We start from the raw sequence: 70,122 nt of genomic DNA, 5'->3' as shown, positions 1-70,122 counted from the left end.
CCCCAATTCAAGCGAAGAAGGAGCGATTAAGGAGTAAGATAGGTTCTTGCCAATAGCTAATGTGGGGCGAATTATGAAGCAAATTCTCCCTCAAAATGCCAAGATTTCAAAAGAAGCAAAAGAAACAATGCAAATGTGTATCTGAGTGCATTAGCTTTGTTACCAGAGAGGCATCGGATAAGTGTCACAAGGAGAAGCGCAAGACATTGAATGGAGATGATATTTGTTGGGCTATGGGAAGTTTAGGATTTGATGATTATGTTGAGCCTTTGAAGAGGTATTTGCATAGGTTTAGAGAATTAGAGGGAGAAAAAGCTAATCAAAATAAGGCTGCTGCAGGCAACAACATAGAAGAAAAGGAGAGAGATGAACCACAAAGGAATTCCATAGTTTTTCTCCCTGGAAGATTTTTTGGTCCTTAAGATATGTCAAAAATACACAATAATCTTTTAGCTTGGTACTTAATTGATACGTATGCTCGATTTTCAAATTCTTTTTACTATTGTTTTAATTTTAAGAAAATAATAGTAGTGGTTTTCTTACAAGTAAAGTATTTGGAAATTAATCTCTGTATTGGTGATCATTGTATCTTCTAAACAATTTCTTAGGTTGGTGCAATATGATCTTGAACAATTAACCTTCTTATTCAGTATGCTGGTTTCACATTTGGCTAGATTGTCAAGGTTTTTAATTCAGGGCTATGTGCCTATGTCCTGCACAAAATGAAATAATGAGGATGAAGCTGATAACTTACTTCAAGTCTTGGAGGTAAGCACAACTCTCTCAATTCCCTTGCCATTTCTTCTTCATTAAAACTTGATGAATTCACGCAGCTACATGGTTTTAGTGGATACTTTTCATTGGATTTTGTCTCGGGGTTAATTAATTACACTAAAGGTCACTCAATAGTAAACTCATCAAATTTATTTTCTAACCCTTAAATCACTCAACTTTCACTTGATTTCCTAAACTATCATTTTTGCCAAAACCCGGTGAAGCTAAATAGTTTTTACCCAGATCCGAAACTCGATCTTTTGTTGAAGAAATAATCTATCATACTAAAAGTGACAAATGTTTTAGACATAGACAATACAAAGTAAAATAACAACATACACAGTATTTAAGATAGACAATAGTCATAATACAAAGTAAAATATGTTGGTTCTCCAACGGTAAAATAATACACACACAAAAAACAAAACAAAAAAATTATATATATATACTAATTCTCTCTCTACATTGTTACGCTCTTTCAAATTATACTAAAATTTAAACACACACACAAAAAAAATAAGATTAAAAAAACAAGAAATTTTGTAGTCCAAGACCTTTGGACGGATGGAGATTGAGGGTAGCACATATGCTGGCGTTATCTCCTTAATTCAACTAAATTTGAACTAATACAACTGATTAACTTCTTAATTTCAAATTCAGAGCATGCTAAAGTTCATATATCATTCCAACTTTCAACATACGTTTGTGAGGTATGTCAAAAACTTTGCTACTTTGCCTCAAATTCCTCTTCAAGAAATTGAAAGCACAATCAATCACAAATCTCTTTGCAATATTAGACCCATTGCTTGCAATCACATCTTGTTCCCCAACAAAATGAACAACCCCAAGACTATAAGCTCTATCCACCACTTCTATATCTCTCTCCATAGCATCCTCTTGTATGTCACAATCATTTTCCAATTCCATATTGCTCTGTTCTGATGATACTCTGTTACTCTTTGCTGCATTAATCGAAAAGATACAATCATCTCGTATAAAAGTTTTCAGTCTTTCCACCAATAATCTCTCGAAGGGCTCTTCCTCGTTGCGCACATCATTGTATCCGTATCTCACCACACATCGAAACACGTAGAGATCACAAGGCTTCACCTTCCGGAAAAGGAACCTTTCTTCTACCGGAACTTTGCTTATTGGAAGTGATTTAACCGAAACAAACACGAGGACAGAGTGTAATGCGGGCACATTCTCCACGTAATGCTTGAAGATTGGTGGAATTCCATGAACAAGTTCAGAGTAGAAAATTGCAAGTCCAGGTAATCGATGGTAATTTGTTTTGTCCACTGTTTCTTTAACTTTTAAGGGAGAGATCTTGTGTTCTAGCTCGAAGTGGTACTTCTTTCGGTACACATAGTTCCATACGTACATGATAAACATTAGGAACATTGCGAACGCCAGTGGAAGGTAACCCCCTTGAGTGAACTTGTACAGGACTGAGCTTAGCAATAAAAGCTCAAACAAACCAATGATTAGAACATAGACGATTACAAAAAGAATGTGAGTTTTCCATATCATGATCATAACTAGTACGAGGAAGCATGATGTTAGTGTCATCACAAATACCACCGCTATTCCTGCAAGCAAATAGTTTTGTTACGTGTTAGGCATTTGCTTCACATTATCACTAAGAAGAATTTAAGTCATAAATACGCATGTAAGAAATCCTTACCATAAGCATTGCTAAGCTTTTCAGTAGTCCTGAATGCAAGAGTGACAATAACACAAGCCAACATGAGAAGGTTATTGATTTCAGGAATGTAAATTTGTCCATGATGTTTTTTAGATGTATGCACAATTTTAACACGAGGAAAGCATCCTAATGCCAGGGATTGCTGGATTATAGCAAACGTCCCAGAAATTAAGGCTTGACTTGCAATAATGGCCGCTAACACTGCCACTGCAAATACTGGCCAATATAAACTATCTGCACTTGTAAACAGAAAAAGGAACATGAGAATCTAAACTGCCATTGCATAGAAATTAAACTCAGGAATAAATGTTATACTTACGAGGTAAGGACTTGTAGAAAGTATCAGAAACATCATAACTGTGCTTCCTTAAAAAGGCAGCCTGACCTAGATATGCTAATATGAGAGCCGGATATGTCACACAGCACATACTTATCTGTATAGATCGAACACTAAAATGACCAACATCTGCAAATAGTGCTTCACCTCCTGCAATAGCTCATTAATCAATCTTTGACACCTAGTAAAAAAATTATTGGAGCAGAAAATTGTTTAATTTTCTGTTCCTTTTTCTCTTTTCAGTACTGTTAAAGGTTGTTGGAAAGAAATGAATACCGGTTATGCACATAACGACCCCGCCAAGAGAAATCCAAGCGTTCTTTTTGTTTCTCTTGAAGTAGTCTATGATGTATTTAGGATTAAGTGCCCTGATAACAGTTGGATCGTACTTCACGAAGTTGTAGATGCCAATACCAGCAATGAAAAGGAACCACACACAAAGTACAGGTGCAAAAGTGTAGCCAACCTTTTCAGTTCCAAATCTTTGGAACATGAACAAAAATATCAAAATGGCTACTGCTATCCAAACAAGTCTTCCTGCATCCAATGATAACAATGACTATTTCAATTTGTTTTTCATTATTCAAACTATTATTTTGATTGCTTTCTAGAAAGGAAAAAAAAAGTTGTTCTATTTAAACATTACCTCTTGATTATTATACAAAGTAAACAGAAATTCACGAGTATCATTTTAGGCATGTTACTTTAAGCGGAAAAGCAACGGGAAATCTTATTGGAAAAAAAAAAAAAAAAAAAAAAGGATGCAATAAGTTACCTTCAGTCAGGACCGAGGGAGCTGCTTCTTTGAGTCCTCCAACAGCAGACAAAACTGACCAAATTAAATGAAAAATTCACATTAGTATTATAAACTCATATAATTAGCATCAAAACTGACCATTTTTTATCTGTTACTAAAATGATTTGTGTACTTCCTTTTCCTTCTAAAATGATGACCAAGTTCATAATATGACATTTAAAGCATCTTACTTTTAGGGTGAATCAGACATTAATTTCTGATTTAGTTAGTGTTTGAAAATAATTTAGTTAAAAGAAAATGTTTAACGGAAAAAGTGCTACTAGTACTATTTATAAAAAAAAGCTGGACATGAAAAGTGTCCAAACAGTATAACCTCTCTGTTTATGTTCCTCTTATCTAGTCTCATGCCATAAAACTGACCAAAAGAAATAGTGTATATGATTGAAAATAGATAGTCACAATTTTGACAAAAAAATGTTCACCAATTCTAGGAATAGGAGCTTGCTAGCTCAATTTTCTGTGTGGTGTTTAAACGTATCCTATATATCAAGGCTTCATGTATTTGTTGGGTTGATGTAAACATCGGATATAGATAAATTTTTACGATATGTTAATAACCTGATTGTGTAAATATGTTTTACGTGCCTGAAATGCAAGGAGTGAGCACGCCATCCCCAATAACCATGGAAGTACCAAGCATTGTGGCAAATAGCATGAAGAACTTTACAAAATTGCTGCTTTCTAGCTTTGACTTAAGCTTTGAAGCTCGACGTGTGCGTCTATCTGGCAAATCAAGTTTAAAAGTCGACACATCTTTGTCTTCTGGTTGTTGACTTGGAATTAATCCCACCTTAGAATATCGACATATCAATGAATATAAAGCAAATGTACCTCCTGCAATAAAAAGTATAATTTATTTTTCTTATAAATTAATCATGAAAGTTTGTAGTAAAAGAAGGAGAAAATGAAAAAAAAAATGTCCCTTATTTTTGGTAGTAGGTTCAAAGTAGTTCTTTAAATATTACTTGGGCAGTTTTGGTTCTTTAAGTTTGCCTAGAATGAGCACTTTTGGTATCGTAAGATATTTACCAAATTGTGATTATTAAATCTAACAGAAATTGTGAAAATAGAAATTATTTAATGGGAACTCATATTTGAAAGTATAGTTTTTTCACTTTATGTTATTTTTTTTATCTATTTCTAAAATGCAACTTTTTGAGGTGCAAGTTCCATTATCTTTTGTCTAGTGTAGTTAAATTCAACAATCAGAGTTTGGTAAATAACAGACAAAAGGTGCTCAGTTTTGACAAACTTGGAGGACTAAAATTGCTCATGTGATACTTAAGAGACTACTTTGAATTTACGACCAAAGACGAGGGACATTTTTTGTCATTTTCTCTAAAAGAAGAGGTGAAAGTAAGTTACCATCTCCGTTGTCATTAGCTTGGAGAACAATGAAGACATACTTGATGACAGGAATCAAGGTGATTGTGTACAAGATAAGAGAGAGTGCACCAAGTATATCTTCGTCGTATTTTACACCATTAGGGAAAATGGATGAAAACACGTACAATGGTGACGTTCCAATATCTCCATACACTACCCCTATGCTTTGAAACGCCAAATTCAGTATCACTGACCATTCTAACGCCTGATAAAAAAAAAAAAAAAAAACATCTAAGTTATATATATATATCACGTCAAATATCAAAATGACATGAAATTCCACCACCAAAAGTTGCAGTGTCCCTCCTTAAATAATAAGAAGTCTCCCGTACTAGCCGAAAATAGAGTCATTTGATAGGAAGTTTTTTATCCTCCCATTATGGAACTTTCCAGCACTAGTGTGAAACAAAACAAAAACATAAAATTCTCATATTTTGGCTAAGTTATGACCTTTTTGGCCTCGGGGACCTTGCTGGATTCCAAGTCTAAGGAGTCATATCGTTTTAAAGTCTCGCAAGAAAGTTTCTTTCCTTTGAGCTGTTGCTGATGAATATCTTGATTTTGCTCATTGCCTGACATATCCTTAATGATTGGAGTCTTTTAAGCTCCCCCTTCTCTAGGAGAAAAATAAGATACAAACTGAGTAATTAATCAAAAGTGGGGAATTCCTCCAATATTTTACTCAGGAAGGAACAAATAGATATTGATTAAAAAGAAGAAGATGGAAAATGTAAGAGGGAGACATTGAAATAATAACAAAGGAATAATTGAACATATAGAGTACTAACTCACAATTCACTCAAATTTACGTTACTGTTTCTCAAAACTACTATCTTTAATTATCAAACTTAGGAGAAAATTCCAGAGTTCACAGAAATGAGGGAATTAAGGTTTCTATTTGTATGGAAGAAAACCGTGTTCTCCTTTAGTCTCACACGTAAATGGTTACTTAGATATTAGCAACAAACATGCCAACAGACTGCCGCATCTCACGCTTCTATGTATATCTTGATGATCCATTTAGTTAAGTTTAGAAATAATCTATTTCTATTAAGGGAATATAATTGAATTCTTTTTTGCATATAGTAAAGATATGTAGTTTTATGTGGAAAAACTTACACAAATACTAGTACATATACAACTATTTACAGAACCTACAACAATTTTTTTTAATTTACAGAATCTACAAACTATACCATATAAATGATAAAAGCAAAAAATCAATAGATATGGTCAATTTAGTATAAATATGGTAACAAATTTATACATGTTATTTTTTTCCTTAATTTGTCCCTACAAATTCTCCTTTCCTACCTCATTAATAATATGATGAAGGCAATAATATTAAGTATTCAATTTAGTACCATATTTATACAAGTTATATTTTTTCCTTAATTCGTCCCATCAATCTCCTTTCCTACCTGTCATTAATAATATCATGAAGTATTCAATTTAGTATAAATATGGTAACAAATTTATACTGGTAATATTTTTTCCTTAATTTGTCCCTACAAATTCTCCTTTCCTACCTATCATTAATAATATAATTAATAATATGATGAAGGCAATAATATTAACTATACACATACCATATATACTAAACATAATATACTATATACTATATTAAAAATAATATACTATATACTATACATATGCATATATGTGCATCGATATACTATATTAATATAAGTTAAGCAAAGTGCATTGATATACTATATAAGTTAAGTTAAGCATATAAGTACATCGATATACTACATATTTTATGAAATACATTAATATAAATATACATCTATATTGATATTTTAGGAATGTAAGAAATTGTATTTATGTAATTAAAAAGTTTAAATTTTGAATAAGTTGTATTTGTGTAATTTTTTTAAAATAGTTATAATCTTTTTAATTATCATTTTAAAAGGTTGTATTTAAGTAACTTTCCCTTACTTATAATGCATGTACACATGGGCCCAGGGTGGGTTTTCTGGCAGTTGAGTTTGGATTTTCACGGATTCAAGAAATTAAAACATTTTTTTTGCACGGATTGCCCTTCTTTTGTGGTGGTCTTTAATTTTTGCCCCTCAAATTGGTGGCTCTCTTATTCTAATACCCCAAGGTTCTAGGATCGAACCCCAGTTCAGTAAAAAAAGAAGGAATTTCGCAAGATAGAGGTTTGGATTCGCAGGCAGAGTTCTGAAGGCAAAATTCTGCCTTGAGGTAGAGTTTGAAACTCTGCCTGAAGCATAAGGTAGAGTTTTGCACACAAAACTCTGTCTTGCGAATTTTGTTTAATTTTATACTAAGCGGGAGTTCGAACCCGAAACCAAGGAATTTTTAGCGAAGGCCAAATATTAAAGATCACCCCCAGCTAAGTGCAATCCTGCAAATTGCCCAAATTAAAATCCAAATTCAATCTCAATAAGTTCGGATTAGATCTGTTTTCTTAAATTTGATTTCGAATTAATCGATTTTGATATTTTATATTTTCGATTCTGAGCTTATAAGTTGAGTTTCTTCTTCTTACAATAATAAACATTGTAATATTATATTCATGTCATATTATCTTTTATAATTTCTCATTCCCACCACAATCATCCAAATAAATAGTTCAGTCAAGCAATGAAAAGATTATCAAGGTAATTTGCAAACAAAGTAAAATTTGGTCTAGATAGATCAACTACTAATAGTTCATATTCATCAAGTCAATCACTACTCAATCCTTATAAACTTTATGTGACTTGAACATCAATTAATAATAGGCTTCCTTAATTAAGGATACAGTGCCACTACTCTCGAATGACAATGAAGAATACGGTCACAATGAATGCATCTCAGCTTGCACTATTCATTAGCCTAACAAGGATGATTTAGTTGGATATTGGACTTAGTATTAGGTTATTAGCTTATGTCTAATCGGTAGGTTTAAATATAAGGTATAAAAATTTTGAATTTTCGGATATCCAAAAATTTGAAATCCAAATATTAAGTTCAATTCAAAATGGCAGAAGGGTCCGGGAACCCCCCTAACTTGTCGAATTTTATTCAGTGTACACCTAAACTTTACGTTGGCCTAATTACCCCCCTAAACTTGAAAATATGATAGGCACGGCCCCCCGGACGCCGACAACCCATGGAGGTGGTCAACACGTCGTCACATGGATATTTTTGTCCATGTGGCATTTTGTAAAGGATAAAATATATATTTTTACTTTTTTTTAAGTTCAACAATTATTTGAATTATCTTTTTCGGGCCAAATCTATAAAAAAAGAACTTGAAAATATTTTGACTATAATTTTTTTATTTGCCTAAAGATAATGATATTCTAATCAAGTTATTTTAATATAAATATTTTGACTATAATTTTTTTATTTGCCTAAAGATAATGATATTCTAATCAAGTTATTTTTATATATTTGGCCGGAAAAGAAGAAAATACAGTAAGAACAAATAATCATTGAATCTAAAAAAGAAATCAAATAAAATATTAACCAAATATTTTATGAATTTGACCCGAAAAAATAATGCACATTGAAATAAATAGTACTTGCATGAAAAAAAAATACACCGTCTAAACTTCATTACTTTTGCTAAACCTTATTTTTATTTGAATAAAATAAATAGAATTTCAAGTTGAAACTTTCAACTAAGTTATTTAGATTTGGATCCGAAAAAAGAAAAAAATACATAGCTGAAATAAATAATCATCATATCGAAAAAGAAAAAAAAACACAATTTGGATAAAATATGCAATGTATATTAAGAAAAAAACAATAAGAAATACAATTGGATCAAATAAAATCATTATATTGATTACGTGGCAATTAATAGTTGAAAAATACCCCATTTGGAAGTCGATTTTTTCGATTTTTCACCCATCCACGCGCCTAAAAGAGTGTATCCACGCTCTTTGCCACATCGTCTAGGGGGTTCAGTTATCATATTTTCAAGTTGAGGGGGGTAATTAGGCCAACGTAAAGTTTAGGTGTACACTGAACAAAAATCGACAAGTTCAGGGGGGTCCTAGACCCTTCTGCCATTCAAAATCCAATCTGTAATCAGAAAATTGAAACCAAAAATCCAAAATATTCGAATTGCGATTTGGATTTTGGTTTTGCCCAAATTATGCCCGACCCCCTAGGCATGAACTGAGATTTAACATAATTCTTTATTGTGTCCGTTAATCATTTCTACGAGCAATTATGTTGAAAGTGTCCGGCCTACACTATAACTTGATAATAGTTTTTTGACACATTGTACGTGTATTTCAAGCTATTTAGTACGAAAATTTTGAAACTATATTATATAGTACTAGAAAAGGCGTGTGTAATGAGCTACACGAAATCTGAGGAGAGAAAAAGCAAGCTCAAATTAATGAATGGTGAGCATATTTGATTGATATTTATTGTCATTGTAAAGCATAATTTAGAAAACATTGTTATTGAATAAAGCTGAAAAAAATACATTTTATTTCGTTATTGGTTATTTATGTATTAGTACTTCATTGAAAATTTAAAACACTACCAAATCAGAGGAAATTGTCTCTGGATTCTACATTCAGTCTCACTCTTAAATATTAAGTAACATAGAGGAATAACGGGGAATAAATATCACCAAATAACATTTTTCTTTTGAACATGAGCAATAATTTTCTTGGAATTGGGCTTTCCAAGTATTGTGTGCTGAGTTGAATAAATTAAATTGGAGAATAGGGGATATATCAACAGAAGCTTGTTGGTAAGACAAAGGCTATCAAACTTTTGTACGTAACACATCAAACTGATCTCTTAGTTTATACTCATACTTCTAAGTGTCTTGACAATTACCTAGAGCACAACTTAAAAGAAATCTGATTGTTAATCAACTAAACATCATAAAATTCTGAGATTAGCCATCTAAAATGGAGGAGGAGAAATAAATCATATTACTCTTATTTACCATAACTTATATCATTACACGGCCATCTTATCTAACCGATATCAAGAAATAATTGAAAAACAATAAATCGTTTATTGGCCAATAAATTCATTATAAACCAAGTCCAATGATTTCTATTGCACGAAGTAAATATTATAATACATATTATCACATAAGCATCTAAATAGTAAGTGTTCAACAAAAATGAAGGCTGAACTGATTTAACATGACAATAATAGATCATCGGTCCAGATGAGGCTAAGCAAAATAAGGTATTGAGTAAAATAATTAAGCCAAATGAGAAGATTAATTGTTTAATAGATGCAGCCTTCTCGGTTCCTTTCTTAGAGGAAGTCGAAGAAGTGGATTGCTTCGACTTCGGCGACGGATATTATTTTTTTTTGGACTATAAGCATGATCAAAAATTTTCCTGATCATAACTTTCTTATAAGGCGAACCTAAATTGTATATATTTAATAAGTATTAAAAGGAAAAGTAACTCTAACAAAATGAATAGACTACGATAGCGCAACTCTCTCACATTTCTTGGTCGTTTTTCCTCTCTTCTTTCAACCAAATAAATTGACTTGTCTTCATATTCTGTTCTTCTATATCTAAAAGAAACAACGGAGAAGGGCCAAATATACCCCTATACTATCGAAAAAGGGCCAAATATACCCCTCGTTATACTTTAAGTCTAAATATATCGTTATCTTTGAGTTCAAATATATCCGCGCCATTATATTTTGAGTCCAAATATCCCCTCATTTTAACGCAGTAGGGACACGTGTCATAATTCTATTGGCCTATTTTAAATTATTTCCTAATTAATTAAAATTCAACCCATAACCCGGTATTCAATTAAAAAATCTATACCCATACCCGGTATCCAATAAAAATGGAAGTTTTGCTCCCTCCTCCTCCTCCTTCTCTTTTCCAAGCGATCCATAGTTTTACCACAACGAATGGACCAAAATTAAATTGGTAATTTGCACAGACCAATACATAAACGAGGATTTTATCTTATTCATTCTTATTTTTGTCTTAGTATTCAAGTTATATACTGACCACAGATCCAAAAGCTTGTTAATCGATTGGAAAATGTATTGCAGCAAAGAATCAATTGAAGATTGAAAGGTCTTATACGATCTTCAATCCCTCATCATAAATATAATGAATGATTCTATAGATAAATTGTCTCAGTTAGCTCTGGATTTGTTCAACAACAAGGAATATGCGAAGAAGGAGGAGGGAAGCTTCCATTTTAATTGGATACCGGAAGGGTTTTTCAATTGGATATCGGGTCATGAGTTGAATTTTAATTAATTAGAGATAATTTAAAATAGGCCAATAGAATTATGACACGTGTCGCTCCGTTAAAATGAGGGGTATATTTGGATCAAATATATGAAAGGGTATATTTGAACCTTTTCAAAGTATAATAGTACAGTATATATTTGGACCCAAAGTATAAAGATAATAAACGTATATTTATTTTCTTCCAATTTTATTTCCTACGTGCTAGGTGGATATTATTTTCTTCCAATTAAAATCTAGTCAAATTAAACTCGACTCATCATTAAACCGATCCAATTTGCAAAATAAACCCAAATAAGCATAGAGTAAAATAAGAATGTATCTTGAAATAATTTTATTCCTCATTAATAAATATAAAATAAATTGTTTAAGCTTGGTATGGCTCTTTCTCTCTCTTGTACTACTTATTAATTGTTTTGACGCTCCATTGTATCTCTCAAAGCTAAGTGACATTTCATTGAATAAAAAAATTCTACTTCCTCTGTTCACTTTTACTTGTTCACTATAAATTTTACACATTTTTTAAGAAATAATAAATAAAGTGCATATTTTACAATGAGGCCCATATTAATTGATGTATAATTGCATTGGATTTGAAAAATAATTTGAAATGAGTAATTAATGCTAAGGGCAAAACAGAAAAATAATTTTTTTTCTCTTAATATGCGAAAATGGACAAGTAAAAGTAAAAATTTATTTATGAAACAGTTGACAAGTAAAAGTGAACGAAAGGAGTAGTATGTTTTCTTTACTTTACATCTATTAATTACTTATGTCTTTTATCTTCACGCTAATTTTAGCATCCACATTCGTCATGTATGATGCAAGTGTGATGATACTTGACATTAAATCTTTTTCTCTTTGTTTTGTATCCAATCGATCTAAAATAAACCTTTTTGATGTACTCTTTTCATTTCATAATAAGAAAGTGTTTTTAACTTATGCAAATCCTTTAAGAAATTGTTCACTTTTTAAAAATTATAAGTATTTTTACTAACATATTTTTAATTAATGCCTAAAAAAATAAAATTACTTAATGATTTTTTATTATAAATAAGGGTAAATTTAGAAAAATAAGATTAATTTCTTCTTGAAATTCTAAAACATCACTTATTTTAAAATAAAATGAAAAGTCTAAAATACCACTTATTATGGAACGGAAGGAGTAATAACTAATAAATAGTAATTGATTTCTTCGTTCTTCAACTGCGTCGTCCTTGATTACATCCCACGTACGTGCTAGTAAAAGTAAGATAATTTCTGTTTAAAGTAACTCGTTTGAAGGATTTATTAATCACTCTTAAAGTGAATTTGAGGGTTTTATTAGATAGAGAGAAAAGTTGCATTACTCAATTAGTCAAAAAATTATAATAGTTGGTTTATTTACACGTTAAAATGGCCTAAAAGTAGTGCTCCAATTAGCCTACTCTAATGAGTCATTGAGTTGCAATTTATTTTGAATCAGAAAACATAAAATATCACCATCTACATACCCAAATCAATTTAATAGGACTCATACTGACTCATGAGAGAAGTCCAGCCATAAAATTAATTTTCTTAGACAACAAACTTACTGCATTTGATAGTTTTTTTTTTTTTTTTTTTTGGTAGCTTTGTTCAAAACCTGGCAGGACAAGAAACAACGGTATTGCTAATACTTTACATCACATTGTATGATGCCTATTTCCATGGCGAAAAAAAATCCTATATTGAAGGAAAACTAAGAGATTTTGATCCAAAAAAACATACTAGCTCCGTCTCAATTTAAGTGTATTAGTTTGAAATTTAAGAAATAGAAAAAGACTTTTAAATCTTAAATCTTGTAATTCTAAATTAAAGATGTACATAATATATTAAAATGTCATTTAAATCTTGTTATTATAAGCTTGTCACGTAAAATATTTTAATTATCAAATTATTAAATATAAAAAAAGCACTCTTTTTTAAATAGACAAAACAGAAAAGTAAGATACTCCTTCCGTTTCATAATAAGAGATTTTTAGGCTTTTCAATTTTTTTTAAAATAAATAATATTTTAGGATTTCAAAAATACTATGGAAAAATTCTTCCAAAATTGACCTTATTTAAATAATCAAGGAGCTAAAAAAATCACTTATTATGAAAACCGAGAATACTTAAATTGGAACAGACAATATTTTTCATATGCAGCAATTCTCGGGCAGTAGAATTTTCTATAAAAAAAAAAAAAAAAAGAGACGAAACTAAGAATGGTAAATGAAGCTTCCCTTACATTAATATTTCACAGTCAAAACAGAGGGAAAAATAGTTACAAAATGCAGTATTGTAAAACTATTGTAAAACTCTATGCCGAAAACCAACCAATTTTTCTTCTTTATATCACTCCACCAAACAGATAAAAATAAAATTCTAAGAGCTGGTGAATTTGGTAACAGCCTTAGTGCCTTCAGATACAGCATGCTTAGCCAATTCACCAGGAAGTACAAGTCTCACAGCCGTCTGAATTTCCCTTGAAGTAATCGTAGGCTTCTTATTATACCTAGCCAATCTGGAAGATTCTTGAGCAAGCTTCTCAAATATATCATTAATAAAACTGTTCATTATACCCATAGCTTTGCTTGAAATACCGATATCGGGATGAACTTGCTTCAACACCTTGAAGATGTAAATCTTGTAGGTTTCAATAGACTTTTTTGATCTCTTCTTTTTTTTGTCACCAGCAACGGCAGCGTCTTTTGGGAGTTTTTTTCCTGCCTTTGATGATTTCTCGGCTTTTTCGGCTACTGGCTTCTTCTCTGCAGGTTTCTTCTCTGCCTTTGGTGGTGCCATTGTTGAGGAAATCTGAGAGAAAATTTGAGAAGTTTGTAGGTAATTGGGGGGGTTTTTGAGTTTGAATTGTGTGAGGAGAAGTGGATATAGCGAATTTGTTATATAGTAGGTTGGGGCTAGATTCTCATTGGTTATTTTCTTATGACTGGGATCGTGAGTTAAGCCGTTGATGAGATAGTCAATCGACGGTGTAGAGTAAAGGACGATTCGGATTGTATTAGATCCTTAGTAGTACTCTTTTCTTTTTTTTTTTTTTTTTTTTGGGCGTGGCCGCGGGTTGGGTGAGGGTCTTTTTTGTAGTATATACTTATTAATTGAGATCAAAGAATAAACGAGGATAATTTAGTCAGATTACCCTTTTCATTTATGTTTCTTTAAGGTACGTTAAAAAAAATGACAAGTAAAATGGACCGGATGGAGTAACAATTTAATTTTAAACTTCTCATTTTATCTTTAATAAGATGATTTATAACAGAAAAGACCATAAATAGTCCCTTATCTATAAGAGTAGGTCTAAAATGATCCCTTAACTATACACTTATCGGTTTTAGTCCTTTAACTATCTAAAAATTTATCAAATTTGATTTCCGTCTATTTTTTTATACAAACAGCGTACAAACTCATAAACCTTCGTGAGATTAATCGTTAAACCATTCCTCAGACCTATATTTCTCTCTACCCGCTTCTTTTTCCTCAAGTTCCTCTTGTTAAAAAAAAAAAAAAAAAAAAAGACGCGAGCCACCGGTGTCGCTCTCGAGTCTTTAAAATTCGAAAAGACAAACTCAGGCACAAAATTTTTGTAACCATTCTTCTCAAACACTACTAAAAAACTAGAAAAAACCGACGGATTCCGTCGGTTTTTTCAATAATTTTTTTAAAACTTTTTTTTTAAGAAAACTGACGGACTGCGTAGGTTATTTTTTGCACAAAAATGCGTGAAAAAATATAATTATTTTTTATATTATTTTCTAAAATAAACCGATGGAGTCCGTCGATTTTTTATTTTTATTTTTTATTCTTTTTATAAAAAAATCGTCGGAGACAGACTCAGTCGGTTTTTAGAGCGAAAAAAACAGTATAAATTAAATCAATGTAAGTATATGAACAAAAAATATCAGTGGTCTAGTAGTAAAGCTCTTTAATGCTAAAGAACATACCCGGGTTCGATTCCAAGTTCCTACATTTCATTCTTAATTTAAAAAATAAAAATAAAAAACCGACGTTATTTTATTCTTTTTAACAAAACCGACAGACTGGTTCGGTTTTCCGTCAGTTTTAACCGATGCAGTCCGTCGGTTACGAAACGCGAGAGAGAACTTAAGGAAAAAAGTTGAGGTTAAAGAATGAACTTGAGGAAAAAGAAGCAGGGAAAGAGAAATATAGGTCTGAGGAATGGTTTAACGATTAATCTCATGAAGGTTTATGAGTTTGTATGTTATTTGTATAAAAAAATAGACGGAGACCAAATTTGATAAGTTTTTGGATAGTTAAAGGATTAAAACCGGTAAGTGTATAATTAAGGGACCATTTTAGACCTACTCCCATAGATAAGGGATTATTCATGGCCTTTTCTCTGATTTATAATCACACAAATATCTATTGCTTATTTTGGACCACAAATTTTAAAAATATTCATTTCATTCTTAAACTCCATAGTCTATACATATTCAAACACCTTCACAAAAAATGGAATTTGGGATGGATGGAATATAAGATACTCCCCTTGTCCCAAAAAGATTTTCTTAATTTAAGAAATAAAAGAAGACTTTTGAAATGTGTGGTCAAAATAAGCCTAAGGTATTTGTATGGCTATAAATCATCTCATAAAATTAAATTGTTTCTAAATATTGAAGTGTGTCAATTTTTTTGGAACAAACTAATAAGAAAATTAAGACAATCTTTTTGGGACGTAGTATGAAATGTAAAAAGTTACCCCGGCCGGGAGTTTAAACATCCCATGCGGATAAAATTTTACCGTATGAAATACGGAGTACGTATTTACAACACATGCGTTCCTCAGCTTGTTTCTAGGAGAAAACCTCTTTCTACGCTGGACAAAAGAAGATGTAGCCTTTGTAAAATTCGATTATTCCATAAATCTTCATCGAAATAAGTATTCTTTTTAGCAGACCTCTGTTCCGTCTTGCATGACCAATTCTAAAATTTCAGATTTCATTGGAGAAAAGAATGGGAAACAGAAAATAAAACCAATACGAGAACCAAGTTATTATGCTACAAATTGAGTTAAAGATATACAATACAACATGTTTTTTTTTTAACAATTATATAACTCTACCTCCTTATACGCTTGGTTGGTAAATTGGCAATTAAAGATCTATCAAGATTCTCTATTAATTTAGACAGGTGCTTGGTGAACATGCACGAAATAAACTGATATCCCCTGCACTCGAAAGTAATCCTACCACTACTAGGATATGTTACTCGGACTCTTCACTTTCGGTGCCGCACCCGTATCGACACGACATGGGTGTGGGATCCGTACCCGATCTGGTCAACCGGTTTTGGATACTTTGACTTAAATCGACGTAGAAATTCTAGACAGATTCAATGATTTCTTTAATCAAAACTAAAGCTAAGGTGAAATTGAAGAAAATGGAATACCTTGCATATAAAAATTTCTATGTCACTTTCTGTTTCCTTTTATCTCCTTTGGGGATTCTCTCTTGATCAATATTTTTTCCTCAAGTTTTCCACATAATATTCCATAATTTAGTTTTTATAACTCTATTTTTAGATATTTGAATTTTTTTAGCCGAATTCCCGCACCCGTATTCATAACTGGATCCGTATCTCCGAATCTTAAAATTTAGATCATGAAGGATCCGACATCTAGATCTGTACCCATATTGGACACCCGCACCTGAGTCCGAGTAACTTTGGCTACTAGGATCAAGTGTCAGCACTATACAGGAACCAACTAGTAGGACCAGGTTCTTTACCTTGCAACAACTATTCATCAAAAACTGCATGTTTGTTAATCATAAAACTCGATGTCTAACACAAACTTTGACCGGTAACTACATGATCAAAAGTTACATGAATATATGGTACTACTTTAACCTCTAGTATTAGAGGCAACTCTGCAGTTTAAACATAACGTCAATAATGATGAACATCATAATAGCTGCTCCAACATATGCTCATTCAATTTTACCCCAAAAACAATCTGAGTTACTCCTCCACTGATTCAATCAAGAGGCAAAACAAAATTAAGAAACATCACGAATTCATGAATTCTAAAGAGAGCTACTATATTGAGTACTATTACTTCAATAAAAATCAATTACTTGCAACTAATTGACAAATTTTGAACAATTATTTAGTTTCATCTACATTACTTTAGCAATTACATGAATGAAGTTGAACTATCATCACTTAAATAAAACAACACATATTCTTCAAAAGAAATTGAAAGAGCAGTAAACCTAGTAAATTTAAGTTGCAACAAGAAGAATCAATTATAAACATTTATATAGACCATAGTGGTGCCATGATTTGTACCTATTTAATACTTTAGGCGTTCTGGACTGCAGGGTTAGGCAAGAATTATTGTGACAAAAAACTGGAATATTTCGCTAAGCGCCAATTTGTTTCAAACAAGAATCAACTTTACAAAAATGCGTAAGCTGCGCAATAAGGAATTTACATTTTCCATTGAGAAACTTTTTTTTCTTTGTATGATGTAGAAAGTGACTAAATATGGTCAGGAGTTGTTCTACAAACCATTTCAACTAACAAGATAAATGTGCAACATTGTTATTGCCAATGCCATAATATAAGATAAATGTGCATTTGTCAGGAAGAAAGAAGCCATTCAGTGCAAGTATTCTTCACCATGCCCTGAAGATTCTATTAATAATTCTACTGGAAATTTACTGGAGTGATCAGGGGTCCAAATTAATGAGGAGAAATAACAGCATTCACACAAGAAACCAAACACTAAGGAGATAGTATTTTTTTAATTAACTATTTATTCTAATATATTATATCATATATAAACTGACAAAAAGTTTACAAGATAGTACAAGATAAAACAAAAGTGCTTTGCTAGCCAAAAACAACTACCCTAGCTAATTTGTTTTCTTATCTAGACATATCTTGATCTTCTCTTTCTCCAAAACAAGATAAAACAAAATAAAATACTTAGCTTATTCTATTACAAAATTTCATAAGTACTTATCCCATATAAAATCCAAACAAAACAAAGTAAAAACTACGAAACAAAACATTTTTTTCTTGTGCAAGCACCTTTTGATTGATGGAAGTTGAATATTGTAGGGTGCCTCTCCTTGTTGCCTCCGCACATTTATTTTAAACCTTAGTTTTTTCAAAAAAAAAAACATCCTAAAGCTCACATGTCATTCCAACTTTCAACATGCGCTTAGTTGGTATATCAAATACTTTGTTACTCTGCCTTAAGTTCCTTTTGAGGAAATTGTATGCATAATTGATCACCACTCTTTTTGCTACACCAGATTCCTTGCCAGCGACAATGTCTTGTTCTCCTACCAAATGAACCACTCCTGTATTAGAAGCTCTCTCAAGCAGCTCGACGTCCTTCTCAATTAAGGAAGCAGCCTCTCCTTGATCGTCTCCGTTTGCTTGAATGGAGAACATGTAATCTTCCTTGATAAAGTGTTTTAGCCTCGCTACTAATAATTTCTCGAAGGGCTCTTCCTCGTTACGTATATCATTGTATCCATATCTTACCACACATCGAAACACGTAGAGGTCATATGGCTTCACCCTGCGGAAGAGGAACCTTTCTTCTAGTGGCACTTTGCTTATGGGAAGTGATTTGACAGAAGCAAATACCAGGACAGAGTGTAAAGCAGGCACATTCTCCACATAATGCTTGAAGATTGGTGGAATTCCATGAACAAGTTCAGAGTAGAAAATTGCAAGCCCTGGAAGGCGATGATGTGAATTCATCTGGTCCACGGTTTCCTTAACTTTTTCGGGAGAGATCTTGTTTTCTAGCTCGTAGTGATATTTCTTTCGGTACACATAGTTCCACACGTACATGATAAGCATTAGGAACATAGCGAAAGCCAGTGGAAGGTAACCGCCTTGGTCAAACTTGTACAGGACTGAGCTTAGAAATAAAAGCTCAACCGAAACAATGCATAGACAATAGGCGATTATAAGAAGAATGTGAGTTTTCCATATCATGATCATAACTAGTACAAGGAAGCACGATGTTAGGAACATCACAAACACCACCGCTATTCCTGTAATTGTACAATAAATAGATCGAGTTAATAATCACGAAAATAAGATCGATATTACTCGGTCAGTTCCTCCATAGAAGAAATAGAGGAAGTTCCAACAAATGGCCTTACCATAAGCATTGCCAAGCTTTTCGGTAGTCTTGAATCCAATAGTGGTAAGAACACAACAGATCATGAGAAGGTTATTGATTTCAGGAATGTAGATTTGTCCGTGATGTTTGGATGATGTATGCACAATTTTAACACGAGGAAAGCATCCTAATGCCAGGGATTGCTGGATTATAGCGAATGTCCCGGAAATCAAGGCTTGACTTGCAATGATGGCCGCTAACACTGCCACCGCAAACATTGGCCAATATATACTCTCTGCATTTATAAAGCAGAAAAAAAAAAAAAAAAAAAAAAAAAAGAGGAGCACGATGTTAACTCCTCTGACAATATAAAAATGTTTACACTATCTGTGCAATTTTAGTTGATATACACTATCATGCTTACGTGGTACGGATTTGTAGAAAGTATCAGCAACATCCTCAGTGTGTTTCGTTAAATAGGCAGCCTGACCAAGGTATGCTAATATGAGAGCCGGGTATGTAACAAAGCACATACTTACTTGTATAGATCGAACACTAAAATGACCAACATCTGCAAACAGTGCCTCAGCTCCTGCAATTATTCATCCAATATTTTACTTGTCCAAAAATTATTACAAATCTCTTTTTATTCTATTTTCAATTACTAGTAAATTTCAAGGTTGTTGGAAGGAAATTGCTACCTGTTATGCACATAACAACTCCACCAAGGGAAATCCAAGCCTCCTTTCCGTTCCTCTGAAAATAGGCTACGATGTACATAGGATTAAGAGCTCGGATAATAGTTGCATCGTAGATCGCGAAGTTGTAAACGCCAATGCCAGCAATCAATACAAACCATAAACAAAGTATAGGTGCAAATGTGTAGCCAACTTTTTCAGTTCCAAATCTTTGAAACATGAACAGCACTATCAAGATGGCTACTGCAAGCCAAACGATCCTGTCTGCATCCCAATATGGAAACGAACATTAGTCCGTATTACATAAGAATTAAGCATAACTCACTGAATCTAATTTTTTTTTTTTTAAAAAAAAAAAAAAAATCAGTGCTTAATTGCCCTCTTCATCCTGCTGAACTGGACTTATTTTTCTTTCTTAGTTACAACTACAAAAACTTGACCTGTTTTATCTTAGGCGAAACTTTTTAATAATAAAATAAACTGGTGCTGCTTTATATTCACCGAAATTTGGTTTGATGTCTTACTAATTACTATTATTTCATTTTTTCATATTTCGATCTATTCATACACTCCTATACGCTTTCGACCAAATTAAAATGAGATGCAAATACGTACTTTCAGTCATGACGTCTGGAGCAGCTGCTTTGACTCCTCCAATAGCAGACAAAACTGGTCACATCAATTGGGAAAGAAAAAAAAATCTCATTAGTATCATGAACTTCTACTCTAAAACTAAAGCTTTTAAGAAGATCATAGCTAAACAAAAAAATAAGGGGTACCCTTCAGATACAAATAGTATCATTCATTCTAGGAGGGAACATTATTTAATTAAGGAGTTTAAGATGCATTGTTTATGTTAGAATAAAAGAGGGAAGAATTAGTCACGTGCCTGAAATACAGGGCGTTAGGACACCATCTCCAATAACCATGGAAGTACCAAGCATTGTGGCAAATAGCAGAAAGAACTTTGCAAATTCGCTCTTTTCTAGCATCGACTTAAGCTGAGATGCCCGACGTGTACGTCTATCGGGCATATCAAGTTTAAAAGTCGACACATCCTTGTCTTCTGCCATTGTACTTGGAATCAATCCCACCTTGGAATATCGGCATATCAATGAATATAAGGCAAACGTACCCCCTGAATTTAAAACAAAATTATCAGTTGAGGAAATTAAATTAGGCATTGTAAAAGAACAAGCTAATCAAGAAAATTTGTAGTGAAAGTTACCATCTCCGTTGTCATTAGCTTGGAGAACAATAAAGACGTACTTCACGACAGGGATCAAGGTGATCGTGTACAAGATGAGAGAGAGAGCGCCTAGTACATCTTCTTCATGTTTTATTCCACCAAGAAAGATGGATGAAAACACGTACAATGGTGACGTTCCAATATCTCCATACACCACTCCTATGCTTTGGAATGCAAGTTTCAGCATCACAGACAATCCCACTAGCTGATCAACCACAAAAAACGTTTTCTTATTTATGTTTGAATAGAACTGTTTAAACTTTTAGATGAGATATAACATAATTCAACAAAAAAAAAAAACATAAATCCAACATCCCTTCATGTGCAAGTCTATGCTTGGTTTTTAATCAAGTGACTCGTACTTTTTTTTAGGGACAAATCAGAGCGATAAAGGGCTTAATCTCAGTGAATCCTGACAACAAGGCGACTTTGCCACTTACAAAATGGCTCATATTTAATAATCATAATTTATCGGAAAGGAGCTAGCTAGCAAACCTTTTTAGCATCGGGCATCCTGCTGGCTTCCACATCTAAGGAATCATGTCGTCTCAACTTCAGGCTCGAACCTTTCTTTCCCTTGAGTACTTGAACATCATCTTGGCTTTCCTCAATGTTGCTCCCCATCTTTTTTTAAATTTATAAAAGATTGTTTTTTTAACCCTTTTTTGGTTTGAAAAAACTGATCAAATCAAGCAAATTAAAAGTAGAGGAGTTCCATCGACATGGTATTCTTATTCACCAACGAATTGGTTGCTAAACAAAGAGAAGAGAAGAGAGAAAACGAAGAGATGTAGGTGGGAGACACCAACGAAATGCAAATGAATGGTTGAGTTCGAGATTAATACCTCAGAACTCAAACAATTAAACAAATTTCGCACAAGCGTTTCCCAACACTACAATTCTCTTATTAGACGAAACTATGAAGTTGATACCAAAATCGACTTATTGAAAATGAGTGAAGAATGTGTCTTATTTATACGAGAAGAAAACCGTTCATCTTTACGTAAATGGCGCCTAAAATGTCATGACCAACAAACATACCAATGGATAAGCGCGTCTTACGCATCTCTGTAATTCTCAACTCTTCATATGTCCTGTTTTCTCGAACTCTCATATGTACTGTTTGTTAACTGATGGTCAATTTACGTAACTTTTAGAAATAATTAACTCATTAAAAGTTTTTAAATTTAGAAAATCAGTAAACAAAGTATACGTGGAGTATTCAAATCCAGATACTTGCTACTTTCTCCGATCCTAAATATTAGTTGTATTAGCAAATTGAATTTGTTTCGAATTATTTAATGGTTTAAAAATACATAAAGTCATTTATTGCTTTTTTATTTTTACAAATTTATCTTTAATATTTCAATTAGTGGAGTAGAAATTAAGTAACATGTTATCTTAAGATTTTATAGGTATCACGATCTGTTAATACAGATTTACTCTCACAAATGTGTATAATATATTCAACCGAAAAGGGCCAAAATGCCTTGGACTATCGAAAAATGTCTAAATATGCCATTTGTCCACCTATTTTGCTGAAAATAGCCCTCTAATTATTTTTTGGCTCACTATGCCCTCAAAAACTAACAGCCCTTTTTTGGTTTTTTTATTTATTTATTACGTGGCTAATTTCTATTGGACGAAATCAAAATTTCACTCCACCCAAACCTATTCCCTTTATTTAAACCCTATCCGACCCAATATATATTTTTTAAAGAATGAAATTAATTTTTTTTGAATTGCGTGGCATCCTATTGGCCTATTTTAAACTATCTCCTAATTAATTCAAACTGAACCCATAACTCGATATCCAATTAAAAGACTCATACTCGCCCTTAACTAAAAAAATCCAATCTCTCTTCTTTTAAAAGTTAAATCATATTCTTCGAAGCCTCAAGTTCAAGAAGACACTAACGAAGTTGCTCATTTATCAAATAGGTTCAACGAATCATTAAATGGAAGCAAATATAAAAGAAGAGATTCCTACTAATCAAGTATATACCTAAGATCCTAAAATGACCGGTCATAACTAATTTTTCGACATAGGTCCGAATGCTTTATCAAATAAAAAAAAGTATATAAAATAAAAAGGCGATGTTTCATTGTGGCATGCCACATGTTTGTTCAACTGTGCATTTTATCTTACTTCTTCTGAATATACCACACATATTTTATGTTAGTTGTATATTTTATTTTTTTAAGATGCGACGACTATTTATCCCAATTATAGGCTCTCTTTTCCCGGAAAAGTCAGGAAAAAAATATTCTTAGAACTCCATTATTTTTATAAAAATATTTTTTTAGCCAAAATAATGATTTTTAGCTGTGGATTTCTTTTTATTTCATCTTTACATGCAATCATGACTATTTGTTTTAATTATGCATTTCTTCTTTCCTGGGGCCAAATTTTCAAAGATATTTTTTACAAATTCGGCCTGTTAATATAATCCAAAAAATAAAAAATGTAAAAAGGTAAAATATAGTATATTAGTATTAAAATACCACGTGGATGAAAAAATATCCACATGCCAGTGTGTGCATCATACATCCTTTAGGTTGAGGTCGCTCATGGGGTGAAAGCTACCAAATACCCAAGTACATGGAGAAATTAGGACCAAAATATAGGCCTATACTGAATAAAAGATGTTAAGTTCAGGAGGATCCGAAATATTATGTCTTTTAAATTTAGAAAATCAGCAAGCAAAGTATAAGTGGAGTATCCAAATACTTAATACTACTCCGATCCGAAATATTATAAATGCAAACTGAACTTGTCTCAAATTATTTAACGTTTTAGAAAAGCAAAAAGTCATTTACTGCTTTCAAATTTTTCTAGATATATCGTTACAATTTTAATTAGTGAACTGTTAATTGGATGAGATGTTTAAGGATAAATAAAGGATAGTTTAGACAAATTTACTCATAAAATTCAGACTATATATCAAAACATCATTCTTAAAGGTTGCATAAAATATCTTAAAAGACAAGATATACACATGACATATACTAAATATATATGCACAAATATACAAGATATATACATGTCACAACACAACATACAATAATATACTGACTTGTATGTCATGTGTGTATATACCGTGATACATAGGACATGTTGTAAATATACACCAAACATACACCAGATATACAGTGAGATACGCCGAACATACATTCATTTTCCTCCTTCAAACCACCACCATAATCACCATTCATTCCACCGTAACAATGCAAAAATCAGATCATGAAGAAGAATGCAGTTTCAGAATTTTGAGTTATTTCGTTGAGCTTATAGCCTGATTTGGTATTTGAAATCCTAACTCAAAGTTGATACAAAAACATTAATTTGAAGTTGTTGATTGATTTAAAGTGAAAAAACTTGAAACTCATGTCATATTCCGTTTTTTTAATCTGGAAACACAGGGAATCAAGGTCATTGTACTGTTGATTTGGATTCTATTTCGTGATTAAAACTGTATATTGTTTTGGAGCTTAAAAGGTGAAAAAAAATAGAAGAAGAAAAATAGGGAAGAACGAGCAGGGGAGGGAGAGACCAAAAAAAATAGGGGAAAATATTCGGTTACTAAAATTAAACCTAAAATCAAAGGGAAATCCTTAAATTCACATATTTTGTAAACTACTATTATATCGAGTAATTATTTGAAATCCTCTACAAAACATGTAATTAAGAGTCCTTTTTCGACTTATGATCCTAGTTCTAGCAGAGTAGCAGAAGTCTCAACAACTCCCAAGTTTTACCGGCAAGTGTAAATATGATGGCATTATTGTAATTGCAATTATATTAAAAATAGTAATTACTACTTACCATTAAAAAATCAAAGGGAAATCCTTAAATTCACATATTTTTTTTTTTTACAAAACATGTAATTAAGAGTCCTTTTTCGACTTATGATCCTTCAAGATATTAAAAATAGATTTTTTTTTTTAACTTATTCACTTTAGCAAATTAAAATAAAAATTAATTTTCATTTTTTTATAATTTTATCCTTACCATTAAAAAATCATTTCTCAAACTAATAGAGTATTAATAGTCAAAATTAAATTTTCAAAACAACATTAATAAGGATAAATTAGTAAAATAATTACTTAATTAATATTTCTAAGGAGAGTGCAAAATGGAAACTAGATAAGTAAAAGGAAACAGAATAGAGTATTATTATTTGCTTTAAGGGAACACTTCTGTGATCACTTAAACAGGACTACCCCTTCATTTGCTTCTCCATTGGTGTGATACAAGCTCACTCATCCAAGTACTTTCTTTATTATATTCATAGAACCATAAAATTCCAGGAAATTAACTAGTTCATATAATAATTGTCCTGGCTGTATTATATCATTTGTTTAATTCTTCTAGAACAATTACAAACGCTTTTTTTAATTATGGATTAATGCACAATTAATCTAAAGCTCATATGTCATTCCGACTTTTAGCATACGCTTGTGAGGGATGTCAAAAACCTTGTTACTTTGTCTCAGGTTCCTCTTCAAGAAGCTGTAGGTATAATTTATTATCACTTTCTTCGCTATACCAGACCCTTTACTCGCCATCACTTCATGTTCCCCCATCAAATGAACCACCCCAGCGCGACATGCTCTATCTACTACTTCTATTTCTATTTCTACTAATGATGCAAAATCCCCTTGTTTTTCACCATTTATAATCTCGATTTGTGTTTTATTTAAGTCCTCCTCCTCCTCCTCCTCATCCTCCTCCTCGGCCTTCACTGCACCAACATTATTAATGCCTGAATCAATGTTCTCCAATTGGCTGATTCTTTCCATGGATAATCTATGACTTTTTATTGCAATCGAAAACAAGCAATATTCTCGTACAAACTCCTTGAGCCTCTCCACCAATATCTTCTCAAAGTCCTCTTGCTCATGACGCGCATCATTGTATCCATATCTTACCACACAACGAAACACGTAGAGCTCAGATGGTTGCACCCAACGGAAGAGGAACCTTTCTTCTACCGGAACTTTGCTGATGGGAAGAGATTTAAAGGAAACAAAGACAAGAACAGAGTGTAAACAGGGCACATTCGCAACATAATGCTTGAAAATTGGTGGGATTCCCTGAACAAGTTCTGAATAGAAAATTGCAAGTCCTGGTAGGCGATGGAAATTTGTCTCGTCCATTGTTTCCTTGACCTTTTCAGGAGAAATCTTGTGATCTAACTCGAAGTAGTATTTCTTTCGATACACATAATTCCATACGCACATGATAAACATTAGAAACATAGCAAAAGCCAATGGAAGGTAACCACCTTGATCAAACTTGTAGAGAACCGAGCTTAGATACACAAGCTCAACCGTGCCAATGATTAGAGCATAGGTGATAATAAGAAGAATGTGAGTTTTCCAGATCATGATCATGACTAGTATGAGGAAAGATGATGTTAATGTCATCACAAACACCACTGCTATTCCTGTAATTGAGCGACACAAATGGTTTGTAACGTGTTAGATATATGTTTCCTTTAAGGCAGGGTTAATTTCACATATATATTATCACTGAACTTCTTCCACTATGATAGTAAAGTTATTAAACTTTACCCATTATAATGAGCAAACCAACTAATTAAATGTTACTTTAATTTACTATTAAAGTGGGTAAAATTTTGTGACTTTACTTTATAATTGGTACAGTTCAGTTACTTTAATGTGACAAAAAATAATTTTGTTACTTTACTAGGATGGTTGAGCTTACCATAAGCGTTGCCAATCTTTTCAGTAGTCCTGAATGCGAGAGTAACAACAACACAAGCCAACATGAGAAGGTAATTAATTTCAGGGATATAGACTTGTCCATGATGTTTGGTTGATGTGTGTACAATTTTAACACGAGGAAAACATCCTAATGCAAGGGACTGTTGGATTACAGCGAAAGTCCCAGAAATCATCGCTTGACTTGCAATGATGGCTGCGAACACCGCCACCACATACATTGGCCAATATATGCCATCTGCATTTGTAAATCAAAAAAACGGAGTTTTAACTTTTCTACACTAATCGCTGTAAACATTCTTACACTGAAAAGGAAGACTTAGATATTAGGCTTACGGGGTATAGACTTGAAAAAAGTTTCAGAAACATCATCTGCATTCTTCCTTAAAAAAGAAGCTTGACCAATGTATGTTAATATGAGCGCTGGGTATGTCACGCAACACATGCTAATCTGTACAGACCGAACCGTAAAATGACCAACATCTGCAAATAATGCCTCCGTTCCTGCGATTCATTATTCACTATTTTACTCTTCATAAAAATTGCTCGAGTACACACTTTTCCTTAACCAAAAAATATGCTTATTTGTATCGATTCTTAAACCAAATTTACCAATTTAACCTTAGGAGTCAAATATTAAGGTGAAATATATACTTATTGCTTATCCATGGTTTGGTGCTCAAAGTTTATATTGCTTGCATTTATCGCTGCCAAGACCGCATTGGGGAAAAAAATTGCCCTTTTACATTCTCTTTCCGAGTAAATTTTGAACTAGGTTGTAATGTTTGGAGGAGATAGATATACCTGTTATTGAAAGAACAATCCCTCCAAGGGAAATCCATGCATCTTTTTTGTTTCTCGTGAAGTAATCTATGATGTATTTAGGATTAAAAGCTTTGATAACAGTCGGATCATGCTTTAGAAAGTTGTAAATTCCAATGCCAGCATTGAGTGAGAACCACACACAAATTATTGGTGCAAATATGTAGCCAACTTTGTCAGTTCCGAATCTTTGAAACGTAAACAGCAAGACCAAGATGGCAACTGAAATCCAAACAATCCTTTCTGCATTCCATGAAAACAACTACTTATCTGAATACATAAGAAGTGTAAGATATTAATTAAATAAATATAACTTGGATTAACTAGAGAGGCTAAGAAATGGCAGTATGCATTTTTAATTGGCCATCAAATTGTTATAACAGGACGATTATCTAGTTGTTTATGAGAAAAATCCTATAAAATTTAAACCAGTATAAGGCTATGCTTTTATCCCAATGAACTCAACCTCTTTTTCTTCCATTCTTCTAAAAGAATATTGACCTTTTCTCTTAGTCAGAATTTTTTTAAAACAATATAGTAAAATTTATTCTCATTATGTCTGACTATATATTATTTTAAATACGAGTAAAACTAAGTTACCTTCAGTCATGGCTTTGGGAGCTGCTTCTTTGATTCCTCCAACGGCAGACAAAACTGGCCACATCAAGAAATCAGTAAATGCATAGAGTTATTTATGTCCTATCTATTACCGGTATTAAAAATATTCGTTTAATGATCAGATCATTCATAAGCTAACTACAGGTAAAACTCTATAATAAACATGATCAAATTTAGTAATCTAAATAATAGAAATAATAATTAACCTACTACCACAAGTTAAATTACAGTGATAATCTAAAATATTGTTACAATGTAAGTATAAAATGTTTCAAATAAATTAATATTTAATCGTGACGTACCTGAGATGCAGGGAGTGAGGACACCATCCCCAATAACCATGGAAGTACCAAGCATTGTTGCAGATAGCATAAAAAACTTTGCAAATTTACTGTTTTCTAGCATCGACTTAAGCTTTGATGCCCGACGTGTGCGTCTATTGGGCAACTCAAGTTTGAAAGTGGACACATCTCTATCTTCTGCCTCTTGACTTGGAATTAACCCCACCTTAGCATATCGACATATCAATGAATATATTGCAAATGTTCCTCCTGCCAAATAATTTTTCAATCTTGAGTTAAGTTTATGACTTCTACTTTCCACTTATAGCATTTTAAATTAATTCTCAAGTTGTGACATTTGTTTGGATCGAATAACTGAATGTCATGCGGAAGTTAACAAAGGAAATCTCAAAAAGAAGATAAATCAAACAAGAAAAGAAAAATATATGAAAGGGAGACACAAAAGTTTAATGTGGTTCGGTCACTCAACTTACATCCACGAAGGAGATGAACAATCCCTATATAAAAGCGAGTATAAAATATCAAGAGAAATAGCCGCAGAAAATCCACTCAAAAAAAGAAAAAGTGAGGTTCACAGCAACAAAACACATAATATATGTTAGCATTAAAAAAAAAAAAAAAAAAAAAAAAAAAAAAAAGGTACTGCATTAGAAATGGTGTAGCAGGAAAAGAGATGAAAGTTACCATCTCCATTGTCATTAGCTCGGAGAACAATGAAGACATATTTGATGAGAGGAATCAAGGTGATAGTGTAGAAGATGAGCGACAGTACGCCAAGTATATCATCTTCGTGTTTGATCCCATTAAGAAAGGTGCTTGAGTATACGTACAGTGGCGACGTTCCAATATCACCATACACCACCCCTATGCTCTGAAACGCCAGTTGCAATATCATTGACCATTCCGCTGCCTGTTTAACCACCAAAAAAAAAAAAAAAAAAAGCAGTATCACAATAGAGTTTCTCATAATTAATCAGCTAGTGACGGATCTACATGAATTTTGTAGATTGACATAATCATGATTTTATTATTCGAGCCCTATATATAAATGAAACATAATATTGTTAGACTAATACACTCATTTTCTTTTATTATATGGTGTTTGATTGATCATAGAGTTTAAGAAAAAAAAGAAGATTTTTTGCACATATCAAAATATACTTAATTAGAATGTGTGATTTTAAATGTCATGATATTTATATGACTATAAGAGCATGTAATTAAGGATAAAAATCTGAAGTTAGAAGCTAAAGAGTTTACAAATATGAAGATGTGTCGTACAAAACGGAACAAACGAAGCATTTCTCATGCACTCCCCTATTAAAACTCATGAGTCCAGGGGCGGAGCTAGAGAGACCGAAGGGGTTCATCCGAACCCCCTTGGCCGGAAAAACATATGATATATAAGTCCAAAAAATCGTATGTGTGTGTGTGTATATATATATATATATATATCTCCGTTTGGTGAAAATTCTGCCCCGCCATTTCTCACGACATCTAACTTACATTTTGAATAGACTGAATTGGACACTAACCTTTTTGGCGTCGGGTACCCTGCTGGATTCCAAATCTAAGGAATCATATCGTTTTAAGTTTTGACAAGAAAGTTTCTTTTCAGTGAGCTGCTGCAGAGGAACCTCATCTAGGCTTGTTTCTATGTTGATGCTTTCTGGCAATATATGTTCACTGCTCGTCATCTGTAATTGTTTTGTTATTGGTACCTTCTTAATTTAGCTAGAATAAAGAAGGTGATACTAATTAGTAATCACAAGGACAGAAATTCCACCATCATAGAAGTCTTCATGAGTTGAAAAGATGAGAGAAATGAAGTAAATGAGCTACTCTAATATAAAGTAAAGAACACTGATCGAATTAAGAATTTTTTACTCCGTTAGATAAGTGAGTTAAATAAAAAAACTGAGAGAGAAGCTTGATAGATTTAAGAGACAACTGGGACAGTATGTAATTGTAACAAGAAGAATAAGCCGGTGCCCCTTCGACTGGCATATTCTATAGCTTTATTTATTTTGTTTTCAACTAGATGTACAGTATTTGTTTTGGGGATTGATTAAACCGGAGTCACTCCGGGTAAGGCCCATTATTAGAGAAGCCTCCCTCCCAGAATTGGTTGGCTCGAATTCGAAAACTTTAAGTGTAAAGGGATATTCCCCAGCTTAAGATTGATGTGTATAAAAGGTAAATATTACGGATTTTTCTCGTGAGAATTGAGTGTATCTTCTGCATTGGGGGTAATCTGAAAATTCTTGTCCTTCGACAAGAAACAACATAACAAGACATTAGATTCTACATTGGGCAGCAATTAGGTCCATGTATTGACTATACGCGAGAGTTACAGAGTTCATTAATCACAATTTGATAAATTTATTTGTTACATATTTAAGAGACAAATTGTAAGTAAAATAATTGGGATGAGGTAATAGGTTTATCAGAGAATAAAGAGATCTTTAAAGAATAGGTCTACTCAATATGTTGTTCAAGACTCGGCTCCATGTTTACATGATCAAAATTGACTCCAAAATGCAAACTAGATCCAATTAAGTCCATTTGTGGATCGAATTTTATCCTCGGTAAAATAGATTAGACACATTTACTAATTATTTGCTTCAGTCCTAGAATCCGAAACGTAACGACTTATTTTATAGTCAACTTTAATATTTAAAATGTTTATCACGGGAAATTTATTACTCCGGTTAAAAAAGAGTGTCCATTTAGCCTTTATTTGTTGGTTCAAAAAGCGTGTCCACTTCCTAAATTAAGAAAGAATTAACCTTACTTTTTCATATTTGCTCTTATTAAGTGTGAAGTGATCAAAACCCCAATACCTACTTAATTAGGGGCATCTTAGTCAAATACATATTTTTACCTAGAAGTTAGTATTTTATTAAGGAATGTGTCAATGGCAAAGCGGACACTCTTTTTTAACCGAAGGGAGTAGTAGCTAATTTCACTTGGATAAGCCAAAAGGGCTCTTACTCAGGATTTATTGCTCATATTTCAGTCCGAGAATTGTCACATTTCCCTTCCCAAAAGTCAATTTGATTAATTTTCGGAGCAAAATTAGAGTAATTTAACATTTTCAATATCCAAAACTTATACAAAAAATACTCTAAATTGTAATTCTTCTTACATTGATATGGTAAAAAAAAAAAAATACATCTTAAAATATTGGTCAAAGTACATGTCGTTTGATTCTCAAAAAATCAAGGAGTATTACGGAGTATCACTTTTTGTGCTCAAAATACGTGTTTTGTCCTCTTTATTTTTATCTTTCCTTATATTGTTTCGACTATTTAACTTGTATAGTTGTAAACATTCCTAAGGGGGGTTGGGGAGGCAACTTTAGCATTGCATTGACCACTCAACTTTATCGTTTATAAAAGTTTGATACCAATAGTATATGATTTCGCATGTCATTTTCTTACATCTTGTCGTTCTTGTGTTGCCGGAGCACTATCAGCCAGCACCTTCAAATAATAGGACACATTTTGATCATGAAGTGTTTCTATTGTTGTAGTGGTGCAAGCTAATTGAATATGTCTAAATATAATCGATCTAAATAACAACAGTTTGCCCATTTCTGTAAGAATATGAAAATATCTTCTAGTTCCAAACTGAAAAATTATAGGTTAGACCATTGCAGTGGGATATTCTCGAGGCAGCAGCCAGGCCTAAGCCAAAATGAGGATGTTCAGACTAAAAGACGACAAAATTCCAGCGTATAATGGTTTCTTGGTGTAATATTGAATTAAAATAAGTTTGCAAGGATCCTATATGGCTATTTTAACGTTGGTGCTTTATAATATTGCCACCAAATCGAACGAGGCTTTTTGTTCGAACGGCGCCATTTCAGTGTTTAAAGCTAAAAAACAAGAACTCACCCGTCTATCAACAACCAAAATCCTCCTTTTTTTTGTTGTGGGGGGTGGGGGGTTGGGGGGGGGGGGTTAAGCAAGATAATTATTGTTGTCGTAGTAAAGCCAAAAAAAATCTTCTGAAAAACCCAGGTAAAGGAAAATCATTTCTACAAGTCCATGTTGGATGCCTGAATACCAGTGCCAAGTACCATGGTGTTGCTTATGATATCTTCAGTTCTTCAGGAAAGATTAAGATAGGGGTTTTAGCTGTAATAACATTTAATCATGGTTCAAACCCTTTCCTAATCGGTCTTAATTTACGGCATAAAACATGCATTTTCTTTCGCTTTTTTTTCCCTGCAAGCACTTTTTGTTTCAGGCGCATTCCTGGTAAATACAACTTAACGGACGTTAAATCTTAGACGTCAAACAATCACATTGAAGGCACGCCATAATCTGTGTTATTTTCAATATTTTTTTTCAACAAAAGAAAAATCTAACCCCATTTGTTGGATTGGGTTCTCCCAAAGCACCTTTTTGAGAAAAGATTCCATACAAACCACAGTTTGTTCGCCAATTAGGATACAACATTTCCTCTTGATACATAGTACAATATTTGGCAAAAGTAGCACCATCAAAATGGGAAAATTTGGTGCATGATAGCCTGTTTGGAAGATTGTTTTTTTCCCCTCATCTCCATCTAATATGAGCCATGTCTCTGTTATCAGAGATGGTTATATACCAACACCAGAATGCTGCACGAGAAACTGCAGCTTTGGATTCTGGGTCTTGGCAAAAATAGCTCGCAACAAATCAGAAAATAGCAATTTACATGGCTATCTACTTGTTAGCATTTCTTTGCCATCTTTCAAAGATTGGATTATCCACAAGGCTTTTTGCAGAAGGACGGCGTGTTGGATCTGGGTCGATCATTGCCTGAGAACATTCACAATTTGAACATAGAGGATCAGCATTTGCTGCTACAGATTATTATGGATTAGCTTTGTCATACTTAGTGACAGACAACGAAACAAATCATCTATCTAATTGCAGCTTAATAATTTTGAGATATACTCGAATTAAAATATAATATTGTGCAAATTACAGTTGATACCTTCAGATAGCATGCTTTACAAGATGAAAGATGATCAAATCATATGAAATAGGACATATAGGTAAATATAATCCACAGATTTTTTAACATAGTAAAAGGGAACAACTAAGTACCTTGAGTAGATTCTGAAATTGCAATGAGTGACCCGGAAGAAGAGGCAATTTCCCCTCCCTGAGGTTTAGAAAATGAGACCCTGATTCTGGCAGTGGAGACCCTCTAATAAGTTCATAGATTGCGGCGCCCAAGGAGAATATGTCAACTTTGTCGAGATGATCATAGTACTCGTTAAGTATTTCTTGGGGCATATAACGTGCATCGCCCTCTTCAATTGGCTGGCTCTTATCCAGAAGAGTTGCACATCCAAAATCACCAAGCTTATATACACCACTTTTCACATAAATATTATCTGGCTTTACATCTAAATGAGCTACCCCTCTGTGATGTATATATTGCAATGCCTTGGCTACCTGCATATCAGAAAACATCTTAAGAATCAATATTTTTACCTTAATTTGAACAACCATTTCCCTCAGCCTTCCCATCCCACAAATAAAACACACAGAGACTCAAGAACAAAATACAAGCAAAGGAAAGTCAAAAGTAAAACGAGGTCAGTAGACAATAGGAGAACTCAAAGCATTTCAAAGAAGATCACTCAGAGACTCAGACTAGGACCAATACCTCAAAAGATTTTTACTATACAGGTCTTCTGCCTCTCAAAATTGGAATACAGTTCCAGTTGTGTCTCAAGCTAGAGAGTAGTAATAATCCTAAGATACGTGATATAAAACAGCTTCCCTGCCAACTAAAAAGGAGTTATTTGGACACAAACAATCAATGGTATCAGCTTCCATACCAGATATAAGGTTGATTTTCTCCTCTTCTTCAATTTTTTTTGACAACCATGGACTGATCCTCTATTATCATGAGAGATTCAAAAAGCACTAAACCCAGTACAGGTTTTTTGGGCTATATTATGCATTTGAATGAGAATTAAGTTATAAAAGTAACACCGTTCCAGTAGAAACAATAATGGAACTAAATTTGGATATTGTATTTTCATGAAACACCTTAAAAACATTACGAAATATAGTATGTTGGAAGTATTAAGAGGGTAGATTAGGTGCCAACTTGACTACAGTTGCTTCCCCTAAATATCATATGGAAATCACAGTTATTTTAGCAGGTGAAATTTTGTGATTGGTGATATGATCATTGGTTATGTACATAGTCGAAAATCATCTCTTTGGTAGAGATAAATTATCATTGTTTGCAAGATATATCTCTTCCTTTTAACTTTTTCTAGACTTATAAGACAGTCAGACTCTGTACATGCCACGAAACAGCTCTTTACGATTCCAACAAGGGACGCACCTGATACATTGCTTCCAAAACTTCTACCTCCGAATATAGTTTAGAATATTTTTTGTTGGATAAGCTGTGGTCACAGAGCTCCATTTGGATGTAAAGGTGTTCATTTTCAAACCAAGAAGAATAATAGCCAACTACATTCTCATGAGGTCCTGTAAGTATAAATAAGAAAGATGTTGAAATAATTATCTCTGGGGTAGTTTAAATGATAATATTGGCAACAGAAGTAGATCAGCATGCTACCTAAAGCAGCTAAAGCTTGCACTTCCATCAAAGCCTTTCTCCTGGAAGAACACAATCAAAATGCATAAATATGACTGAACTATATCGAATAAGATTTGTCAAGAAAAATACACTGTGGAAAATATTTTATGTCATATCCAGAGTGTTAAAAGAAAGGAAAGATCACCTATCTGTGTCTTGATGTAACTGTCTAGTGCTATGTTTCACTGCATACATACATCCATCAATTCTCTTAAAGACTTTGAAAACGCGGCTGAAGTTCCCGCTACCAATTTGCTGAAAGAATAAAAAGGGTTTTAGATAGGTTGAAAAAAAAAATTAAGAAAGTATTAGTAGGAGTCTAGAATACAAGCATCAAACGTACCTCAATTTCATGGAAATCAGTCCGATACCGTGACAGACCATCATTACCAAAAATTGCAGGGTTAAAACCTACAGATCAAAGAACTAGTACCATTAGGAATTTAACAAAAAACAAAACAATGATTCTGCCACAAAGAACAGGAGATCACACTCTAATTTTCTTTTGAAGTACTAAGCTGTTACAAGGAAAATGGAATCCACCAATTATTCAAACTCAATGACCAGTACCTGGGCACTTGGATCTCCGGTTTCCAAAAGGATCAACATCTATCTCGGAAGCATCCCCGAGATAAGGGTTTCTAATGCAAGGAGGAGGCATGACTCGATATCTTAAAGCAATAGCAGATTGTGACACATAACTGGGACCTTTTTCTGGCTCACTTATCTTTTCTGATTCTATTTCGTCTGTCCCAAAAGTATCTGTCGGGATATCTGCCATATCTGCTAGCTGTTGCTGGTCAGGTAAATCGGAAGTAAGAGACATTACTGATGCAACATCTGCAAAGATGAGCACCATGAAAAGAGACCATAAGAAAGTCAATTTACAATTTTACAATTAATTATGGAAGATAATTGTGCATACAACAAACTTCAAAACATGCTAAAGTGGAAAGAGAGAGAGAGAGAGATCTCCAGATTCAAAAAGTGTACGACAGTAACAAGGATAAAGGCTAAAAATAGAGGCTTCAGGTTTCAGCTGCTCGGATCATAAAGCACTATGATCACGTAAGGGATATTCATACTGTACAATACGGTATCTTAAACTTTCAAAGATTATATTCTGTTCTAATTTTCTTCAATATCATCAGAATGAGTTATTAGTTTGTCACTTATATGTTATCCATCTATCTTCATTCTTAGATTTCTAATAACCTTACCTTACTCAACGCATTCGCCATGCCTCAATAGTAGAACAAAAACAAGAAAACGGAAGAAGAGAGTTTTGCATGAAAAAAATTAAATCTTGATAGAGCTGGTAATGATTCCACATATGAAAAATGAAGTGAAATGGACAACAAAGTAAGAGAGTATGTCATACCCAGTCGCTGCCTCTTTCTTGCTACAGTGAAAAGCTTCTCAGGTGACTTGGGACAAGGAGTATAATCATCCTGAAAAAAATGGGGAAACCACAATATGACATACTGAAACTACAGCCAATAATTGGGGAAAAAATCACAACTTTTAAAACTCTGGTATAGAAATTACCTTATCAAGATCAAGCCCATTACAAATTGCAGGTGCATCAGGTGTTATGTAGTCCGGAGTACTGCATCCCATAAATTTAATTAAAAGAAGGAAAATACTAGATGATATAATGTGAAAACCAAAGATCGGGAATTCGGTGTAAGAGTTTAAAAATCAAACCCCTAGCCAACATAAAACTGGACAGCAAATCAATCAATCAACTACACATTAATCAGTCCCCAAATGGAACATCCAGGGACCAAAAGGTCACAATTGTAACCATTTCAAATCTCAGTGGCTACTCTACGAGTTGATTTCTCGTCACTCAAATCATAGTTATAATCTCAAAAAGTGACTTTCTTTGTTAAAGAAAATTGGAATCAAGACCAAAGTTGATATTTTGTCTCTATCCTAATGTATGTGATACTTTTCGCTTCCCGAGATTCAAACTGCCTCAACTTTGACCGGATACATTTTTTCACCAAATTGATATAAGAAAAGTTGCATCTTATAGTACTTTTCATATAGTTTTCAAATATATAAATTTTTAATCTTAGAATATTGAGTTAATTTAATCCAATTTACCTTTAAATTTTAATCAAATTGAATCTCGAAAAGCCTATTAGTTGAGTGACCATCTTATAAATTAACCCCTAATCTACATCTGATTCATTCAAACCCATTTCCTTCAAAGCAAAAAAATAAATAAATAAAGGGATGAGATTTTACCAGAAGAAGTCTTGGCTGAGAATGAAATCCTTTTCAGCAACATCATCAGCATCAGCTTTATCATCAAAATTCAACGGCGAGATTGAAGGGAAATGAGATTGAGCTGCTTCTTCAGAATCTAGAAGCTTCTGGAATCGAGAAGGATTTTGTAAAGGAACATTAGAAAATGTGGATTGCAGCTGTTGTTGATTAGGTAACGGAGGTAGGGAAACAGTAAAGTGTCTGGAAAGTGAACCCTTGTTCATTCTCTTCCTGCCTTTTTTGTTGCTTCTTTGTTTACTCCTTGTTCTATTTAGGGCTTTCCTCTCCATCAGCTGGAAATGCAGTTTCTTGTAGAGAGATTGTGTGTCAGTGTTTTGCTAATGGGATTTAGCAGACTGGGGAGATTTCAAATTTGAGCGGGTTTATATGTTTTGGGCTATTATTATCTACTGTTTCGTATGTATAGGGAAATGGAGCCAGGCGTGCTGTGAAAGCTTTTACTTGGGCCAATAAAGCAACTTTTAGGCCCAGTAGTCACTTTGTCTTGTTTTTTATCGAATGGAACCAGTAGCCGCTTGCAATTAGGTGATTTGCATAAATAGGCTAGTTGTTCGTCGTTATTTAGTAGGCATTTTGACATGCGGGTTGAAATCATGAGATGAAATTAACATTTGGACATGCATTTCATCTCATGATTTGAAACCTCAAATCATTCAAAAAGGCATGATTTGAGATTTCAAACCATAATTTTAAAAATTTTAAATATAAAACTTGACTCATAAGTTGATAAATATTTTTAACAATTACTACCACCATTTACCAACCTCGTTAACCTCTACCATCTTTTATTTATGTCTACCATGTGGGAGAATTATATTAAAGAGTAGTTACATTACTATTCATATTAAATTTTCGTTTTGCCTTATGGGGCAAAAGTTAGATCAATTGATGTTGTATTTTTTACCAAAAGGCCTTAAAAGCAGCCTTTAAAAGCGTATTAATTTTGTTATAAACTATGACTTGCTCATTTGGTGAGATTGTATAAGCAAAAATTGGGAATGTTTTGATAGTTTTAAGTCCCCCCCTCCGCATAACTTTGGTTTTTCCTTAAGGGGTTTTTATTCTTGCGAACATGGGGTCCGAAAATCTGTGTATCCAAACGAAGGGCAAAAACTTAAAGATATCAAAATTAGGCATAATCCGTGCAAAAAATTGTTCAAATAGGTGATTTGCATAAATAGGCTAGTTGTGCGTTGTTATTTAGATTTTGTTCCTTATTTTGAAAATTGATCGAAGATCTACTTGTAGTTGTTACAATATTGTTGAATTACGTTGCAGTTCTATTAGATTGGAAAGATTTTCTGAGCTATGCAATTATTCACAAGACATGTCGGATCTTCAAGGCTTACTTGTAAGTGCTTACAACGTGTGTTGTTGAAGTATCTTGGAGTCCTACCATGTTGTCGGGACTTATGCGTGTTGAGTTGTTTTCAAATCATATCGGGTTGTCAAAACTTACTTGTAACCATTTACAATATGTCTTGTTGAATTAACCTGAAATCCTACGTAATTGGTAAGACTTGGTGCTTGTTCATTTTGTTCACAAAAATTTGGATTGGTATGACTTTTGTGTTATCTGCATACTACATGTCTTGTTAATTGTTCACAAATCTCGTCAGATAGTCATGATTTATCGTATTGTTCAACAAGTTATTCTTTAAGTCTTCAATTCCAAATATGATATATATAAAAATAAAACTCATCCATAATCTACTTCAAATGACCTGAAATTTCACACAAAACATCCACACACCGACATAAATGATTCTCGATAACCAATAGTAAAAAAAAAACACAAATCAAATAGATCGATTTTGTCTTCTTTCACATTTTTAAGGGCTGACAATGAAGTTTTGAGATTTTTAAAGCATATCACTAAATTTGTGTTTGAAGTAGGTTCAAATACGGACATGAGATTTGAAGTTAGAAACTTCAGACTCGCGTGTCTGATCTGAAAGTCGGCTATATTTTAAATTTTTCATAATTTCGGCTAATCTTAAAAAAAAAAAAAAAAAAAAAAAAAAAAAGAGTCCTAGAATGGTTATTTGTGTATTTGTCACCTTGATTTTGGTTGATTTCTCAAATAGCCTTTTGTCTGGCTACTCTTTGTATTGTGCCCATATTATTATTTTTTTTTCATTTTTTAAACAATTTTTTGAATTATAATCTATACATTTCACAGTAGAAAAGAACGAAAAATTTATGGCTTATCCATTGTTGACAACTTTAGCCGGTAAACAAAAGATTTGGTCATAAATTCTTTTTATCGGTAACTCGAAATTTAAGAAATCATGAAAATTAAAAATAAAACTAAGGACTTTATAGATAATACGTTTCAAGATTAAATTTAATCTTCACTAACCAAATTTGATAATTTTTATTAATGAAGATTTGTAGGGCATTCAAAGAGATGTTGTTGTTTGTCATGTTTAAAAATAGGTTTTTGTTAAAAATTTAAAAAAAAATGCAGTAGAAAAATGTTGAAAATTTATTTTCAAATGAAGTAGCACTTCAGACATATTTCTAAGACAAAATTATTCATTACTGCCAAATTGGTCTTATCTAAAATAAACTAGCCTTGAGGTTGTCTATAACCTTGCTCTGATACCACTATCATGTAAAGTTTCGCAGATGACCTTTCACAACTAGTTACGTGACTTTTGTAAATCTTAAATCTTTTGTAAACTCCTTTCCCATCTCATTCAAGATTATGAGATCTGAATCAATGACTCTCATAAAAGAAACATAATTCTTATCATATACTAGTTGAGGTTTTCTAATCCATTCACCCTCAGGGTAGAACAAAAGATTAACATACAGATATTTCATATTGAATTGTATAGAAAACACAAAAAAAAACAGACATAAAGGGCCGCACATCAATAAAATAAGCACTTTAGAGAATCTATATTAAAAGAAAGCAAAAACATAAAGGGGACCACATGTTCTTTACAACATAAAAAATAGGGGATACAGACTTCTCATCTGCTAAGATAATAATAAACAATAGAAAAGTAGACATAAAACACACACATTCATATTCAAATAATACAATACACATTCACATGTAAAAAAAATCAAGGTAACACTCGCATAAATTATTCACATTGCAATTAAGAAAATCAATAAAGGCCACAAAACAATAGAATGGACCCCCAAACACAAGACAAAATCCTCAAAAACTAACTCATCCCCATGCAGAATCAGACTCAAACACACATGAATACTACTCCATAGTAGTATTTTAACTCAAGTAAAAAAAGAAATATCAATCATTTAACGGAAAGATACAAATCCTAAAACCTAATCACATAGCTCAACTAAATATGAAAATACTTAGAATCCTAGTAAAACAAAACAAATAATGATTTAGATGCTAAAATAGGAAAGAACTTACGTAATGGAGACAAAATCCAATGACCAAACTTCAAAAATCTTCGAAATCGTAGCCCAATCGAACCCAACTTTTGAAATCTCTCTTCCCGTAATTTTCTAAGTTTAAAAAGTGTGAAATGAGGGATAAATTCCTTTAACTCTACGATGGGTTGGACAGATACGCCGATTAAAATGATGGATCAATTTTTTTTTTACATGTCGGATCTGCTTAGTCAATTTTCGTGGCAATCGGTTAAACCCGAGGGTATTGTGGTCCCTTTGTTAGAAGGCAAGGGATCGTTTAGTACCAAAATCGAACAGAGTATATGCACTCCATTTCAAATAGTTTGAGGCTAGTTTTGGCCATTTCGGTGTTCCCAATAAAATTTCTTTCACTAGTTGGCTTTAACACACCACAAAAAAAAAAAAAAAAAAAAACCTACTGCTACCACACTAGTATATATAGTTCAGCTCTCCTCTTCTAAACTTCCCGCTACTCTACCAGTTACCAGCTATGGAAGAGGAAGGCTCAGCTGCGACTAGGGTTTATCTTCAGGTATTCCACATTTCTTCCAACCTCAATTTAATCCTTTGCTTCTATTTCCGCTATTCAGCTCAAAATCGGTGATTATTGTAATTTACGTATGCCAATTTTTTGTTACTTTTTAATGATTCATTTTTTTTCTCTATAAATTTAAACTGATTTGCCCCATTCATAATTTAGGAAAAGCAAGACTCGGACCAGAGTTTTACCGGTATCTTCTCCTCCTTGAAACAAATCTTCCTAATAATAAAGGCATAATAATACATAGAATAGACACTTTAACTTGGCCTCCACTGGAAAGTAAACGCCCCAACTTTGAGAAATGCACATCTAAACACCTCAACTTAGTTTAAGTTGGCACTGTAAACACACGTGGAATGCCATGTGTAACTCACGCGAAATGCCACATAGTATGGCTGGTGTTTGCGGGGCCAACTTAAACCAAGTGCAGGTGTCTAGATGTACATTCTCAAAGTTGGGGTGTTTACCTGCGAGTTGAGGCCAAGTTAAGGTGTCTATTCTATGTCTTATGCCCAATAATAAACCTAGCTTACTTTGTCTGTTCTAATTGAATCTGTTTTGGTTTGTTTGAAATTACCAGAAGAGGAAGATATGGATGACAAATGGCTGACAAATGACGATTGTCTTAGTGGACCCTCAGGGAACAAGGTACATGCCTCATGAATTTTGTTACTTACATTTTCACATATCTATCATTCGGGTTAAAACACCAGCTGCCTTCTGGAATTTTTGTAGCGAACCCCTACGTTATCTTTAATTTAGGACAATTTGCTTATTATTATAGTGAAAATGGGCCTGAAGTAAAGGAATGGATATAGAGGAGTCATATAGCCAACCCAAACTAATCGAGTTGGCTGATTGATTGTTAAAGTGCTGCTTCCTCTTATAATGTTTTGACACATTTGTCTTGCATAATATATGGTGAAAAACAAAATTGAAAATGCCTTGGAGGGGTAAGATTTATGTTTGGGCTTAGATAACTAGCAATTAAATAGTAGTTGTGAGATAAACTGTTCAGTGTTTATTCACAATTCCGGGCATGTTTACTGCACAAATTTTCTAGTTATGGCAATTTGCCCCCTTATTTTGTACATATGAATTTGCTCATGAATTCTTTTAAGTCTGATGTTTCTTGTTTGTCAGGGACGTATAGGAGTCCTTTCCCAGCTCGAAATGCTCACAGGTAAGCTCAATGAAACTTTTAACTGGCAGCCGACTCCTCCACTTGAATTTTCATTCACAAACACCCCTCCCCCCCCCCCCCCCCCCCCCCAAACACACACACACACAAAGGAGAAAAAGATAAGGACATTTGAAAGTTATCCATGTTAATCTTCTGCAGATGTCAAAAGACTTCATCATGCAACTGACAAAATGAATTCTCATCAGCTGGTATTGGTTTGAATTCACCTCCTTTTTTCTCACTCTACCTTCATTTCTTCTTTCTGTTGTTCCTTTTCTTTTCCTCTTTTTTTTTTTGGGCTAAATATTTCTCAAAGAGTTCCTAGTTGACTTTTATGGGTCACGGTGGTTAAGAATTCAACATGGAAATTGACTTTTTGATGGGGAGTTCAAGAAAAAGCTGCTCCTCCTGTTTATCTGGAATCCTCCAGTTTAAGGAGCAGAGCTTAGTAACTGGGGGGTTGTTTTTTTTTTTTGGGGGGGGGGGGGGGGGGTGCATGTACTGTAGTTGCGATACGTTACTAAGTAGCTATACACAAAAGTAATAAACAATGGAAGGTCCAAATGACAAACTCCTCTTACAGTTCCGGTTGCATTTTTGTCAGCAGAGGCAAACAAACTTATGCAAAGACGAGGACGTAGAAGTTCCTTTTTTTAAGAGTCAGAATGGTGACTTCATCAACAAAAATGATCATTGGATGACGTTGTCCTTAGATGATGAATTTTGTCACGTTACTAGAATGACATCCACTTGTAATTCAGAAGAGGAAATTATCTCTGATGATGAGGTATGACTGCAGAACTCTATGCCTACAAAATCAATGTCGCTAAACTTGAATACCTAATGTTGCGTTCAACGAAACTAAGTGCTCTTAGGAGGTTAAACTATCTAGCAGATGAGGCCTTCTACTGATGGAAATTTAAAAAGAGATGGTAAAAGCACAATGCCTAAAGTAAGTGAAGATCTCAAATCAGGAGTTTTCTTGAATAGAGAAGCTGGGTGTTCATCGTCGTACGGTGTTTCATCAAATTTGAAGAGATCATATAAAGGTATTAGTACTTCTGTTGACTTCATTCCCCTATTTTGCATCCTTTGTCTTGATACTGATGATGCCATGCCGTCAACTCAACTGTGATATGAATGGTCTTAATCAAGCCTCGTTCATCGTAGTTGGTTTAGTTGTCTCGGACTAGGCTGTCACTAACTAGCATAACATGTGTATAGTGGTGCTTCTCAGGAACAAGAGGGTTTAGTTGTCTCGGACTAGGCTGTCACTAACTAGCATAACATGTGTATAGTGGTGCTTCTCAGGAACAAGAGCTCGTGGACTCCTAGTAAAATAGAAAAGAAATGGATGCCTCAATATTGAATCCTCAAATCTGACATCTCTTATGGCTCTTTTTCTTTGTTTGAGATCTGTGATTGAGTTTTCAAGCTGTTTTCAAATGATTTTTGCTACCAACTGCAGGAAGCCGGGGCAAAGCTAAGCCCAAATTTTTGTTCCAATCCCGGCCACAGAAGAAAGATTTTGCTTTGGTTGTTCATGAAAGTTGTGAAACCAGCACTCCCTTATCTGTTCTTCCCCTAAACGTAGAATTAGACATGCAAAGAAAAAATATGGAGTCACTGGATGACTTATTGGAGAATTTTGGTGGAAATGAAATACAACAGTTTGAGGAGAATTTGGTGCCATCTGAAGTAGCAGTTGTACCTGATCCAAATGAGCATTCCATGGCCGAGTTTCTGGATCACTTTCAGCATACAAGTTCCCTATCACGAGGCAATTCTAAAATGGTTTGCTTTCTTCTTCTCTAGATCTCTTTTCTTAAAGATCTTAGTAGCTCTTCTATGTTGCCATTTTACGATTTCAGTTATGCTTTGAATGTAAGAATCATTCTTTGTCCAGCAGCTGCAAACAAGAAAACAAGGATCACGGTTACAGAAGAGCAACTTATTGCCTCTCGGTGACAGAAACATGATCAATGGCGATCAACCTGAGGTGCTAGATGGTGACTCATCTAGTGATGAGGATGTAATATGTAGTTAATCTTTTACTGTTTTATCATAGCGATCAGTTGCCATAGGTAGTTCTCTCAATGCCTTTGTTTTTGCTTCAGAAAATTCCCCAGATTCAGAATTCTGCTATACCTCAGAGGAGCATGGCGGACCAATTTCATCTAGCATTAGGAGCTGTACCTACGAATGAGAGGCTATCTATTGCAAGGCCTAAGCAATTCGGGTTAGTTAGGGAACTAGAATGTGTCAGTTATGAGCATATTCTGCACGTTTTCTAGGAACAGAAGAAACAGAAAAATATTCTTCAAATTTCATCGTTTCTCATATTGGCAAGTCATGCAGGTTATCTGGAAGGTTGCAACACGTGATGCAATGTGAAAAAGACAGAGATACATATTTCTTGGAGAAGTTACAAACACATGATGCTTCAAGTGGTAAAAGTCCAAACTCTGTATCTTCTGTCCTCTTGCTTGTTTCTGACCCTCTCCTCTGCTGTTATTTCAGGTGCAGAAAGCTTCATTGATGTGAGAATTTTGTCAAGTTCTTTGGAGGCCAAGCTGACTGTTTGTTTTTGTGCTTTACATGGAGATGAAGAGGTACTTGAACTAATTATTTTATGTATGCTAAACAGAGGTTAAGAATATGAGTACGTCTACTTTATTGAGGATACAATGCTCCTTTCAACTTTTGAAGGTCTGTCTACTCAAAATTTCATTTTGGGAATCATATAAACATAACATGATATATATATATATATATATTCATTCTTCAAAGAAGTGATTAATTTATAAAGTCCAGTAAGAAGAGGTGAAAATCCTTTTGGGATGAGGGAGTATATATTTAGATCATTGATATTTTGACACTTAAAATTTTAAGTTCACCAAGAAGCATGCAAATTTAGGGTCAGAACCTGCCCATGGTCCAAATGTCTGACCATGGGTTTAGCATTCACTGGTCGCTTACAATCCATGGACATAGTTTGTAGTGGAAGAATATCTATATGCAGATTGAATAAATTCAAATATATAGGTTTACTTTTGTGTCTAAACACATTAGAAGAAAGGAAAAAAGTGAACTCAACTAATCAGTACCCATTCCCTGAGCGCGTAGGGTCTAGAAGGGAAAGAAAGAAGTTCATACCATCTGGTTAGTCATTTCTTTGTATGGAAATTTATTAAGAATGAAAAGTGGATTCAAATATTTTATTAGCTGTTTATTCCTAGACTGGCTGGTTTGAAGGTTTCATTGGTTAAATAGAATAGATTTGTGGTGTTGGCTGAATGCTATCTACAATTTTATGTTTCTTTGCAGGGTTCTGAGTGCCCAAGCAATCCTCAGAAAAGAAAGGGTACTGGTGGAAGGAAGTTAACTATCATTTTTAGCTCAAGAGTCTGTAAAGATGTCGAGCTTGAAATAGGCAATGTTATCCGCATACATCAGCCTTGGTAGGAGCAGCTTAAATATTTTTTTGTCCCTGATATATGTTACTGGAGTACTATTTTTGTTTGGTTGGAAAAATTCAATTTTTTTGGTACCGGTTTGAGTAAGATGGCCTTTGACACCCAACCTAAACTATTATGGTTGAAATGCCTATAACACCTTTTTGGTAGTAGCGAAGTAACTCTATACTTCAACCAAAACAAACAAGCAGACAAAGCTAGATTGATTTTAGCCCCTCCTAGTTCGGAGGAAATTTCTGGCTTTGTCCTTGTAAATTATTCCTTTAACCATTGTGGATGTGCGTATGCCAATGTCTTCAAGTTGGTAAAAGCTGTACCTTTTACTAAACATGCTAAGTGGTTTTTTCCGCGGTTACTTTTTCTGGTGCAGGAAGGAGGTACATGTTAATGAGAAAGATGAGGCCATCATTTTATGTGCATATTTCTCTCAGATTTAATCTTTGGATCACATTTTATACCAAGGTAATGGCAAGGTTTCTAGAAATAACTTTATTGTTGTACACTTTGCGCTTGCCCTGTGTTTTCCAAATAGAGTATAATATAGACGTATATTTTAGCCTTTTTTGCAACGAATTTCACCCAAACCTACTGCTAAATGTATGAATGTAATCAGGTCACTTTACCAATTTCAAAATGTGGGCTCATGACGTATCTTACTGATAAATTGCCCACACATACGTAGAAAGGTAAATAAAATGGCCTTCATGTCTCTGTGGATGGAGGTTGAGTCAACAGAAGTTGATCCTGTTGCTTCCAGACGGCGATAGACAATGCAGCTCGAGCAGAAAATGAAGACAAACTTGGAAGGATTATTGATGTATACTAGGTGAGAGTGAGGGAACGAAAATACTCGGGAGGAGATAGCTTCACCCTGGCAAAGTTGCACCATGTCCAAGTTATACACTGCTGGATGGGAACTAAATCCAAGGATGTCTTTAATTGTCATCCTTATTTAAGAGCTTGCTGTGCAGATATCTGGGCAAGGCCAGCTTGGTCTAAGGGCCTTGAGTTGCATAAACAGTAAAATCAAGTAAATTTGGCCTGTGATTAACACCAGGATATTCTATTATCTAATTTCCAATGAGGAGGAATACGCAAGCAGCAGGTCAAAATGCATCTTGGCATTTGGAGGGATTCGGGCTTTACTTTTGTGCATTGTTTGCTTGTTCTGTTGGTTTGAACAATGCTGTCAGCCTAAAGCAGCTTGTTTGGATGGGCTTAAAAAAAGCAGCTTATAAGTTGTTTCCAACTTATAAGCTTTTTGTTTTAAGCCCAAACGGCTCAATTAATTTTTTGAGCTTATTTTAAGCACAAAATGACTTTAAGCTGGCCAGTCAAACACTCAAAAAAGCTAAAAACAGCTTATAAGCAACTTCTGAGCCAATTCAAACGGGCTCTTAGTTTATATAGCATAGAATTGATAACTACACTTCTTAGAGAAACGAACTAATAAGTGTTGGAAGTTTCCACCCCTCCCATACTTGTTGCAGTTGGACTTCTTACCCAGTCTCAGTCTCACACAAAATTTTAGCAAATTACAGTGGCTAGCTCGAATTATAGCCCGTAGCAAATTAAGTGTTGAAGTTTCCCCACCTTCATTATTCTATTCTGTATAACTATAATCTTCTACGTATTATAGTTTGAAGCAGTCAATCTGTAATATCCAACTTGTTTGTCAACTTTAAAATAAACTTCATTATACTAATTTTCTCCCATAAACTAGTTTGCAATTTCTATTTTGCTTCTAAATATTGGCATCTGTGATTGACATCTGTGATTGACTAAGTCAAATGATCAATAATATAATATTCAAGAGAATGTGCATCCTGACAGAAGCACATACGTGATTACCCAAGTACTTTCCTAGAAGGAAGATGCAGCAAGTAAAGGTGCTATACCACCATAACCATAAAAAAATAAATTGATCTGGTCAATAAAAGGAGACTTGTTAGTAATAAGATTATCAACTATTCTTTCTCCATCTCATGATCATGCTATTAAATTATTAATTATCAGCCAGGAATTTGGGTTATATATAACCTTTTCTTTTAAGAATGACATCAAGAAATTTTACCTTGTACCCTATATGTATACTTCCGTATAACTTTATTTCATCAACTTGGAGCTATCTACCATAATCCTTATTAATTATTCTTGATATCTTTAGCTAATACATCCAGAAGTAATGGCGATCAAAGTCCATGGTAACCCAATATCAAATGCAACTATGAGAGTTGTTGCTTGCCTCATAGAGAAGGATTTGGATTTTGAGTTTGTCTTTGTTGATCTGGTCACTGGAGAACACAAGAAGCACCCTTTCCTTTCCCTCAATGTAAGCATAATTAATCACATTAAGTCTATTTGTTAGTGATTTTTGCACACATATATTTATCTCCGTGTAAAATATACAGAGATTAGTTGACCTATGCTTATCATAGTCCCGGTTTTCTGCATTTTGCAATTGACCATTTATAAATGACATTTTCTCAATCGGTGCAGCCTTTTGGTCAAGTACCGGCATTTGAAGATGGGGACTTGAAGCTCTTTGGTAAGTATTTTTGCTATTCTTACAATTTGTATATATCAGCACCAAGGTAATAAATTTGAAAGGTTTTGAGTTAATTGTTCATACGCAGACATTGTAAAGTTTATTTATACCGTCAATGTAATCTATCATGTCATAACTAGTTAGTCATTATACTTACTAGTTTACTAATTAATGCTTATTATAGATATCTTTACCTATAAGTACCTTTTAAGTAGGGGCAGAGCTAGTAACAGGAAAGGGGTTCAATTGAATCACTTTCGTCGAATAATTATATTATGCGAAATAGGGTACAACTATCCCCTTTTTTGGTTATTTGCAAACTGTATTCTTTGACATTAGGGAGAAATTTAGTGTAGTGGAAAAGTGGGTTCATAAGTCTTTTTTTTTTTTTGCACGGATTGACCTTCAAAGGCGCTGGTCTTTAATTTTTGCTTTTAAAAACGTGGCCGAAAATATCTCTAGGTTCTTGATTCGAACCCCCGCTAAAAAAAAAAAAAAAAAAAAACGCAAGGCAATGCTTCGCAAAACTTCTGCTTAAGGCAGAGGTTTGCCTTGCGAAATTTTGCAAGGCAGAATTTTTTTTACTCTGATGGAATTCTATAAAAGGTAGACCTTGCCTGAATAGGACTAATTTCTCTACGAAATTCTACCTTGGGATTTTTTTTTTCTTTTTGTCTGAGCCGGGTTCGAACCCAAAATCTCAGGTATTTTAGGCGAAGGCAAAAATTAAAGACCACCCCCGAATAAGGGCAATTGTGCAAATTGCCCTTCATAAGTTCAATCTTAGCTTTGACACCCTTATATATTTTTGAATCCCCTTTATAGATAAAGAAGAATAACTTACATAGCATCCCACCCAACAGTTTAACTAATAGCTAGCAGATGTATATTATATGTACAATTCATGTTCAATATGTGTATAACGACGTATAATCTGTATATAAATCTATGTATATTGTATATTGGCTAGGAAAAATATTGAATCGACAAATTGATATGATCTACAACAGACAGGAAACACAACAGATTATACTCGGCAAATACATGTAATCTATGTATATTGTTCAGATAGGAAGCCCTTATATAAATTCCTGATAACGCCACGAGTAATAAGTGACCTGTTTTTCAACACTATCAAATTGATATGATAACTCAGGACATGTAATGCAGAATCAAGGGCAATCACACAATACATTACCCATGTTTATGCTAGCAATGGCAACCAACTAATACTTCAAGATCCAAAGAAAATGGCTATCATGTCACTGTGGATGGAAGTAGAAGGCCAAAGATTTGAACCACCTACTTTAAAACTAGTATGGGAGCTATGCATAAAACCAATGACTGGCATGAACACCGATGATGCTATTGTGAAGGAAAGCGAAGAGCAATTGTCTAAGGTTCTTGACATCTACGAAACTCGATTGGCAGAGTCAAAATACTTGGGTGGTGACTCTTTTACACTTGTTGAGTTGCACCACTTACCAAATATATATTTCTTGATGAGTACAAAAGTTAAGGCACTGTTTGATTCGCGCCCTCATGTGAGTGCATGGTGTGCTGATATATTGGCAAGGCCAGCTTGGGTGAAGGGCTTGGAGAAGCTGCAAAAATGAAAAAAATCATGAGCTAATGGATGACCATATATATTCACAGAAGCATTTATGTCTCAGTAGGCGTTTGGCCATGAAAACAAAATATTTTTCATTTTATTTGGAATTTTGGCATTGGAGTTGAAGATGGAGTTGTGTTTGGTTATAGTTTTTGCAAAGAATATTTGGTTGTTTCAATGTATTGAAAGTAAAAAAAGTGAAAACAAGGTTTTACTTGTTTTCCAAATTTGAAATTTTCATGGCCAAACATAGGTTTCCAAATAATGTGAAATAATTTTCCTGAAAAAAGTGAAAAATTCTCATGGCCAAACAGGCCCTTAATATGTCGTGTTTCCTGTCATAAGTATTTGTCTTGTAGTACAAATAAACAGTCATCGATATCTATGTGTAGTTCTGTACTGATATATATGGTACGTTCAAGTCATTTATTAAAAAGTTACACGCTATATTTATGTGATAAACATTCTTTACATTGTCAGTGTATATAACTTAAATTTAATCATCATTTCTAAACTCAGCTTTATCTCCTTTCCCTTTCCTATTAAATAGACCAACAAAGACCTATTTGGTTTATCTGTTCAAAAGCAAATGATAAGTGTCAAGTGGTAAAAAAGACTTTTATCCCTGAATTAGTAATCGCGGAATTAGTACTCGCAGAATTATAATCCCATCTTCAATGTGAGATAAAAATAATATCACGTTGCAGCTCGAGCAGAGAATGAAGTTTGATTCTGTTGCTTCCAAATGGCGACAGACAATGCAGCTAGAGCAGAGAATGAAGACAAACTTGGAAGGATTCTTGATGTATACTAGGTGGGACTTGAGGAACGAAAATACTTGGGAGGAGACTGATGGTAGTCTAGAAACACAGATTTTTAGCAATATTTCACCTTTTAATTACTTTGCTTTAATCTTGTTTGAGCTATAATATTGGTATTTTATACTTATTATGCGAATTTTATTGTGTAGGACTTGATTCTGAACTAAGAAGAATTTTGGAGTTAAAACGGATACTTTAAATCTTCGAAGTCTGAGTAGAAGACTAAAGCGGTATGTGAAGATGACATTTGGGATCAAACTAATTTGGATGGAGCAATATGAGGAGATGATCACTAATGATTGGAGACAAAAGAAATAATAATGCAATGATTGAAGAAAATAAAGAAATAGAGGAAGGCATCAAATTGTGCAAAAGAAGAAAACAAAGTGAAGAATTGTGTATACGTACCTGACTTGAAGGGAAGCAGGTACCTGAAAAAAAAAAAAAAGTTGGGCATGAGGCACTATGAGAATACATAGCAATTGAAGGCAACAGTGACGTAACTATACCAATTTGGACGACAAAAAAAAAAAAGCTGCTGAACATTTGCCTTGGCGCTACGCGCTAGGCTAATTTGTTGGATCAGTTTTCCAGTCCGTTGCCTTAAGGGTAATTTCGTCCGGGCACTTCGCGGTATTCTATAAATACATCAAATACACGTTTTTGAAGGAGACTTTTGACCTAGAAGGCTTTGGAGGAGCATAGAAGAGGATTTGACGGCTGAATTCGTTGCTTTCATCACAATTCGATTCAATACGGAAGTTTGGATCAATCGTAATTGGTTGTAATGTTTTCTACTTTTATTTCTTGTATGTTCTTTATTCTATTATGGAGTAGTTTTCTTATAGGGTTTTGACAAGACATGATGTATTGATTGACCTTTTTAGATTTGATTCCTATTTTATTGCTTGAATTCGTTAACAGGGTTTTGAATTGAATTGCAGAGTTATCTACTATTTTATTTAATCGAAATAGGAATAGTTTGGTGAATATCTTTGCATTATTTTGTTTGGTTTTAATTGGTGATTCTTCTAAGTAATCGAAAGAGCTTCTTGAATTATTGGTTGAACCAAGAGAGAAAATATTCGAGAGACGTTTTCCTCGAGACTAAACCCTAAATATTTTCTTGCATATGTTCACAGGCTTTTCATCAGTCTTGAACTCATGGATAATAGTTTTATTTGATTAGAGATATTTTTGAATGCTTTAATCGGAAGAGAAAGTGTTTTATGAATTATCTTAATATAAATTTGATTTAGCTCATGATTGATTTTGAGTAATCGGAAGAGACTCTTGAATAATTTATATTGGTTTATAAGCTGAAGATATTCGTGAGAAGTCATCTGAAGATCTATTTCTATCCATAATATTTAGCATTCTCAGGGCTTGCATTAGTTTAATTTGTGAAATCTGTATAAATAATGGGAAGATGTTTATTAGATTCTAGAGCACACTACTTACTTATTAAATTCGAGAGACTCAATAAAACTTAGAGGAGAATGATAAAACGAATCGAAGCTAATTGCTAAAATCTTGCATTTGTCTTGTTTACTACCCTTACTTCTCATATTAATAGTAATCTTTGCTTCCGTTGTCAATTGTCTTTAATTACGTTGTAGTCATAATCGTGGTTTATAACCACAACAAACTCAAGTTTTTATTTCCCAAATAATACCGATCAAGGTTCAATTTGAGTAATTATTTGTACCAATCCCTGTGGAGACTGTTACTACCCGTAATGTAAAACAGTAATCAGTATACCAGTTTCTGTTTATTAAACAAAACAAGAACAGAAAATAATCAAACAGAAATGTAGAACAAGTAGAAAATTATTCCGAGCCCACAAGTTGCTTGTGTGTCCTTAAGGAATTATAACTCCCTCACTGTTGGCAAAGGATCTGGGTTATTTCCTCCCAAGATAGAACGGAAGAACGTTTCTGTAGTAGCGGCAATACAAACCACAGAACTCCGGCGAACTCAAATAACGGAGCAAATCACAGGACACTTACAGTAGTTTGGAGAAAGAAGTAAAGAAATTTCAATGCAGGAAGTTTCAGAAATTTTTTTGTTGTATGTACTGAAAATGAGGCGAAGCCTCTAGAATTTATAGCCAGGATTTTTGAACGGAAATGCCTGTTCTGAACAGGTATGGTGCCTGTTTGGAGAAGACTTGCCTTTTCCAAAAAGGAAATGGCCGTTGGGGCGAAAATTAAATTAAACAATTAAATTTCGCGTCACATCATTTAACAGAAGACGAAGCCGAGCGACAACGACGACGCGAGGGGAGGTCCTCTTCTTAACCCTTTATGAGCTAGAGGATGTGTTTTGATATATAAACACACAACTCTCCCTTTCCACTACTAATGTGGTACAAAGTGTTCTTCTAAAAGGAACTTTGCTCAAATTTTCAATTTTTACTCAATTTCTCATTCACACCAACTTATCTTTAAAGCTTGAGCTTAAAATCCCAATAGAGATGATCTTAAACTATACTATCTTTGACTAGCGAAGCGCTTAATTTATACTGTGTTTTCCGCTCGTCAGAAACTGCTTCACCCTGGCAAAGTTGCACCATGTCCAAGTTATGCACTGCTTGATGGGAACTAAATCCAAGGATGTCGTTCATTCTCGTCCTCATTTAAGAGCTTGGTGTGCAGATATATTGGCAAGACAAGCTTAGTCTAAGGGCCTTGAGTTGCATAAACAGTAAAATCAAGTAAATTTGGCCTGTGGTTAACACCAAGGTATTCTACTATCTAGTTTCTAAAAAGGACGAATAAGCAAGCAGCAGGTCAACATGCCTCTCGGCATTTGGAGGGCATTCTGGCTTAATTTTGTTCATTGTTTTGCTTATTCTGTTGGCTTCAGTGCTTTGTTGTGGACTCCAAATGACGGAAAAAACCAGGAATCTGGAAATGATACTTCCCAAAAGATGGAAATTTATGAGCCGGATTAGGGGTAATTAACTTCCTCCCTTTATTATTCTATTCAAGTGGGAAGAAAAAGACATTCATGTTTTATGATCTGAATTCAATGAATTTCAAATTATACATTTCTGCGCGTCAAGCCATCTTGTATTCAGTTTTTAGCTTATTTCAAGTAGAGTACTGTGCCTGGTCCCCATAGGAACCCCTGCTCGGATGTTTTTGGTTTGAACAATGCTGTTAGCCAGTTTTTATTCACCATAGAATTGACAACTATACTTTTTGATTAAAAAAAACTTTTTTAAGTGTTGAAGTTTACACACCTATACTTATTGCAGTTGGAGTTGTTACCTAACCTCAGTCTCAGACAAAATTTTAGCAAATTACAGTGGCTGGGTCGAATTACAGCCTCTAGCAAATTAAATGTTGAGGTTTCTACATCTCCCTTCATTGTTCAATTCTGTATACTATAAAACTTCTACGTATTATAGTTTGAAGTAGTCAGTCTGTACTATACAACTTGTTTGTTCAACTTTCAAATACACCTTAATTATGGGTGAAAATCATTTTATTTTCACCCCAACTTTGTTTTAAAAATCAAACTCTCCCCTCAACTTTGAATAATAGTCATTCTCTCCCCTTTATCCTAATTTGCTTTTTTAAATTCCTACTTTACCCTTGCATTATCAACTTGTCTTTTTTTCTTCTTTTACTTCTTTAAAATCATGATTTTTTAATCTCTTTAATCTATGTAACAATTTTTTTTTAAAATAAATATTATTTTCGAGACGGAAAAAGAAAAGCGAGAAATACTAGTTGAGTATATAACCTAATGCCGTTCTATAATGAAATAAACGAGAAGAATAAGATTCTTTTTTTATTAATAATAATAAAAAATTTGATATCTATTTGTATAAGTAAAAATAACAGGTAATAATAACTTTATAAATATATTTTAATGCTAATAATACAATTAATTTATAAAAATAGAGGTGTATTCTATAACAAATTCCTAAAAGATTATCTATTCGTATTACAAATGAATTTTAAATTATAATTTAAAATATTCCATTAATGACAACTAAAACTCGTTTATATATTGGCAATAGAGAACAAGAGAGAAGTGAAACTTATACAAACGCACGCACACACACATACATACATGCATACATACATACTTAAAATATCAATCATAAAAAGTAACATTAGATTTTGTGACAAATTAATAAAAGGATTATTCTACTTATAAATTATAATATGAATTTAAATAAAAATCTATAAATATCTAGGTTAATTTTTTTTATATAATATAAAAAAGGTATTACATAGATGGAGGATTGAAAATGTCAAGGCTAAAATAGACATTATATAGAATAAAGGGGGAAGAATATCTATTGTTCATAGTTAAGGGGGAAAGTTTGATTTTTAAAGTAAAGTTGAAGAATGAAAATTAATTATACTAAGTTTCTCCCATAAACTAGTTTTTCATTTCTATTTTGCTTTTACTTTTGCATCTTGGCGTCTGTGATTGACTATTTCAGATGATCAGTATATAATTCAAAGAGAATGTGCATCCTGACAGAAGCAGATACGTAATTACCCAAGTACTTTCTGGAAGGAAGATGCAGCAGGTAAAGGGGTAAAACCTTAACCATAAGAAAAATTGATTTGGTCAACAATATAAGGAGACTTGTGAGTTGTGAGGTCATCAATTACCTAATCAGATAATTAATTGTTCTTTCTCCATCTCATGGTCATGGTATTAATTAGCCTCTTATTAGGGGTTGTTTGGTTTGGGAACAAGTCATCTTGATATATAATGATGGAATTGTAGCATCAGGATTAATAATGATAGAGTTATTTAGTGGATATATTTTTATTGATAGATGTTTGGTTCATTGGACTAACCTTGTTTTTGTTTAAAATTTTTGGGAGAAAAGCTTTGGGGAAGGGCAAATGTGCCATTTTGTTCTTTTATCCCTGAATTAGTAATCGCGGGATTATTATCCCATCTTTCAATGTGAGATAAAATTAATACCACAATTGTCACTATAACTCATTTTTTAACCAAACGACCTAAAGTTATTCAATTGGTGATAATTTCAGATCTGAGATTTAGAAATTTGGCAAGAAAAACAGAGTGGGAACTTTTACATATCTTCAGTAAGATAATATTTGTATCAGAAAAAAGGTAAGCAAATATATAATTAAAATAATATTTGTAGAGTTATAATGGGCGGATTGGATGGAATAATAAATGGGAGAGAAAGTATTTTCAAATATTTATGGATAAGTTATTAATTATATAAACTGATGGTTAGACCCAATTTTTTTGAAGGGTCTATTTTTTAGGAAAACATTTTTCGTTGGAAATATTTTCTAGAAATACATTTTTTGCGAAAAATTTTTTTGCGGATTTTTCATGGAAAATATTTTCCTTCATATCAAACACACCACGAACTTATAAGATACTAGATACAAGTAAAGTGTATACATTTAAAAAAAAAAAAATCTCAAGCAATAAACTCAAATTTAAGTAAATCTTTTTATTGGTAGATGTTTGGTTAAGTTGGAGACTAAAAATGAGATATTGGATTGGGCTAAAATATATAACATGTGTGTTGGTTCAATGTAGATATATTGTCTTTAAATTTTTTATTTAAAATCTTTAAATTTTTTGTTTAAAATTTTTGGGAGACCCACACACGGTCAAAATTTTTAAAAAAATTCGCAAATTTTGTTCTTTTATCCCCGAATTAGTGTCGGAAGGAATTATTATTATGCGGGACGATGTGAGATAAAAATAATAACATAACTTGGTATAAGTATGTCGGAATTATTAAACTCGGAATTGAAAAATCCAACTTAACGTGAGATAAATTAATCCCGATATGATAATCCCTTATTCCTTCAACCAAACGACCCAAAGTCCAGGTTCGGCAGTTGCGTGCCAATTTCAGATCTGAGAAATTTGGCAAGAAAAATAGAGTGGGAACTTTTACATATCTTCAGCAAAATAATATATATTGCACCAGAAAAAAGGTAAGCAAATATATAACTAAAATAATATTTGTAGGTGACAAAATTTCAGATAGAGTGCGTTAATGAGAAAAAGTGGTGAAGCATTAGTTATAGTAGGCCTGCGATTGGCTACCCCAGTGTAAATTGGTTCTGCCAATTTCTCCACTAGTGTTTCTTTCCAATACCTCCCCCTTTTTTTTTTTTCTCATTCATTTTTCTAATTATCATAAATATAAAAGAGCAACACATAGATTCTTGTATAATTTATGCAGGTAATATAAACGAGGAAAATGAAAAATGACAACCAAATATTATATAACTTAATGGTGATTTATTACAAAATTTAAATTTTAAAAAGAAGGGCAATCCGCACAAAAAATTGAAATCAGTTCAATATAAAATTATTTGAGCCTAACTCATAAAATTTTTGGTGGATAAGCGACCCATCATCTTGACAAAATTTCAGATCGAGTGGGTTAATGAGAAAAGTGGTGAATCATTACTTATAGTAGGCCTACGATTGGCTACACCAGTGTAAGCTTATTGGTTCTTCCTTTTTCTCCACTCGTGTTTTTTTCCAATACCGTTTTCTTTTTTTTTTTTTCTTTTTTTTTCTCATTCATTTTTCTAATTATCATGGATATAAAAAGGTTAACACATATATCCTCGTATAACTTATGCAGGTTGAGGAAAACGAAAAATAACAACCAAATATTATTTAACTTAATAGTGATTTTTATGTGGGATTAAATTTTAATAAACCCTTTCCTAAATTCCCTACAAATTAAGCACAATTAATCTGAACATTAAATCTATTGTTTAGTGAATTTTATTTTTATATATATATATATATATATATATATATATATATATATATATATATATATATATATTTAAGTTTTTGGGAGAAAATAAGATCTTTTGACCTAGCATAATCATTCCAGTTTTGTATTAAAAAAAAATTGCAGTTGCCCAAAAACACTTTTTTGAAAAGTCTTTTTGAAAAATGCCTTTAAAACACTTTTTAATTTTAAATCTCATTTTTTCCTTTTCCTAAACTTTTAACTTTTGAAATCATGGATTCATGCCCTCTCTTAAAATGACATTTTCTCAACTAATGCAGCCTTTTCAAAGTACCATTTTTTTTTATAGATGGGGACTTGAAGCTCTTTATAAATGTTTTCTACCCAAACCAAACGGATGTTTAATTCGCAGCCATGATTAAACTAAAAAAAAAAAATTAGCAAGCCAAGACTTTTGAGATATAATATAATAAAATAATAATTTAATAGCGACATCAAGAAAATTTTACCTCGTACCCTATATATACACCTCCATATAACTTCATTTCATCAACTTGGAGCAATCTATCATTATCCTAATTTATTATTCTTGATCTTTAGCTAATATATCCAGAAATAATGGCGATCAAAGTCCATGGTAGCCCCAGGTCAACTGCAACCATGAGAGTTGTTGCTTGCCTCATAGAGAAGGATTTGGATTTTGAGTTTGTCTTTGTTGATATGGCCAAGGGCGAACACAAGAAGCAGCCTTTCCTTTCCATTAATGTAAGCATAATTAATCTCATTAAGTCTATTATTAGTGATATTTGCATATATATTTTTGTTAACTTAGAAATCCTATTTTTCGTTTTCCCCAACTTTAACTTTGAAATCTTGTATTCATGCCCTCTCTTAAAATGACATTTTGTCAATCGGTGCAGCCTTTTGGTCAAGTACCAGGATTTGAAGATGGGGACTTGAAGCTCTTCGGTAAGTGTTTTTTCTATTCTTACAATTTGTATGTATCAGCACCGAGCTGATAAACTAACTTGAAAGGATTTAAGATGTACATACACAAATAATGTAAAAAAGAATTATACTAGCAATGTAATCTATCATGTTAAAGCAGGTTAGTCATTATATACTTACCGGTTTACAATTTAATGCTTATTATAGATATTTTTATCCGTAATAACCTTATAATCAGGGCCAGAGGTAGTAAGAGGGAATGGGGTCCAATTGAATCCTCTTCGTCGAATAATTATATTATGCAAATGGTGTAAAAACAATATTTTTGTTATATCTAACCTTGTTCCCTTGACATAAATGAAAATTTTAGTGGTGGTAAAGGGGTTCATAAGTTCAATCTTAACTTTGACATCCTAATAGATTTTGAATCCCAAGAATTAACTTAAATAGTTGTTCACCCAACAGTTTAAACTAATAGCCCGGAGATATATATAATATATGTATGTATAATCAATATATAATTTATGTATATCAGCTAGGAAAAGTAAACAGTGAATCCAACCGGCTATTTCTATAAAGATCCCTTATATAAATTCCTAATTCCGCCACGGCTGATAAGTGACCGGTTTTTTTACACTTATCAATTTGATATGATAAATTGGGAACTTGTAATGCAGAATCAAGGGCAATGACCCAGTACCTAGCTCATGTTTATGCTAGCAATGGCAACCAACTAATACTCCAAGATCCAAAGAAGATGGCCATCATGTCAGTGTGGATAGAAGTGGAAAGCCAAAAATTTGAACCACCCGCTTCAAAGCTAACATGGGAGATATGCATAAAACCAATAATTGGGTTGAGCATAGATGATGCTGTTGTGAAGGAAAGCGAAGAGAAATTATCTAAGGTTCTTGACATCTACGAAACTCGATTGGCAGAGTCAAAATACTTAGGTGGAGACTCTTTTACACTTGTTGAGTTGCACCACTTACCAAATATATACTACTTGATGGGTACAAAAGTTAAGGCACTGTTTGATTCTCGCCCTCGTGTGAGTGCATGGTGTGCTGACATATTAGCTAGGCCAGCTTGGGTGAAGGGCTTGGAGAAGCTGCAAAAATGAAAAAAATCATGAGCTAATGGATGACCATATATATTCACAGAAGCATTTATGTCTTAATATGTTGTGTTTCCTGTCAGAAGTAGTTGTCCTGTAGTACAAATAAACAGTCATCGATATCTATGTGCTTTACTATGTGTACTGATATATATGGTACGTTCAAGTCATTTATAAAAAAATTACACGCTATATTTCTGTGATAGACATTCTTTACATTGTGATGTATATTACTTAAATCCCGTAATCATCATTTCTAGACAGCTTCATCTCCTTTCCCTTTCCTGTTAAATAGACCAACAAAGAACCGTTTGGTTTATCTGATTAAAAGTAAATGATAAGTGTCAAGTGGTAAAACAGACTTTTATAAATTAGCACAAACAATCAACAATTACATATTTGGATAGAAGTGCTGAAACTGATACGAAATATAAGAGTTACATCCTCAACAAAGTTTATATTGGTCGATGAAATAATTTACCCTAAACACACACACAGAGGATTATGCTCTTATCTGGTACGCAGATCTGGTGGAATCTAATCCATAGCAGCACCAGCTGGAAAGCACCAACTGGAAAAAATATTCTTGTTCCAGTAAAAGTACTTTCCCTCCAGCTTTGTTATCTGGAATCCAATATCTTAAGCAACTGGACAACTAAATTATCCAAATTTAATGTCCGAAACTTTACTATGTTTGCACAAACAGGCTAATATGACTAGTGATACGAGCAAGCTGATAGATACACTATCCACATCCACAAACAAAAGGAATATATGCTTAATAAGTGGACTTATCGATCATAAATGCTTTCTGTAATGCTTCTCATTTCATGGAGCTTTTTCTATAAATTTTGCTTGCACTTTGTCCTCAATTTATAAGAAGCTTCAATATCATAGAGAAGCTAAGAGAAGTATATAAATATTTCAACAGACCAAGTTATACAATGAAGCCTCACCATTTCCCTGAAGATGATAACTCTTTGATTCAAAAATCAAAGAGAACGAGGAAAGAAAAGCTCTCGAGAGCTTGTGAAGTAGCTATGAAAGCAATTAATTCAAAAAAAACTTCCAAGGAATTAGGGATTAGTGCAGCTGAGTGCTATAATATTTGCAGAGATGATCGAAGAAGAAAGAGTTCAAACATGGAAGATCCCATCAGAACTAAGAGTTCAAACATGGAAGATCCCATCAGAACTATCATGTTCTTGGGGTCTTGGAGCCATTCTTAACCCCCTACTCCCACCGAAAATTCTTATCCCCTGTACTTAAATCAGTTGTTCCACTTTCCCCTATTCCTATTTGAAGAATCAACCAAAATAGCCACCTACTCAACTGCTTAAAGAATGAATAGCCGACGGATGTATAATGTATGTATAATATGTGCATAATCTATGTATACCGTCTAAGAAATAAACCGTGAATCCGGCCAGCTATTTGTTAAAGAACCCTTCTATTTTGGCCGGGGTAGGTGAGAACTCTGTCCACTTCTTAAAAGAGAAACTCCTCCTCTAAAGCTTTAAACTTTTTATGTTTGAAAGTGGGTCTGCTGTATATATATTTTTATTGAAAGCTTCTTGAGTTTGCTTTTTCTGAAATAACTTCTATATGTAACTTCTATGTCACACGTTATGTACTCTTTCCAGTTCTCACAAGTTCAAACTTCAAAACAATGCAACGGCTATGTGGTGGAATCATACAACTAATTAAGAAACAAAAATTAGTCTTGTACTCGACAATAATTCTAAGTTTTCGACAAATGAAGTTACTATCTTGAAAACAATATGCTATTAACTCTGCTGTTTATAAAATAGGGAGTTTCCTGGACAAAACTCCAAGCTTGGACATGTAATCTTCCAGTTCTTTTACCACTTAAGCTTATTATGAACCTTCCACAATCATCCAAAGGCAAAGTATATTAGTAAGATTTTGCCCTCAAACACATACGTCTTCCGTAATGATAACACTGATAAAAGTAAATAAAATGTGCTAGTGATCATTTATTCTGGAATTGAAGAAACACAAAACCATCTCGAAATTGCATAGTGCAATCACATGTACCAAGATGCATCTCAGACCCAAATTTCTATCTCAAACAAGTGAAAGAGCGTATAAAATCAGGAAGCACCAAAAAATCAATAGTGGGGATGGAATATACATAGCTCAGAAGATATCAACAGATAAAAAATAGAGCAACTAAAAGAGGGTAAGAAACCTTTGATTGTGCTAACACAAGTCAACTAGTACAAAAACATAATTATTCCACAAAACTAATGCAATACCACAAAAAGTATGACAATAAAATTGTCGCATGCTGTTGGCTTTTCATTGTATCAATTAAAGACTACCTGTTTCATTCTGATCACCATAGCAGTCATTTGCTCTGGGATCCTTTTGTCAACTTGTAGATCCATGCATGTGCGCTCCTTTACTAGCTTCCTTTGCAACTCAGCAGCCATTTGTTCTTCTTGCATTTGACACATACTTTCCACTGCACAAGTTATACTTGCCTCTAGGTCTACCTGTTGCACAAGTCTATTTTTTTGTGGGCCTCTTTCTGTACCCTTTTCCATGAACATAGCCAGTTTGTTCGCCCAATACAGTAGTTGATATCTCATCTATACTCACTGGATGCTCAGTTTCTTCGGATTGTTGTTGAACCGCAATTTCCTCGAGCTTGCCCTATGATTAATCGATTATGCCTAACAAATTTTTAAAACAAAATAGGAAACATGTAACAAAATAATAAAAATAATTTCAAGAAATTACATGAATTTGTTGCGATTGTGGATCCGACCACACCAATTCTCCTTTATCATCTTACCTCCAATATAACAAGAATGATAAAGGAGAATTGGTGTGTCGAATCCACAATCGCAACAAATTCATGTAATTTTGTTGAAGTCATCTTTTTGGTGCAAGTCTCCTATTTGATATTATAAATTGTTATTCATAATTGTAGGGCAAACTCCAAGAAATTGTGGCTCAACAACAATCGCAAGAAAATAAGCATCCAATGAGTGAAGATGAGATATCAACTAGTGTATTTGGAGAACAAACTGGCTATGTTCATGGAAAAGGGTACGGAAAGAGATCCACAAAAAAGAGTCGTGTGCAGCAGGTAAGAGTCCTGTGCAGCAGGTAGACTTAGAGGCAAGTATGGCTTGCGCAATGGTAAGTATGTGTCAAGATATTCGTCAATGCATCCATTGATTAGTTTCTCCAATGATTAAGGCAGACACATAAGCTGGCTTCTAAGCTCAAACACAGTCTGCACAGTTCATGAAAGACTATCATATGTAAGTTAAACCAACATCACTGATACAATACTTTGCTCCAGAAAAACAGCCTGATTTAACATTTTCATCATGAATAGGATATTAGTCATAAGTATGGCTGGCAAAATGGCAAAAGAATATGGTTAGCCATCCAATCTGACCCATTAGATATGGGTTGGATAATTAACTCTTTAAAAGTTGATCAAATATTGATATTATCCACTAAAAAAAATGGATATCCAAATGGATAATATGGATATCAATACCCATTTGTATTGTTGTTATTTTTCATGAGTTCTTGCTTTCTGGAAGTGTAAGCTTTTTACTTTTTCTCTTTTCTTTTCTGGGAGTCCATACTTATCTTGGATTTTAGCATGTGTTCTCACCTGACTATTCCCGAAGCCACGAATAATGAGTTAACCCATTTTTTATATGTATAAAATATGGGCCGACTGGATTTATCCTTTTTTGTTTAACCCATTTTCAATCCGTCCATATCAGATCCGACCCGCCATGAGAAAGAAAATAGCCATATATCTATACTAGTAAAATCTCTTTCAACACTAATTATAACTTATAACTGTAGTAATCATTATTTTGGACTAGTAAAATCTCTTTCAACAGTTACAGTTAGTCATAAACAATCAAACTATTCCCAATTTCCTTTGGAAGAAAATCTTGAACAGAGTACTGAAAAACTAGTCAAGAATATAAACCAATTAATCTGATGGATGTTTAGGCTATAAACTTCTGATGAAAGAACACAATCAATAAGAAAAACACTCCATGGATCGAATCTTCTCATTTTTTTTTGGATTTAGGGCTTTGTTTGTACTTGTTCATTGGTTGAATTTCCTTTATTTTTTTTATTTTTAAACAGATGTTTTATAAATTATGCAATGCTTTAATACGCCAAATCAAACAGTGGATAAGAAATATTCCTAGCAAAACTAATACCAATATTAGTAATACACCCTATTCAACATCATCCGGGGCTGTCAATCACGCTCTAGTCTAGTGGCCACGATTCATCCACCAGAATTAGTTTCCTGTCTCCTTAGAACTCAAGGATACAGTGAGCCTAGTTCAATTTTCAACTCACACATCATTCATAAATGGCTAGTTAAATGAATAGAGGAAAAAAAGCAATAAACCCATAAAACAACACTAAGATCCGCCCTTTTGTTTGGGGTAGGTTCAAAATAGTTCAAGTATGCTATGAACAGTTTCGGTCTTTTTAAGTTTATCAAAAGTGAGCATTTCTTGTTTCAATCAAATATTTAATAGATTCTGTTTGCTAATTTGAAGAGAACTGTGGGAAAAAAAATTAAATCGTAAACATAAGGCCTAGAAACTACAACGGAAGAAATGTACTTACTAGGCACTAAAAACTAGACCAAAATAGCAAAAATTGCAAATAGAAAAGTTGTACCAAACTTTAGAAATAAAACAAAATAACAGAAACTCCAAAAACTATACCTCCAAATATAAGTTTCCGCTAAGTCATTTTTTCTAGAGTTTCCGTTAAATCTAACTAGCAGAGTTTGTTAACTAATTGATGGAGATAACTTTGTCGAATTTAAAGAATTAAAAAAATATATTTTAGGGACTATTTTGAACCTACCCAAAACATAAAGGACAATTTTTGTAGCGTACCTATGTCCATTTATGGCTGTAATGGAGGCGTCATCTAATGCTACCACCAAAAAGCTGATTTCTTGTAGCGAATGAAGAAGAGTCCCTCATTTCATCAAAAGTTAATTGTTGTTCAATCCTAGCAAAAGATTTTGCTTTTCTTTAAAATAGAGTTGTTGATAAATTATATATTCAACAAAAAATATTTATATCGAGTAATTTTTATTAAAAAAATAATCAATTGTATCCATTGACCGTGCAATTATTTTGTATATAATTAGATTACTTATAGCGTAATTACAGATATAATGACATTCAGAAAATACTAAACTTTCATGCCCACATCGGAGTTACTGAGTTATGCTTCCAAATGTGGCAGTATATATTGGTTCATTCAAAATTTTAATAATTTATTGCAATACCCTATATTTAAAATATTAATTGCAAATCCAACATGGATGTACATTTATGCTGATATATTTAATTTTTAATTATCTAAGTATTTACTACTAACTTAATTTAGTCTAAAATGATTAATATTAACTCTGAATGAAAAGAGAAATAGATAACCTAACTTGTACAGTTGGACAAAACTTTAAAAGAAGCAATAGCGTCACTATAATCCTCTAGCGGGTTCATAAAATCACCATAGATTGATATAGTAACACTCTGCTTTTATTATTTAAAACGTCAGAATATTTAGAAAAGATTTAGGACATCTAACCTGGTACATTAAAGAGTAATTTAATAGCTTTCTTTAGATTTTTTTTTTCAAACTTAAAATATTAGGAAAATAATCAAATGACTATTCCTAAATATTAGGGAAGTAATTGACTAACTATTCCTATATATTAGGAAAATAATTAAATTACTATTTTGTCTAGTGTGAACTCTATTTTTAAAGGACAAAAAAGGCAAATGACATTCCGCTAAGAGAAATTTGTAAATACTAGAAAAATAATTAAATGACCATCCTAAATATTAGGGAAGTAATTGACTAATTGTTCCTATATATTAGAAAATATTAAATTACTATTTTTCTAGTGTGAACTCCATTTTCAAAGGATAAAAAAGGTGAATGACATTTCGCTAAGGAAAATTTGTAAATATTAGGAAAATAATAAAATGATTATTCCTAAATACTAGGGAAGTAATTGACTAACTATTCCTATATATTAGGAAAATAACTATATTACTATTTTGTCTAGTATGAACTCTTTTTCAAAAGATAGAAAAGGCGAATGACATTTCGCTAAGGGCATTCGTGCTTTTAATATAATACTAGTCTCTACGAACGTATCTCGCATTTTATTCCCTGTTAATTTCTCAAATGTTAGATGATGTTATTTGGAATTACATATTATTTATTTTATAAGGTACAAAAATATTTCTTGATCTTATCCACTTAATACTTCCCATTATCATTTATGTTTTTACCTGCGTGGAAAAAAAATTATGACTAAAATAACCCAGGATTAGGAATTGAGCTAGTGACCATATATTTTATTTATTTTCATTATACTGAAAAATAATATATTATGTAAAATCAAAAGAATACCAAACATTTGTTTGCCGAAGAAGTTAAATGTATTATAATAAAATTAAAAAAAGGGTAAATGTGCAAATATACGACTCAACTTTGCAATTTAGAGCAAATATACCCCTTGTTACAAAAGTGGTGCATATACACCCCTGCCGTTAAACAAATAGTGCAAATATACTCTTTTCGCTGACAAAATTTAAAAAAATAAAATTATTTAACTTATTTTTTAATTAAAAAAATATCAAGTGGCTTTAAAAATCCAAGGCTTTCAAATTTATATTTTTGGGGAAAGAAGTCTTTCCATACTCAATTTGAATTGGAAACATGGGTGATAAAGATGAATTGCACGAGGTCTAATAGTACTAAACCTCAAATTATACAACTTAGTTATACAACTTAGTTAAGACACTAACACAACTCAATCCTTTTAATATTGAGACTCAGACTCTTTGATTAATCAGATTGGAAGCCGAAATTCAGGAAGTTAATAGTATTTGTTTTAATTTCTATTTTCAACTAGGGTTGGGCATAAATACCAAAAATCGAAAAACCGGATCGAATCGAACCGAACTAGTATGGTTCGGTGTTTGGTGTCCACCTTAAAAAAATCGAAATAGCCGAATCGAAGTTTGATAAAATCGAACCGAAGAACCGAACGTCCACCGATATTTAATACATTACCCAAAAAAATTAAAATAGTCCAGGCGCATTAAGTTTAAACCCCCAAAAAAAAAATTGTAACAAGCCCTTTTGTTTTTGTATCCTAATTTTCCCTTCAGTTGAGAAAATCAAATATCCTTAACAAAGGAAGGTGACTAGGATGTGTCTTTAGGATTAATGTATGTCCTTTATGTGTTTCTTTAATTATTAACTACGGTATGTATATAAGACTAGTAATCCTATATCATGGTTATGGTTTTACGTTCTTGTGTATCCTGTTTGTTTGATTTTGATTTCAATTTATCAGTTTTATGTTTTATTGCTTTTGAGAATATGAATTAGTGTAAATGGAATTGCATTAGTGTAAATGGAATCGCTTCTAATATCATATCAAAAAAACCGAATTAAAAAAATCGAAACTGAACTGAACCGAACTCGGTGTCCACCTTCAAAAATCGAAACCGAAATAGCCGAACCAAAGTTTGATAAAACCGAACCGAAGAACCGAACGCCCACCCCTATTTTCAACTGTGATATTCTTTGATATTTACGAAAATGGTCGATAGAAATATGATAGAATAAGATTAAAAAGATATGTAAGTCGATCAGTATTTTAGGAATATTTTTATCGTTCAACATTGTTATTCGTACTTTTATAATAGAGATAATAAAAGAATATAAAATATATAATCAAAACCAACTTTACTGAAAAAGTTTGACACAATCAAAGGATAAATTAAATTGAACAAAACATTCCGAAATCACAAAGTCATGCAATTAAAGATGTAAAATCACTTGACTAATGCAACAATATTTAACATTTTTTTCGTGATGAAATGATTTACTGTAGTTAAGCCTGAGTGATTTAGGCATATGGAAGTCATATTGTCAAGAATTCATTAATAATGGACCAAACAAATATAACTAAAAAGTTGCTCGTATTTGATATGACTAAAAAGTAAAATTGTAATTTAAATTTCCCCTAACATAGATATGTTAGGGGAAATTTAAATTACAATTTTATCCAATACAAAATTATATTTTGAAGAAATAATTCACCTTGAAGGATATAAAAGTTGTTCAATATTTGAAGGACATTTTGGTCAACCAACATTTATATTCATGCTTTTAAAATATTAGAGATAGATAGATAATGGGATTTGCTAAATAATGGTTGCTCGCTAGGAAAAAATATTAAGAAAGTTAATACATAAACTATTTATCCCGCAATTTGATTGTGGGAAAAATATTTCAAGTTGCTAATTTTTTTCTTATAGTTTTTCCCCCATCAAGTTTTACAAATTTAATTTATCCTTTCAACTGTTCAAATTTTGCCTATTGAAAGACTCCTAAAATACTCATATATATGACCAAAAGACTAATGTTAACATGACAATTTGCATGGTTTAAACCTTGTTGACACCCAATTTTGGCCCTCCTTTTTTATTTAATTAATTTCATTATGCTTCTCAATCGTGAAAATTCCTCGAAAATGAATTTGGAATATTTTCGCTAATTATTACACTATTTTTCGAGATATATTTTGCTAAAGTTAAGAACATTTTTTTTGTCTCTTAAAAATGACCAAACATCATATTTTATGATTGAAAAGGACTAAACATTTTTTTTATAATTAAAATCATTCAAAAAAAAAAAATGTTGATATTCGTATATCAATGTTGGCATTGGCATTTTTCCTTAAATCTTACTTATTACCGTATTAATCATCTTTTACACTATTTTTGAACTAAATACGTATATTAAATTACATTTTGTGGGAATTAATCAAGACGAAGAAGCATATTCTAATTAATTGATTGAAAGAAAAACATAAGTAGACAAAAATATAATAATATTTACATACTCTTAGCAGGTAAATAAAATTAACATTCCATGACAGGTTAAGAATTTTATAGTAAAATAAGTTGCTTTGTACTGCTCCCTATATTTCAGTGGGACTCTATATCCTCAATAACTGTTCTTTTTACCACATTTTCATTTTTCACACTTTTTCCATAGGTTCCAAACATTTTCTCCCTGCACAGTATTTCCATTATGTAATCTTTGGCCTTTCTGTTTTGATTTCAAGGGTTTTTTCCCCTTTCTTGTGGGTCAATAACATTAGCGTCATGACAAAATAAAAGATCACTTATACTATTAATTTAACATACAAAGTATTTCTCAAGAAAATATTATACCAAACATATTATATTATACCTCAATACTATTAAAATATATTTGAATTATACTATGTATAGTAACATATTATTATACATATTATACCTTTGAAAATGAAATATACTAGGTATAATGTGTATTTAAAGAGAATAAATTAAAAATACGTGTTATATATATTGTATAATAATGGTATAATGTAAATTTTGTATTTAAATTAAAACATAAATTAAAATACATCCATTAGCAGTATCCAAATTATTCATCATCACCTTACAATTATACATTTTCTTTAGAAATTTTGGGTCTGAGAATTGAAATATATGCCTCCTTTTTCTATACGTCCTTGGAATCAGAAAATAATGGTGGTTTATTGGTTGAAGAAGAGAGCGGTGAGGAAATTAGGAGTGTGTTAGTTAAAGAAAAGAGAGAAATAAGGAAATGTGGATGAATCCATGATTTAGGGGAGATCTTTTTTCTTATACATATTTTCTTGAATATGTCAAAAATGTAATAAAACTTGTTCTTTTTTAAGATATGCTAATTACGTGCTTAATTTTAAAATTGTGACCAGCGGTGTAATTTTCTCTTAATTCATCTACCTAAGATTTGGGCCAAATCCTACTCCTACTTCCACAAAATCAAAACCCAACCGCCCCAGCCCAAAACCCAACCGTCCCAGCCCAACTCCCCGCTGACCGCC

The 70,122-nt window shown here is 33.0% G+C and overlaps 8 protein-coding genes across 20 annotated transcripts; 3 read left to right on the top strand and 5 right to left on the bottom strand.

Moving 5' to 3' along the window:
- The first annotated feature begins 95 nt into the window (after positions 1–95).
- On the top strand, positions 96–422 carry LOC132062133 (nuclear transcription factor Y subunit B-5-like). The gene has a single exon (XM_059454772.1). It carries the CDS (start codon positions 96–98, stop codon positions 420–422), a length of 327 nt encoding a protein of 108 aa, XP_059310755.1.
- A 691-nt stretch (positions 423–1,113) lies between these two features.
- LOC132048388 (potassium transporter 5-like) lies at positions 1,114–5,912 on the bottom strand. The gene is made up of 8 exons (XM_059439298.1): positions 5,473–5,912; positions 5,002–5,227; positions 4,222–4,470; positions 3,595–3,648; positions 3,096–3,356; positions 2,802–2,969; positions 2,462–2,716; positions 1,114–2,366 (listed from the first exon to the last, which is right to left on the bottom strand). The coding sequence occupies exons 1-8, from the start codon at positions 5,599–5,601 to the stop codon at positions 1,441–1,443; spliced, it is 2,268 nt and encodes a 755-aa protein (XP_059295281.1). The 5' UTR covers positions 5,602–5,912; the 3' UTR covers positions 1,114–1,440.
- Positions 5,913–13,471: 7,559 nt separating this feature from the next.
- LOC132048377 (histone H2B.3-like) lies at positions 13,472–14,135 on the bottom strand. The gene has a single exon (XM_059439287.1). It carries the CDS (start codon positions 14,054–14,056, stop codon positions 13,637–13,639), a length of 420 nt encoding a protein of 139 aa, XP_059295270.1. The 5' UTR covers positions 14,057–14,135; the 3' UTR covers positions 13,472–13,636.
- A 3,866-nt stretch (positions 14,136–18,001) lies between these two features.
- On the bottom strand, positions 18,002–22,265 carry LOC132048408 (potassium transporter 5-like). Its single transcript, XM_059439315.1, has 8 exons — positions 21,822–22,265; positions 21,306–21,531; positions 20,967–21,215; positions 20,693–20,746; positions 20,081–20,341; positions 19,804–19,971; positions 19,420–19,674; positions 18,002–19,308 (listed from the first exon to the last, which is right to left on the bottom strand). The coding sequence occupies exons 1-8, from the start codon at positions 21,948–21,950 to the stop codon at positions 18,422–18,424; spliced, it is 2,229 nt and encodes a 742-aa protein (XP_059295298.1). The 5' UTR covers positions 21,951–22,265; the 3' UTR covers positions 18,002–18,421.
- Positions 22,266–25,748: 3,483 nt separating this feature from the next.
- On the bottom strand, positions 25,749–29,850 carry LOC132048398 (potassium transporter 5-like). Its single transcript, XM_059439304.1, has 8 exons — positions 29,501–29,850; positions 28,817–29,065; positions 28,497–28,550; positions 27,879–28,139; positions 27,411–27,578; positions 27,058–27,312; positions 26,000–26,776; positions 25,749–25,960 (listed from the first exon to the last, which is right to left on the bottom strand). Exons 1-8 carry the CDS (start codon positions 29,781–29,783, stop codon positions 25,749–25,751), a joined length of 2,259 nt encoding a protein of 752 aa, XP_059295287.1. The 5' UTR covers positions 29,784–29,850.
- A 3,359-nt stretch (positions 29,851–33,209) lies between these two features.
- LOC132048360 (wee1-like protein kinase) lies at positions 33,210–38,074 on the bottom strand. Of its 2 annotated transcripts, none has more exons than XM_059439271.1 (10): positions 37,697–38,074; positions 36,989–37,049; positions 36,822–36,891; positions 36,011–36,280; positions 35,784–35,851; positions 35,586–35,695; positions 35,420–35,460; positions 35,180–35,328; positions 33,919–34,272; positions 33,210–33,627 (listed from the first exon to the last, which is right to left on the bottom strand). In XM_059439271.1, the coding sequence occupies exons 1-10, from the start codon at positions 38,005–38,007 to the stop codon at positions 33,532–33,534; spliced, it is 1,530 nt and encodes a 509-aa protein (XP_059295254.1). In that variant the 5' UTR covers positions 38,008–38,074; the 3' UTR covers positions 33,210–33,531. The 2 variants fall into 2 exon arrangements, with proteins under 2 accessions (XP_059295254.1, XP_059295260.1); XM_059439277.1 differs by having other exon boundaries at positions 36,989–37,057; positions 37,698–37,836.
- Positions 38,075–41,609: 3,535 nt separating this feature from the next.
- Positions 41,610–51,341, top strand: LOC132048269 (uncharacterized). 10 transcript variants are annotated; one of them, XM_059439196.1, is made up of 15 exons: positions 41,612–41,669; positions 41,838–41,868; positions 42,259–42,326; positions 42,822–42,861; positions 43,021–43,070; positions 43,466–43,648; positions 43,754–43,910; positions 44,330–44,655; positions 44,768–44,893; positions 44,979–45,100; positions 45,220–45,311; positions 45,382–45,473; positions 46,189–46,322; positions 46,708–46,799; positions 51,253–51,341. In XM_059439196.1, the coding sequence occupies exons 1-14, from the start codon at positions 41,628–41,630 to the stop codon at positions 46,772–46,774; spliced, it is 1,530 nt and encodes a 509-aa protein (XP_059295179.1). In that variant the 5' UTR covers positions 41,612–41,627; the 3' UTR covers positions 46,775–46,799; positions 51,253–51,341. The 10 variants fall into 10 exon arrangements, with proteins under 10 accessions (XP_059295213.1, XP_059295179.1, XP_059295200.1 ...); XM_059439217.1 differs by lacking the exon at positions 51,253–51,341 and adding an exon at positions 46,951–47,469 and having other exon boundaries at positions 43,469–43,648; XM_059439210.1 differs by lacking the exon at positions 51,253–51,341 and adding an exon at positions 46,951–47,469 and having other exon boundaries at positions 43,757–43,910.
- Positions 48,473–60,334, top strand: LOC132048336 (glutathione S-transferase PARB). Of its 3 annotated transcripts, none has more exons than XM_059439262.1 (3): positions 48,473–48,669; positions 48,837–48,885; positions 50,056–50,550. In XM_059439262.1, the coding sequence occupies exons 1-3, from the start codon at positions 48,523–48,525 to the stop codon at positions 50,499–50,501; spliced, it is 642 nt and encodes a 213-aa protein (XP_059295245.1). In that variant the 5' UTR covers positions 48,473–48,522; the 3' UTR covers positions 50,502–50,550. The 3 variants fall into 3 exon arrangements, with proteins under 3 accessions (XP_059295245.1, XP_059295237.1, XP_059295230.1); XM_059439254.1 differs by lacking the exons at positions 48,837–48,885; positions 50,056–50,550 and adding exons at positions 58,987–59,035; positions 59,692–60,334 and having other exon boundaries at positions 48,477–48,669; XM_059439247.1 differs by lacking the exons at positions 48,473–48,669; positions 48,837–48,885; positions 50,056–50,550 and adding exons at positions 58,609–58,831; positions 58,987–59,035; positions 59,692–60,334.
- The last annotated feature ends 9,788 nt before the right edge of the window (positions 60,335–70,122 follow it).

The sequence above is a fragment of the Lycium ferocissimum genome, chromosome 1, assembly GCF_029784015.1.
Source record: "Lycium ferocissimum isolate CSIRO_LF1 chromosome 1, AGI_CSIRO_Lferr_CH_V1, whole genome shotgun sequence".
NCBI lineage: Eukaryota > Viridiplantae > Streptophyta > Magnoliopsida > Solanales > Solanaceae > Lycium > Lycium ferocissimum.
Note: the sequence above shows the minus strand (reverse complement) of the source record. Positions and strands in the feature narration are given on the sequence as shown.

What these genes read in the sequence shown, in the direction of transcription:
- LOC132048388 (XM_059439298.1), bottom strand. Translation starts at nt 5,601, where the DNA reads ATGTCAGGCAATGAGCAAAATCAAGATATTCATCAGCAACAGCTCAAA. An exon ending in AGGTCCCCGAGGCCAAAAAG is followed by an intron (nt 5,228 to 5,472) that starts GTCATAACTTAG and finishes TTTTTTTATCAG; the next exon opens with GCGTTAGAATGGTCAGTGAT. An exon ending in GCTCACTCCTTGCATTTCAG is followed by an intron (nt 3,649 to 4,221) that starts GCACGTAAAACA and finishes TAATTTGGTCAG; the next exon opens with TTTTGTCTGCTGTTGGAGGA.
- LOC132048408 (XM_059439315.1), bottom strand. Translation starts at nt 21,950, where the DNA reads ATGGGGAGCAACATTGAGGAAAGCCAAGATGATGTTCAAGTACTCAAG. An exon ending in TCCAGACGTCATGACTGAAA is followed by an intron (nt 20,342 to 20,692) that starts GTACGTATTTGC and finishes ATTGGGATGCAG; the next exon opens with ACAGGATCGTTTGGCTTGCA. An exon ending in AGTTGTTATGTGCATAACAG is followed by an intron (nt 19,972 to 20,080) that starts GTAGCAATTTCC and finishes GAATAATTGCAG; the next exon opens with GAGCTGAGGCACTGTTTGCA.
- LOC132062133 (XM_059454772.1), top strand. Translation starts at nt 96, where the DNA reads ATGCCAAGATTTCAAAAGAAGCAAAAGAAACAATGCAAATGTGTATCT.
- LOC132048398 (XM_059439304.1), bottom strand. Translation starts at nt 29,783, where the DNA reads ATGAGAAACTCTATTGTGATACTGCTTTTTTTTTTTTTTTTTTTGGTG. An exon ending in TCCCAAAGCCATGACTGAAG is followed by an intron (nt 28,140 to 28,496) that starts GTAACTTAGTTT and finishes CATGGAATGCAG; the next exon opens with AAAGGATTGTTTGGATTTCA. An exon ending in GATTGTTCTTTCAATAACAG is followed by an intron (nt 27,579 to 27,878) that starts GTATATCTATCT and finishes AATGAATCGCAG; the next exon opens with GAACGGAGGCATTATTTGCA.
- LOC132048336 (XM_059439254.1), top strand. Translation starts at nt 48,523, where the DNA reads ATGGCGATCAAAGTCCATGGTAACCCAATATCAAATGCAACTATGAGA. An exon ending in ACCCTTTCCTTTCCCTCAAT is followed by an intron (nt 48,670 to 58,986) that starts GTAAGCATAATT and finishes CAATCGGTGCAG; the next exon opens with CCTTTTGGTCAAGTACCAGG. An exon ending in TGGGGACTTGAAGCTCTTCG is followed by an intron (nt 59,036 to 59,691) that starts GTAAGTGTTTTT and finishes CTTGTAATGCAG; the next exon opens with AATCAAGGGCAATGACCCAG.
- LOC132048377 (XM_059439287.1), bottom strand. Translation starts at nt 14,056, where the DNA reads ATGGCACCACCAAAGGCAGAGAAGAAACCTGCAGAGAAGAAGCCAGTA.
- LOC132048360 (XM_059439271.1), bottom strand. Translation starts at nt 38,007, where the DNA reads ATGGAGAGGAAAGCCCTAAATAGAACAAGGAGTAAACAAAGAAGCAAC. An exon ending in ATGGGCTTGATCTTGATAAG is followed by an intron (nt 36,892 to 36,988) that starts GTAATTTCTATA and finishes CATTTTTTTCAG; the next exon opens with GATGATTATACTCCTTGTCC. An exon ending in AAGAAAGAGGCAGCGACTGG is followed by an intron (nt 36,281 to 36,821) that starts GTATGACATACT and finishes TCATCTTTGCAG; the next exon opens with ATGTTGCATCAGTAATGTCT.
- LOC132048269 (XM_059439196.1), top strand. Translation starts at nt 41,628, where the DNA reads ATGGAAGAGGAAGGCTCAGCTGCGACTAGGGTTTATCTTCAG. An exon ending in AAATGAATTCTCATCAGCTG is followed by an intron (nt 43,071 to 43,465) that starts GTATTGGTTTGA and finishes CATTTTTGTCAG; the next exon opens with CAGAGGCAAACAAACTTATG. An exon ending in CTTTACATGGAGATGAAGAG is followed by an intron (nt 45,474 to 46,188) that starts GTACTTGAACTA and finishes GTTTCTTTGCAG; the next exon opens with GGTTCTGAGTGCCCAAGCAA.